Genomic DNA, 72089 nt, shown 5'->3' on the forward strand with positions numbered 1-72089 from the left:
TTACTTTGTTGGAATCTCCAACACGTAACAAACAAAAATGAACATAGGATCTTATAGCCGATACATTTGTCCGAAACTGGAATAAAAATACGTCGTTTCATACGATAAATCGCAATGAATGATCTCATACTAAGCGATTTTTTTTATATATAGCGTTTTCATAGGATTTAGACGCGATCGATAACTTTTGCTGTTATACCCAGTACGTCGTTAAAAGCGCTGTCTCTATAAACGGTATCTAATGTACACTACTGGCCATTAAAGTTGCTGCACCACTAAGATGACGTGCTACAGACGCGAAATTTAACCGGCAGGAAGAAGATGCTGTGATATGTAAATGATTAGCTTTTCAGAGCATTCACACAAGGTTGGCTCCGGTGGCGACACCTACAATGTGCTGACATGAGGAAAGTTTCCAACCGATTCCTCATACAAAAACAGCAGTTGACCGGCGATGCCTGGTGAAACGTTGTTGTGATGCCTCGTGTAAGGAGGAGATATGCGTACCATCACGTTTCCGACTCTGATAAAGGTCGGATTGTAGCCTATCGCGATTGCGGTTTATCGTATCGCGACATTGCTGCTCGCGTTGGTCGAGATCCAATGACTGTTAGCAGAATCGGTGGGTTCAGGAGGGTAATACGGAACGCCGTGCTGGCTCCCAACGGCCTCGTATCACTAACAGTCGAGATGACAGGCATCTTATCCGCAAGGCTGTAACGGATCGTGCAGCCACGTTTCCCTGAGTGAACAGATGGGGCCGTTTGCAAGACAACAACCATTTGCACGAACAGTTCGACGACGTTTGCAGCAGAATGGACTATCAGCACGGAGACCATGGCTGCGGTTACCCTTGACGCTGCATGACAGACAGGAGCGCCTGCGATGGTGTACTCAACGACGAACCTGGGTGCACGAATGGCGAAACGTCATTTTTTCGGATGAATCCAGGTTCTGTTTATAGCATCATGATGGTCACATCGCGGTGAATGCACATTGGAAGCGTGTATGCGTCATCATCATACTGGCGTATCACCCGGCGTGATGGTATGGGGTGCCGTTGGTTACACGTCTCGGTCACCTCTTGTTCACATTGAAGTCTCTTTGAACAGTGGACGTTACATTTCAGATGTGTTACGACCCGTGGCTCTACCCTTCATTCGATCCCTGCGAAACTCTCCATTTCAGCAGGATAATGCACGACCGCATGTTGCAGGTCCTGTATGGGCCTTTCTGGATATAGAAAAAGTTCGACTGCTGCCCTGGCCAGCACATTCTCCAGATCTCTCACGAATTGAAAACGTCTGGTGAATGGTGGCCGAGCAACTGGCTCGTCACAATACGCCAGTCATTACTCTTGATGAACTCTGGTATCGTGTTGAAGCTGCATGGGCAGCTCTGTTTGACTCAATGCCCAGGCTTATCAAGGCCGTTATTATGACCAGAGGTGGTTGTTCTGGGTACTGATTTCTCAGGATCTATGCATTCAAATTGAATGAAAATGTAATCACATGTCAGTTCTAGTATAATATCTTTGTCCAATGAATACCCGTTTATCATCTGCATTTCTTCTTGGTGTAGCAATTTTAATGGCCAGTAGTGTAGTTGGAAAGTCAAGGAGAGGTGCATCTTCAGCGGAACCTGCTGGAGTTGGACAAACCCTGAAGTAAAGGAACAAAATGTAAGAAATTGGTATGACTTCGTCGTAAAATATAAATAAGGCAGGGTACTAGCCTATAGAAGGACGAACTGAGACAGATTTTCGCACTAACCCACGCCCGTTATTAACGATCTCTAATCTGCTTGTGTCTCAGATGGTTTCCACGTTTACAGGAATGTTCGCAGGTTCTCCATACCCGTCTGAGAAATGCAACCCACGAACATTTAGTTACGTGAACACAAAGTACGTATATAGCAGTATTCTACACAGGGTGTACTTTTGGGTCAAACTGAAACAAGTGACAGTGAGTCCACAACCGATTATATTGAGACAGGGAACCAACGGTCGGAAACGTACATTTATTGTGTTACGAACATGCCTAGCGTATAAAATATAACGACGTATTTCATATTAAATGTTCAAGGTGTCGGCCGCCAGTCTCAATGCACGCATAGCAACGGCGCGTGAAGTTCCGCCGCATTCTTGACGATATATTCGTTTTGACAACTGACTTGAAACCAACAATCTGCAGAAAACAAAGAGTTTGAAAATAAACACTACATTGTTTGAATCCCCAAACACGTAACAAACGTTAACTAGTTGGAGTCACGAACGATAGCGGTCGAGTTTAGGCTTGTTCTGCGCACCTACGTCAGATATATTCCGACAGCCAATGAGTGTTCAGTAGTGTTCTGAGCGCTCTGATCTGAATGCCTTAGCCGAGTGGAGTGGCCGCGAGGTTCGAGGCGACATGTCACGGATTGCGCTGCCTCTCCCGCTGGAGGTTCGAGTCCTCCCTCGGGCAGGGGTGTGTGTGCGTGTTGTTCTTAGCTTTAGTTACATTAAGTTAGTTTAAGTAGTGTGTAAGTCTAGGGACCGATGACCTCAGCAGTTTGGTCTCTTAGGAATCCACACACATTTGAACATTTGAATGCCGTAGCTAATACGAGCTTAAACAAGATCGTAGCGAGTTGTTTAATGAATTTATATTTCATTTATTGCGAGTTGTCATTGCCGATGGTGGTGGTAAGTGATAAATTCTGCATAAGCAAGCGAGAGACATAATTTGCTGGTTATACGCTTCCTTCAAGCGAAAAGCACACGCATGCGCATACTGCAACTGTCGCCTGGAGTGTTCAACAACGCCATTCCCGTGCGTGCCTCGACATGCACGGACCACCGACCGTGGGTCGGACTATAGTGTCTGTTGTACCAAGAGACAGGCAGCTTGGACACTAGAAAGCAGGTCTTCATCCGTTTCTGTGCGGGCTTCATACACCAACGTCTTGACATAGCCCCAGAGGAAAAAGCCCAGAAGCGTGAGATCAGTGATCACACTGGCCATGAGACAGGAGCGCCCCTTCCAATCCAAGGACGAGGGTACGTGTTGTTCAGGTGCTCTCGGCCATTAGCAGCGAAATGAGTTGGTGCACTGTTGTTTCAAACCACATTCGCAGACAACACAGCATGCAGTCTCCAAGAACTACATGTGCAGTTGCAATACATGCACCGAGACTGGCTTTCGAACAACTACTATATTGTTGTTGTGCAGTGTATGCTGTGTATGTCCATAACACAATAAATATGCATTTCCGACCATTGGTTCCCTATCTCAGTGTAATCGGTTGTGGTCCCCCTGTCGCCTATGTCAATCAATCCAAAAGGTTTAAGACACACCGTATACGCCACACCAGTATAGAAGAGTTCCAGTCTGCTACATATCATCCCAAGGGGACATATCTAGCACCAGGCTGCAGGCTGCAGGCTGCTGTAGAACTCTCGATTCTTTTGAGCCATATTCCACAGAACTGGGAGCCATACAAAGGGTTTTCCAGTCGAGTATTTAGAAGTAGGTTACCATTCCACGACCAAAGACGTCCAGACAATTTTTTCTTTTATTTTGGCCGGGGGGTGGGGGGTTGGGGGATGGTTCAGTTCTGTTCAACTACAAGATATTGATTCAGATTATTATTGCAAAATATCAGCAGCTGAACTGTCATAAACTGCTTCAACGTTTAGAATTGTAACTCAGATTGCATCTACTAAAAATTTTCGTACTATGGTGGTACTTAGAAGTGGAATGTTGGGTTGAGAGGTGTGCAACAACATTCAGAAAGCATTTTTATTAATCACGTAAAATTTTTAACCTGCAGATCGAAGTAAAGAGACGCCTGTCCCCAAGTCTCTTCTCCCCCCTCCCCCCAGTTAATCATACAATACAATACACAGCTTGTATCACAATTAAAACGACCTAAAAATCTCAGAACTTTGGCACCATTTACATTTGCCTCTTTAAAACAATTAAATAACGTGCGTTATTATTTCAAATCCAATTAGATTAAAAAATCCGCCTCAGACAATAATCACTAGACGTTTTAAGAAACACAGTATGGCCAAAATACGGCCACACAAAATACTCGATACTAGTGTTGTGCTCTACCAAAATTACGGTTCGGTCGTTTTGGTACAGTACATACAAGACTTAGTAAATGGTAGGATTATCAGTAGTACTGGTAGCATTGGTAGGGACAGAAACGTAAGTGAATATATGAGAGAGAAACCGGGAGCCGAAGACTTCTCTTTGTTTTTTGATTGTTTGTTTGTTTGTGTGTTTTACACGTAACTAGACCATACATCATTCAATGTTAGTCCACTTTGCATTCTGTATCCTTACAAAATATAAATTGCATATTCCAAGTAATAAAAATTGGTTGATTGAGGAAATTCTGCGCTTTTGTGTAAGCAAAGCATGTACTTCTGATGCAAGAATAGTATACATGCACAAACATAAAAAATGTATATTATTATTTTCTGTACACCATAGAAAGTTCTTCAACATGATCAAAGGCAAGAGTTTCCTCTTACTGCTGATAAGTGCGAAAGTTTTTATGAATAACAGAAACGTGTTTTACATAACCTCGACGAAGAATTGAAGATATGTTTGATATGTTTTTGTTGTGCGTTTTTTATATTTTATCGTTTTTTAAAAGAAATTACGTTTTCTGGTGCGATATGATACGTCTGTATTGTTTTTTATTTGTATTACATCCGTCTGTTTCACGTTACAGATCAACAGTTTTCGAATAAACGTGAATTAAATATTGGCCACTTATGTTTTGCTATAAACACTGTTTATTTGTAAGTACAAGTCAGGTGGATAACTGTGTACAACAAAACTGTTCTATGGGTTAGGGGGCTCTTTATAGAAATCCTCTTTCAGTTTCTAGACAGTTCGCCACAAGCTCGGTTTCTAGAAGGATCCAGTAAGACACTGATAGCATAAGCAAAAAACGCGATCGAAAGTAGCTAACGTCCGATAGGTATGCAACACACATACCATACAGGAAAGGTGTTAACGATTTTAACTGACCAAAGGTATTATGGAAACTACCGTAGAGTACGCTTACTTGTGATAGTTTACGGTAGTCTATGGTAGTTTTACAACTCTATACAGTGCCCAAAACACTGGGAATAAAGATGGATACCAGTTAACACAGATGAGAGTAGAAAACAAACGCAACTACTGTCATTCAAACGGCAACCTAAGTCAGCATGGAACTGTCACCATGTCAGTAGTGAGTAGAAAACATTTGTACGAAAGAAGAACACAATCACCTTTAAAGCCGTCAATGGCGACGTTTATACGTCGTCCTGTAAACTAGTGACCCTAATACCCAATAAGTCTCTAGCGAGCCAAAAATACAATACACTTGAGGTCCATTTCATACGAGCCAAAGTGAGCTGATGTTGACGCAAAATACACGCCAGCGGCAAATCTCGATGGTAAGTTCATCTCGTCGCAAGGTAAGGCATGTGGCAGAGTCCACTCAAGGGCCGCCGCGCCTTTGCGATGACAGACGATGTTTTCTTGCTGATACACTGAAGCGCCAAAGAAACTGGTATAGGCATGTGTATTCAAATACAGAGATATGTAAACAGGCAAAATACGGCGCTGCGGTCGGCAACGCCTATATAAGACGTGTCTGGTGCAGTTGCTAGATCGTTTCTGCTGCTACTATGGTAGGTTATCAATATTTAAGTGAATTTGAACGTGGTGTTACAGTCGGCACACGAGCGATGGAACATAATATCTCCGAGGTAGCGATGAAGTGGGTATTTTCCCGTGCGACCATTTCACGAGTGTACCGTGAAAATCAGGAATCCGGTAAAACATCAAATCTCCGATATCGCTGGGGCCGGAAAAAGATCCTGAGAACGGGACCAACGACGACTGAAGAAAATAGTTCAACGTGAGAGAAGTACAACCCTTCAACAAATTGCTGCAGATTTCAATGCTGGGCCATCAACAAGCGTCAGCGTGCGAACCATTCAACGAAACGTCATCGATATGGGCTTTCGGAGCCGAAGGCCCACTCGTGTACCCTTGATGACTGCGATACAAAACTTTACGCCTGGCTTGGGCCTGTCAACACCAGCAATGTACTGTTGATGACTGGAAACATTTTGCCTGCTCGGACGATTCTCGTTTCAAATTTTATCGAGCGGATGGACGTGTACGGGTATGGAGACAACCTCATCAATCCATGGACCCTGCACGTCACCAGGGGACTGTTCAAGCTGGTGGAGGCTTTGTAATGGTGTGAGGCACGTGCAGTTAGGATAATATCGGACCCCTGATACATTTAGATATGACTCTGATAGGTGACACGTACGTGAGCATCCTGTCTGATCAACTGCATTCATTCATGTCCATTGTTCATTTCGACGGACTTAGGCAATTCCAGCAGGACAATGCGACACCCCACACGTCCAGAATTGCTACAGAGTAGTTCCAGGAGCACTCTGAGTTTAAACATTTCCGCTGGTCTCCAAACTCCCCAGCCATGAACATTATTGGGCATATCTGGGTGCCTTGAAACGTGCTGTTCAGAAGAGATCTCCACCCCCTCGTACTCTTACAGATTATGGACAGCCCTGCAGTATTCATGGTGTCAGTTCCCTCCAACACTACTTCAGACATTAGACGAGTCCATGCCACGTCGTGCGTGCTCGCGGGTGCTCTACACGATATTAGCCAGGTGTACCAGTTTCTTTGGCTCTTCAGTGTAGCTCGGAGGAGTCCACACTAGGATTGCCGCGCCACCGGAAAGGGCCTCCTCAGTAGTTGGCTGTACCTCGCGCCAGTAAAACGCCTGGCTGCGCCGAAAGGATGGCAGTTATTGCTGAAACAACCGGTTTTCGGTTACACCGTTGTTTTTCAAGCTAGTTGAACCCGACTATTCAAACCGCTCAAAGTAACTGGTTCCTGAAATAACCGATTTTCGGTTCTTTACTCCTGTTATTTCCTGTGAAATCGAAAAAAGTTTGAATAAATTAGACTCCCTCAGTTTCAAAATTCGTAGAGTCGAAATATTAAATTGAATACGCTAATAAAAGAAAAATTATCCCGTCCATCGTTCGCCGTTTTTCTCTAAAAGTGATAAGAGATTAACTACTACAAAAAAATCACCATGATTCTCCTACTGATTCTAATTTTTTGAAACAGTTGAATTATACCCGTATTTGGACAATACGATTAGCTGATGCTAAAGAGTGGAAACTGAGGTTAAAGTACTCTACTTAACATGTAAATTTGTCCGTTTTTTAGGGCTACAAGCAGATAAAGGCACGTTATATAGACGCAGGCAGCAGATCAGTTGCTTTCCGTTGTTATTGTGAACCATGGATGAACTGTTACGTTTTAAGTTTTCATCTTATATTATGTCACAGGTTTGTTGTGGCTCCTCCCGTTTTTAATCTTTTAAAGCAAATGGAGCATTGATCTTCATTGGTGCCGCACTTCGTAAGAACTTCCCGATTAGGGGTTCTGCCATTCCTTAATAAAACTGATGTCCAACAACGACAGTGAGAAACTACCATACACACCAGACGGCGCAAGTGTTGCACACTGAAATGTGCACTCGTACCATCTAGTGTCAGGTACATTATTGTCTCTTGGCATTGTTATGCTGATTGATTTTCATATTTTCTATAACAGCGCAGTACTTCAAAGCGATGGAAATTTGACGAATAAAAAAGTCCTCGTTCATTAGAAAAGGTTTATTTAAAAAGTAAAAATTTAAGCACTACTGCTATGACTAATTGATATTTCGGTTATTAGTAAAAAAAAACCAACTGTTACAACCGAGAACAAACAAATACTGAAAAATACCGATTATTGCGAACTAAAACACCGGTATCGGTTTTAACTGATCAGTTTTTATCAGCCCTATCGCGCCGACGTTTCGGAATTGACAACACGTAACCATACCCAGCCGGCTACAGAAAAACCTGACTGCCCGTGTTCTACCACTCTCAAAGTAGCTACTCATGTGTGCTACGCATGTCTACTCCCATTTCGCTTGCTTATCCTCATTTCGCTTGCTGGTTTTGTTACTGCTTGTTGTTTTATATTGTTGTTGTTGTGGTCTTCAGTCCTGAGACTGGTTTGATGCAGCTCTCCATGCTACTCTATCCTGTGCAAGATTTTTCATCTCCCAGTACCTACTGCAACCTACATCCTTCTGAATCTGCTTAGTGTATTCATCTCTTGGTCTCCCTCTACGATTTTTACCCTCCACACTGCCCTCCAATACTAAATTGGTGATCCCTTGATGCCTCAGAACATGTCCTACCAACCGATCCCTTCTTCTGGTCAAGTTGTGCCACAAACTTCTCTTCTCCCCAATCCTATTCAATACTTCCTCATTAGTTATGTGATCTACCCATCTAATCTTCAGCATTCTTCTGTAGCACCACATTTCGAAAGCTTCTATTCTCTTCTTGTCCAAACTATTTATCGTCCATGTTTCACTTCCATACATGGCTACACTCCATACGAATACTTTCAGAAATGACTTCCTGACACTTAAATCAATACTGGATGTTAACAAATTTCTCTTCTTCAGAAACGCTTTCCTTGCCATTGCCAGTCTACATTTTATATCCTCTCTACTTCGACCATCATCAGTTATTTTGCTCCCCAAATAGCAAAACTCCTTTACTACTTTAAGTGCCTCATTTCCTAATCTAATTCCCTCAGCATCACCCGACTTAATTTGACTACATTCCATTATCCTCGTTTTGCTTTTGTTGATGTTCATCTTATATCCTCCTTTCAAGACACTGTCCATTCCATTCAACTGCTCTTCCAAGTCCTTTGCTGTCTCTGACAGAATTACAATGTCATCGGCGAACCTGAAAGTTTTTATTTCTTCTCCCTGAATTTTAATACCTACTCCGAATTTTTCTTTTGTTTCCTTTACTGCTTGCTCAATATACAGATTGAACAACATCGGGGAGAGGCTACAACCCTGTCTTACTCCCTTCCCAACCACTGCTTCCCTTTCATGTCCCTCGACTCTTATAACTGCCATCTGGTTTCTGTACAAATTGTAAATAGCATTTCGCTCCCTGTATTTTACCCCTGCCACCTTTAGAATTTGAAAGAGAGTATTCCAGTCAACATTGTCAAAAGCTTTCTCTAAGTCTACAAATGCTAGAAACGTAGGTTTGCCTTTCCTTAATCTTTCTTCTAAGATAAGTCGTAAGGTCAGTATTGACTCACGTGTTCCAGTGTTTCTACGGAATCCAAACTGATCTTCCCCGAGGTTGGCTTCTACTAGTTTTTCCATTCGTCTGTAAAGAATTCGTGTTAGTATTTTGCAGCTGTGACTTATTAAGCTGATAGTTCGGTAATTTTCACATCTGTCAACACCTGCTTTCTTTGGGATTGGAATTATTATATTCTTCTTGAAGTCTGAGGGTATTTCGCCTGTCTCATACATCTTGCTCACCAGATGGTAGAGTTTTGTCAGGACTGGCTCTCCCACGGCCGTCGGTAGTTCCAATGGAATATTGTCTACTCCGGGGGCCTTGTTTCGACTCAGGTCTTTCAGTGCTCTGTCAAACTCTTCACGCAGTATCATATCTCCCATTTCATCTTCATCTACATCCTCTTCCATTTCCATAATATTGTCCTCAAGTACATCGCCCTTGTATAGACCCTCTATATACTCCTTCCACCTTTCTGCTTTCCCTTCTTTGCTTAGAACTGGGTTTCCATCTGAGCTCTTGATATTCATACAAGTCGTTCTCTTATCTCCAAAGGTCTCTTTAATTTGCCTGTAGGCGGTATCTATCTTACCCCTAGTGAGATAGGCCTCTACATCCTTACATTTGTCCTCTAGCCATCCCTGCTTAGCCATTTTGCACTTCCTGTCGATCTCATTTTTGAGACGTTTGTATTCCTTTTTGCCTGTTTCACTTACTGCATTTTTATATTTTCTCCTTTCATCAATTAAATTAAATATTTCTTCTGTTACCCAAGGATTTCTACTAGCCCTCGTCTTTTTACCTACTTGATCCTCTGCTGCCTTCACTACTTCATCCCTCAAAGCTACCCATTCTTCTTCTACTGTATTTCTTTCCCCCATTCCTGTCAATTGTTCCCTTATGCTCTCCCTGAATCTCTGTACAATCTCTGGTTCTTTCAGTTTATCCAGGTCCCATCTCCTTAAATTCCCACCTTTTTGCAGTTTCTTCAGTTTTAATCTACAGGTCATAACCAATAGATTGTGGTCAGAGTCCACATCTGCCCCTGGAAATGTCTTACAATTTAAAACCTGGTTCCTATATCTCTGTCTTACCATTATATAATCTATCTGATACCTTTTAGTATCTCCAGGGTTCTTCCATGTATACAACCTTCTTTCATGATTCTTAAACCAAGTGTTAGTTATGATTATGTTGTGCTCTGTGCAAAATTCCACCAGGCGGCTTCCTCTTTCATTTCTGTCTCCCAATCCATATTCACCTACTATGTTTCCTTCTCTCCCTTTTCCTACACTCGAATTCCAGTCACCCATGACTATTAAGTTTTCGTCTCCCTTCACAATCTGAATAATTTCTTTTATTTCATCATACATGTCTTCAATTTCTTCGTCATCTGCAGAGCTAGTTGGCATATAAACTTGTACTACTGTAGTAGGTGTGGGCTTCGTATCTATCTTGGCCACAATGATGCGTTCACTATGCTGTTTGTAGTAGCTTACCCGCATTCCTATTTTCCTATTCATTATTAAACCTACTCCCGCATTACCCCTATTTGATTTTGTGTTTATAACCCTGTAATCACCTGACCAGAAGTCTTGTTCCTCCTGCCACCGAACTTCACTAATTCCCACTATATCTAACTTCAACCTATCCATTTCCCTTTTTAAATTTTCTAATCTACCTGCCCGATTAAGGGATCTGACATTCCACGCTCCGATCCGTAGAATGCCAGTTTTCTTTCTCCTGATAACGACATCCTCTTGAGTAGTCCCCGCCCGGAGATCCGAATGGGGGACTATTTTACCTCCGGAATATTTTACCCAAGAGGACGCCATCATCATGTAATCATACAGTAAAGCTGCATGCCCTCGGGAAAAATTACGGCTGTAGTTTCCCCTTCCTTTCAGCCGTTCGCAGTACCAGCACAGCAAGGCCGTTTTGGTATTTGTTACAAGGCCAGATCAGTCAATCATCCAGACTGTTGACCTTGCAACTACTGAAAAGGCTGCTGCCCCTCTTCAGGAACCACACGTTTGTCTGGCCTCTCAACAGATACCCCTCCGTTGTGGTTGCACCTACGGTACGGCTATCTGTATCGCTGAGGCACGCAAGCCTCCCCACCAACGGCAAGGTCCATGGTTCATGGGGGGGTTTTATATTAGCTGCTGGAATTTATTTATTTTTTACATATTTTATGCTATTAAAGAGATGAATACAGCAATCGGTTAAAAATGATATAGGTTGCGATAGTTATTTGCAGGTGAAGAAGCTTGCACAGATTAGAATAGTTTGGAGAGCTGCATCAAGTAAGTCCTCAGAATGAAGACAACAACAACCACACTGCTGTTACGGTGATGACTGTCACTGTTTAAATAGTCTGCTATTTCTTGTGCATTACTTTGGTTTTAAGGAACGAGAGGCACCGTAATGTAAATACACAGTAAAGGTAGGATACTTAAACTCTAAACAGGGTTGACATCCTTTACGATTCTAATGGCCTTTTTTGTATTCTGAAAACTATTTTAGTTGCTGCCGAATTAATCCAGACTATGTATCCACATTTAAGCCGGGAAAGAAAGTACGCATAGTAGGTGTTCTTAATCGCTTCTCCACATAACATTCGCATTTCGAATAACACTGAAGCTGATACTACTTACATTTTCCATCACAAACTCAGTGACGGAATTCATAAGTATTCTCGATCAGAAGGCAAGTCCTACTGCTAGATCTCAAACTGAGGTGGTAGGCACACACTCAGCAGGTATATAGCACGATATTAAAAGTGGTTTCATCCTTCACAAATTATGAACCATTATAAGTGATAAATAGTTGCATGCTACACTCATGCTACTTTCTTCTGTAACAATTTTCTCTGCGGAAACTGCAATGTACAATAACAGCATTCGCCGACCGGTGTGCCCGTGCGGTTGTAGGCGCTTCAGTTTGGAACCGCGTGACCGCTACGGTCGCAGGTTCGAATCCTGCCTCTGGCATGGATGTGTTTGATGTCCTTAGGTTAGTTAGGTTTAAGTAGTTCTAAGTCTAGGGGACTGATGACCTGAGATGTTAAGTCCCATAGTGCTCAGAGCCATTTGAACCATTTGAACTAACAGTATTCCTGTGCAAAAGAAAACAACCAGAATCGTCAGAGGAATATTGAATTCGTCACAATCATGTAGGCCACCATTCTCAGTGATTTACAGCATTAATTGTATTACCACTGCAAGTAGGAATCAACATGGGTTTCGAAAAAGATGATCGTGTGAAACCCAGCTCGCGCTATTCGTCCACGAGACTCAGAGGGTCAGAGACACGGGTTCCCAGGTAGATGCCGTGTTTCTTGACTTCCGCAAGGCGTTCGATACGGTTCCCCACAGTCGTTTAATGAACAAAGTAAGAGCATATGGAATATCAGACAAATTGTGTGATTGGACAAGGAGAGTTCCTAGATAGCAGAAAGCAGCATGTCATTCACAATGTAGAGCAGTCTTCCGAAGTAAGAGTGATTTCAGGTGAACCGCAGGGGAGTGTCGTAGGACCGTTGCTATTCACAATATACATAAATCGGAAGTTCACTGAGGCTTTTTGCGGATGATGCTGTGGTATATCGAGAGGTTGTAACAATGGAAAAATGTACCGATATGCAGGAGGATCTGCAACGAATTGACACATGATGCAGGGAATGGCAATTGAATCTCAATGTAGACACGTGTAATGTACTGCGAGTACATAGAAAGAAAGATACTTTATCATTTAGCTACAGTATAGCAGGTCAGCAACTGGAAGCAGTTAATTCCATAAATTATCTGGGAGTACGCATTAGGAGTGATTTAAAATGGAATGATCATATAAAGTTGATCGTCGGTAAAGCAGATGCCATTCATTGGAAGAATCCTAAAGAAATGGAATCCGAAAACAAAGGAAGTAGGTTACAGTACACATGTTCGCCCACTGCTTGAATATTGTTCACCAGTGTGGGATCCGTACCAGATAGGGTTGATAGAAGAGATAGAGAAGATCCAACGGAGAGCAGCGCGCTTCGTTACAGGATCATTTAGTAATCGCGAAAGCGTTACGGAGATGACAGATAAACTCCAGTGGAAGACTCTGCAGGAGAGACGCTCAGTAGCTCGGTACGGGCGTTTGTTAATGTTTCGAGAACATACCTTCACCGAGGAGTCAAGCAGTATATTGCTCCCTCCTACGTATATCTCGCGAAGAGACCATGAGGATAAAATCAGAGAGATTAGAGTCCACACAGAGGCATACCGACAATCTTTCTTTCCACGAACAATACGAGACTGGAATAGAAGGGGGAACCGATAGAGGTATTCAAAGTACCCTCCGCCACACACTGTCAGGTGGCTTGCGGAGTATGGATGTAAATGTAGATGTAGAAGCTAAAAAATGCCTTATTCTAAACGCAAACAAAAGCTGGTTGCGTCATTATCACAAAGACGTGTTGTACACAGGCATGAACTGGCATGCGGTAGTAATCTAGACTTCGTTTTTCAAATGGCTCTGAGCACTATGGGACTTAACATCTAAGGTCAGCAGTCCCCTAGAACTTAGAACTACTTAAACCTAACTAACCTAAGGACAGCACACAACACCCAGTCATCACGAGGCAGAGCAAATCCCTGACCCCGCCGGGAATCGAACCCGGGAGCCCGGGCGTGGGGAGCGAGAACGCTACCGCACGACCACGAGCTGCGGACAGACTTCGTTTTTAGACTTAATAAATCTTAATAGTTTTAACTTCGCTGGGATGAATATTTCAACGAATTATCTGAACTAGTGATACAGATGCCTAGAAAAATATGTGAACTTTGTGTCATACACCAAGTGCTAATAGAAGCGTTTATCAAATTTGAAAGTTGTTTACTTGGTTCACAGAAACAATTATACAACAATAAAATAATTTATGGGAATATAGTAATAATTATATCTAAAATTAAACAATTACACAACATTAAAGTAATTTATGTGCATAGAGTAATAATTACGTTTAAAATATCAATAAAAGTATATTTAAAGTAATCCCCAACGTGCCAGCAGGGTATGGAAGTTTTTTGCAATAACTTTTCGACGAAAGCTTCGATACCGTAATATAACAGTTAACTTGACCACGTACGTTACAACAAACTTTAACTACTGCTTAATCTTGAGTAGGCTTGTAGAACAGGGTCACAAACATGTGTTGCGAAAATAGCAATCACACTCTTTCTGTCTGTCAGGCCAAAGTTCTTAACCACAACTGAAATGTAATTAGCACTATATTTTTCCATTAATAGCAGTCAGTCATTTTAGTACAATCGCTAATTTATCTTGTGCCTACACGAATTTTATAGCTGCGAATACACAATCTAGCACAAGTTCAATGTCATCTGTTCTTCTTTCGTTGCAGCCAGGTGTGTACAGTAGCTAGTGACGTGATACCGATATCCAGTCCAAAACGTGAATCCAGTCAGGCGTTTTACTGGGGCGAGACACTCCCCTCAGTAGCTGCGGCGAGCGGGTACACTTCTTTAGCGGTGCGCGCTGGACGGGCCAGCCCGTTCCACGAGTATTTAAAACAACTCGGTCACGTGACAGAATTGAGCGGAGATGAAAGCGCTGTAGCACAAAAATTCCGACGCTTAAGGATGTTGACATATATCATGAGTATTTAGCGTCTATAAAGTTATAAGACAGTCCTCTTCAAGTGCTTCCTTTCTCAGCATAATTGATATGGAAGGACAGAACTTTACAAAACCTGGCACGGATCTGAATAAAAGGGGCAAATCAGTAGTCAGTGTTTTAGGGCTAAATATAAGAAGCATTTTGCGAAGTATTGACGGCATGCATACCACTTATATAGTTCTACGGATGAACAAATAAATAAATTCTGGCTTAAAATAACCAGAAGTAAGACCACGGTACCAGATAATAATAAGAATCTTCCCTGTACTGACATACCCAGTTCCTTTTTTCTCTTGGCAAGGTTGTCTGTCACCTCCAGTGGTGTAACAGATACTGAACGCTGAATGGACAAGAGGGCTAATCCATTTAGTGTTCTCAGAAAGGATAACTCAACTAGTACAGCAGTATACATTATTTTTTGAACTTGTAAATATTAGAAAATAATAATCTAATAATTGTTGTATGAGAATGTAAGACAACATACTTCAAAACTTCCCTGTCCTGTTGAATTTATTAGGTATGTCTCGCTTCTCTTTAAATTGGAAATGACCTCTCTGCTGTGGTTGTCGACACAGGAAGTGTTGCCAGTACCTTCAGAAGGCTGTTGATATTTGGATACACGTCTTCGTTGCATAACTGCAGTGCTTCCATGACAGATGGAGGTTCGGAATCTTTTTTCACAGATCTCCTTCTCCAGAAATATATCTCAGCAAGAATGTCTTCCACTACACATTCTATATCTTCAATGCAGAGTTCAATTAAGGCCTTGAACTCTTCTCGTCACAGTTTAAGAGTTTTTCACTGGTTGAGATTGGAAACAGTGAAGAAAATCCAGACAGCGCTTTCTTATTTTCCGTAAACTTTAACTTTATATTATAAAACAATGTAAAAATGGAATAGAGACCGCCCCTCCGTAGTACTCTTCAGGTACATGCATCAAGCAGTCTGGTCCGTTTTTTTGGATCTTAAAGAAGACTGATATGTCCAGCTGTTGACAAATTGCAGTTGCTCTCTCAAAACCAGCCCGCAGAATTCTTTCCCCAACGGTTCTGTCTTCCGTAGCACTGCCCCTATTTTTAATGCATTTACAAAGTTGCGGCTGGTCCCGGCGGAGGTTCGAGTCCCCCCTCGGGCATGGTTGTGTGTGTTTATCCTTAGGATAATTTCACACACATTTGAACATTTTTTGACCATTTACAAAGTCACTAAAAACAAACTACTTGTGCAGTTTACTTGAGACATGAAATTTCGGAGGAGGCAGGCGACCATGATTATACTACAACGTAATATTGTATTGAAGCTGAATTAGTCACTTCAAACAAGTTATACACCCGGTGAAAAATGACTTCATTACCCAAATTGCTCAATTTACACGTTTCCATTTGTTTCCAACAACACATGAGAACAAATCTGTACTTACAATGTGCAAATATATAACAGGCGTTAACAAAGTACAAAATACAATACATGAAAACCATCCAAGTGCACAGAGGGCCACAGGGCTAGCTCTACAGTGTGTTTTACAATTCACGTTACACACATCTACCGTTTGTACAGGGGATTTAGTAAATCGAGTTTTACATAGGAACCCATGTCCGGAAACGTCGTTCAACGACGCTACGGAGCGTCACAGGCGCCGGTAAATGTATCCATATACAGGGCGAATCTGTGATGATGTTACAGTCGTTCTAGGATGATTGAGCCGGCCGGGGTGGCCGAGCGGTTCTAGGCGCTACAGTCTGGAGCCGCGCGACCGCTACGGTCACAGGTTCGAATCCTGCCTCGGGCATGGAAGTGTGTGATGTCCTTAGGTTAGTTAGGATTAAGTAGTATTAAGTTCTAGGCGACTGATGACCTCAGAAGTTAAGTCCCATAGTGCTCAGAGCCATTTGAACCTTTTTTTTTTTTTGATGATGGTAAAGGATAAATGTATCACTTGAGATAGGAGTCCCTGATTCGGAAGCTAACGAGTCGAAAATTATAAGCGCAAACCGTTCTCATACCTCTGAAAGTGAAATACTTAAACTGGTACTGTTGTTTCTAACATTGTAGTGTAGGCAACTTTTAGAGGTGGTAATATGGATCAAAACAAGAAACAGTGTCTAGTAAATACGGGCTCTAAAATGCACACCTTAAGAGCTGTGAGCACTTGTTCAATAGAGGAGATACGTTGCACGCTAGCTTCTCAGGTACGTATTTTAGAGTCTATGTTTACTGAAGATTTTTTCCTATTTTTGGCCCATAGTAGCACCTTCGAAAGTTGCCTACCCTACAGTCTTAGCAAAAACAGTACCAGTGCATGTATTCCACTGTCAGAGGTTCAGAATGGTTCAAATGGCTCTGAGCACTATGGGACTTAACTTCTGAGGTCATCAGTCCCCTGGAACTTAGAACTACTTAACCCTAACTAACCTAAGGACATCACACACATGCATGCCCGAGGCAGGATTCGAACCTGTGGCCGCAACGGTCGCGCGGTTCGAGACTGTAGCGCCTAGAACCTCTCGGCCACTCCGGTCAGCCCACTGTCAGAGGTATAAGAACGGTTTCCGCTTATAACTTTCGACTCGTTGGTTTCCGTTGTAGGGACCCTTACTTCAAATTGATACACTTATCCTTCTCCATCATCCTAGAAAGTTCGTAACATCATGACGGACTCACCCTGCACATACATACATTTATAAACGTCAGCACCTGTAGCGTTCGTAGTGTCGTTGGATGACGTTTCTCGACGTGGGTTCCTGTGTATAGCGTGATCTACGAAGTCCCTCTACAGTCACTAGAAGTGTGTAACACGAATTGTGAAACACCCTGCATATGCAACATAAGCGGACTACCAGCTATCGTAGAGGGCTGGAGGGGAAGAAAGAAAAGGTTAGCCACCGGAGGGCAGGAGCTACATGGTGGCGCCATGGGCGTAATATCTGAAGGGTGCTCCCATCTCATTCTCCCCAACTACCTATCCCCCACCCCTTCTCATTTGGAGCTGTCAGCAATGTTCTTAATAAGCTTCTTCCACGTTCTTTATACAAATATGTGTCATCATGTTCCTTCATGTCGTCGCTGACTAAATTTAATTATTTACTTTATATATTTTTGTGATCAGCGAGATATGCTTACTTTTTGCTCGTGGCTAGGTGGATCGTTAACTATCCAAACTATGTTAGCATCCGTGGTTTGTACTTTGTTAAATATCATCTTTTTCTACCCTATAGTCAACCTAATATATTGTTCATATAACAACAATGTACCGAGCATTGGCATTTTCCCGTCTCTTGATTAATCTCCTGCAGTTAAATACCGTTTTACAATCATTTACACCATCCTTATTTCCTACCTGTCCCGAGCCCCATCACAGTCCTACCGCCCGTCGACCCCCCCCCCCCCCCCACCTTCCCCACCCACACGACCTTTCTCTCTCCCCTATCCTCCCCCGCTCCCCTCGAGCTCTGTTTCCAGTACTTAAAATCGAAAATTGTTTCTAGATAGGTTACTATTTTATGTAATTAGTCTTAATGTTATGGTTCTGGTGTAATTCATTATCTGTACTGGACAGCCAACATAACCACTCTGCAATTAATTCTTTCACCTTATTCAAATATTTTATTCTCCTTGATGAAGCTCGATTTTATTCTGTTGTCCTGTTGCTGAATCTCCCTTTCTTCTAAGCCAAACTTGTTTTAAGATACGTCACTGCTTGGTGGGATTATTTTCAGTGTTTTCGTTGATGTTAATCTGTATCTGCATTGGACAAATAACATAGGCACTCTGTAATTAATTCTTTCACCTTACTCGAAGTTTTATTTTCTTTGGTGTAGTATATGTTATATTCTGTTGATTGTTCATCTGTTACTCCAGTTGCTTTTACTGATGTGTTCTGCATGCATGTAGTACAGCTTATTACCAGACACATCAAAAAAGTTTTGCATCACCACGGTTCCGAGAGTTCCGGAACCTGTACAGAAAATAGGAATACAGGTCAACATAAACATCATTTCCACCCGTTTCATTGCTCATGAATACCACACATTGCATGTTGTACCACCATACAGCGAGACCTTCAGAGGTGGTGGTGCAGATAGCTGTACACACCGGTACCTCTAATACCCAACAGCACGGCCCCTTGCGTTGATGCCTGCCTGTATTCGTCGTGGCATACTATGCACAAGTTCATCAAGGCACTGTTGGTCCAGATTGTCCCACTCGTCAAAGGCGATTCAACATAGATCCCTCAGAGTGGTTGGTGGATCACGTCGTCCATAAACAGCCCTTTTAAATCTATCTCTATCTATAGGGTTCATGTCTCGAGAACATCCTGGCCACTCTAGTCGAGCGATGTCGTTATCCGGAGGGAAGTCGTTCACAAAATGTGCACGATGGGGGCGCGAATTATCGTCCATGAAGACGAACACCTCGCCAATATGCTGCCGATATGGTTGCACTAAAGGTCGGAGGATGGCATTCACGTATCGTACAGCCATTACGGCGCCTTCCATGACCACCAGCGGCGTACGTTGGCTCCACATAATGCCACCCCAAAACAGCAGGGAACCTCCACCTTGCTGCTCTCGCTGGACGGTATGTGTAAGGCGTTCAGCCTGACCGGGTTGCCTCCAAACACGTCTCTGACGATTGTCTGGTTGAAGGCATATGCGACACTCATCGGTGAAGAGAACGTGATGCCAATCCTGAGCGGTCCATTCGGCATGTTGTTGGGCCCATCTGTACCGCGCTGCATGGTGTCGTGGTTGCAAAGATGGACCTCGCCAAGGACGTCGGGAGTGAAGTTGCGCATCATGCAGCCTATTGCACACAGTTTGAATCTTAACACAACGTCCTGTGGCTGCACGAAAAGCATTATCCAACATGGTGGCGTTGCTGGCAGGGTTCCTCGGAGCCATAGTCCGAGGGTAGCGGTAATCCACTGCATTAGTAGTCCTTGGGCGGCCCGAGCGAGGCATGTCATCGGCAGTATCTGTCTCTCTGTATGTCCTTGTCCGAACAACACCACTTTGGTTCACTCTAAGACGCCTGGACACTTGCCTTGTTGAGGGCCCTTCCTGGCACAAAGTAACAATGCGGATGTGATCGAACCGCAGTATTGACCGTCTAGGCATGGTTGAACTGCACACGACACTAGCCGTGTACCTCCTTCCTGATGGAATGACTGGGCTATCGGATCCGCTCCGTCTAATACGCGCTGCTCATGCATCGTTGTTTACATCTTTGGGCGGGTTAAGTGAAATCTCCGAACAGTGAAAGGGACTGTGTCTGTGATACAATACCCACAGTGAACGTCTATCTTCAGGAGTTTTGGGAACCGGGGTGATGGAAAACTTTTTTTGATGTGTGTATATACTACACTCTATACGCCATTCTGTCCTCTATATGCTTTTGCACTTCATCCTCTCCAATCTGTCTGCCTTGTCTACCGCCCTCCTCCTGCCACCCCTACCCTATTACCAACTGGTTCTTCCCCTCCACCCTCACCTCTCGTCAATTTGTACCAAGACCATTTTAGTTTATTGCAAAAAAATTTTTCTTGCTGGTTAAATAGAAGAACTGTTGCAATCATGTATGGCGTTTTGTACCAGTATACTTGCTTTACTAAAAACTTGTTTGTATAATCCTGTACCCTTTCCTGCTGGATATGTTTGACTCAGTTTAATTACTAGCTGCCTAGATAGCAATATTTTTATTTTGTCTGTGAACTGTTTGTGTACTTGGTTCATTATACAGGACATAGTAATACGTATTGTCATTGTACATTTTACTACTACTCTTTCTATTCTTCATACCATGTCTTTCTTTGGCACTCACTGAGCCCCGTTTTCCCTTTACCCTCCCCCTCTTCCTCTCCACCCCCCACCACACCAACCCCCCACCCCACCCCCTCAGTCTCTAACCTCCCTAGTTCTTACCTGAAACACCCTATTTTTACCTGGGTGCTATGATCCACTATTACTTTCACCTCCCGCAAGAAAATATTTAGTTAAACCTATCCTTTACAGTAGATTACACTTTGTGTTTGTTACTCTACACCAGACGTGTTGACCACAACCTTTGTAAAAATAGTTTGACATTTTTGTATACGAAGCGTCAGATATTAAACCCATGGTGCCAATATATAACCCCTGCCCTCCGGTAGACCTTATCTTCCTTTCCTCTCTGCCTCCCTACGAAAGCTATTAATCTGTCAGCTTATGTTATATACACATCTAGTAACGCGCGTATCCTGTGCCCTCTGTGCACTTGGATAGGTTTTCATGCGTTGAATTTTCTACTTCGTTAATGCCTGTTACATTTTTTAATATTCTATGTACAGATTTGTTGGCATCTTAGTTTTAAATATTTTCTGAGGGAAAGAAATCTAGAACTTGTCAGTGAGCAATTTGAGTAATAAAGTCATTTTTCACCCGTTGTATGACTCTTCTGAAGTGACCAAATCAGCTCCAATAGAATACTACATTATAAACTATTTATGGTTTATTTAAATGACAATCTCAGTCTTAATATTGAATGTATGATACAAAAATTGTATTTATTGGCATCTAAGGTCAGCATAATTAAATTAACACAATTATTTAATATCGCTTCATTCGTCCAAAATATAGGTGACAAATTTACCCTGAAATATCGCTTGGGGTAAATTGGACAAACAACACAATCTCAGTGACGCAGAGTACTGCAACTCTCTTCTTGCAATCAGTTGCCGTCCGGAGTGGCCGTGCGGTTCTGGGCGCTACAGTCTGGAGCCGAGCGACTGCTACGGTCGCAGGTTCGAATCCTGCCTCGGGCATGGATGTGTGTGATGTCCTTAGATTAGTTAGGTTTAATTAGTTCTAAGCTCTAGGCGACTGATGACCTCAGAAGTTAAGTCGCATAGTGCTCAGAGCCATTTGAACCATTTTTCTTGCTATCAGTATGACGAAATGTCGGTTAACCTCATGTAAACACACATACTCAGTATTGGTCAGTGATCCTTGGACACAGCCACTGGTGTTGTTATGCCATTGGAAATATGTCTAGCTTACACTGAGGAGACAAAGTTATGGGATACCTCTTAATATCGTGTCGGTCCACCTTTTGCCCACCGTAGTTCACAAACTCGATGTGTCATGGACTCAACAAGTCCTTGGAAGTCCCCTGCAGAAATATTGAGCCATGCTGTCACTATACCCGTCCATAATTGTTAGAGTGTTGCCGGTGCAGGATTTTGTGCAGGACCTGGCCTTTCGATTGTGTCCCACAAATGTTCGATTGGACTCATGTCTGAGATCTGTGTGGCCAAATCATTCCCACAAATCATCCAAATTGTTCTTCAAACAAATCGCGAACAACTCTGGCCCGATGACATAGCGCATCGTCATCCATAAAAATTCCATCGTTGTTTGGGAGCATGAACTCCATGAATGGCTGCAAATGGTCTCTAAGTAGCCGAACATAACCATTTCCAGTCAGTGATTGGTTCAGCTGGAGCAGAGGACCCAGTCGATTCCATGTAAGCACAGCCCACACCATTATGGAGCCATCACCAGCTTGCACAGTGTATTGTTGAAAACTTGGGTTCATGGCTTCGTGGGGTCTGGATCTCTAGCGTCGGCTCTTACCAACTGAAATCAGGACTCATCTGACAAGGCCACGGTTTTCCAGTCATGTAAGATCCAACGGGTATGGTCACGAGCCGAGGAGAGGCGCTGCAGGCGATGTCGTGGTGTTACCAAAGGCACTCGCTTCGGTCGTCTGTTGCCACAGACTATTAAACCCAAATTTCGCCGCACTGTACTAACGGATACGTTCGTCGTACGTCTCACATTGATTCCTGTGGTTATTTCTGGCAGTGTTCTTAACACTGATAACTCTACGCAAACGTCACTGCTCTCGGTCGTTAAGTGAAGGCCGTCGGCCACTGCGTTGGCTGTGGTGAGAGGTAAGGCATGTAATTTCGTGTTCTCGGCTCTCTCCTGAGACGGTGGTTCTCGAACTATTGAATTCCCTTATGATTACCGAAATGGAACATCCTATGCGTCTAGCTGCACCTGCCATTCCACGATCAAAGTCTGTTAATTTCCGTGGTGCGGCCATAGCCATATCAGAAACTTTTCACATGAATCACTTGAGTAGAAATGACATCTCTGCCAATGCAATATCATTTTATAACTTGTGTACGTGCTACTACGGCCATCTGTATGTGCACATATCGTCATCCCATGAGTTTTGTCAGCTCTATGTATAGACCTATTAGAGGTGCAACTGGGTTAAAGCGCGTTTGTTCCTTAGTCTTGTAGGTAGGTAGGTGGTTAGTGTTTAACGTCCCGTCGACAACGAGGTCATTAGAGACGGAGCCCAAGCTCGGGTTAGGGACGGAAATCGGCCATGTCCTTTCAAAGGAACCATCCCGGCATTTGCCTGAAACGATTTAGGGAAATCACGGAAAACCTAAATCAGGATGGTTGGAGACGGGATTGAACCGTCGTCCTCCCGAATGCGAGTCCAGTGTGCTAACCACTGCGCCACCTCGCTCGGTCCTTAGTCTTGTGTTACTTAGTCTTGTACCTTAGTTTTGTACCATATTTTGAGGGAACAGGACTATAAGTAAAATGTTATTCTTATAAGGTTGTCTTTATTAAAATTATAATTAAAATAGTACTCAATTTTTCGTTTTCTCTGTTTCCTTACGGACCTCTACACTTGACATATCTTTTGGTCTGCAGTCTCAAACCAAGTGATGGCATCTTTTCTTCATTCCCGTAGCTTATGACTCGACAATAATTACAAGAAACATTACACAGATAAGGACAGAAACCTGATGCATCTGTCAGCGTGATTAAGGACCCTTCGTTTCATTCTGCTAGACAAACTACAAAAAAAGAAGATAGTTACTGCTTTGATGGAGTCATTGATGTGATTACATGAAGGACAGATTTTCGTATGTATATAGGTGTGGCAGACCAGTTGCTAAATAATCGTTGAAATTCCTGATGAAAGCCTTCCGTTGTCTTTTATTTTACACAATGCTGCTAGTTTCGTATGTAAACCATTTTCAAGTATAGCCTAAACGAACAAATACAAAACGTTAGAGATTGTATAATTTGAAAAATTAGTACAAGATTAGATATCATACTTACAGGCATAAATGGCAGGAATGTTATACCATAATGTAAACGATTTCAGGTAGCTTTTTTAGGGCAACCATAGTCAATAAATTAGTCAGCAATATAAGAATTGAACAGAGCAGTTGCCCCTGAAGGCTTATTCATATCGAGAGTTGATAAAAAACTAACAGACGAAAATAGTTCGAGCAGTACGTGGAAAACAGACATAGATAATGCGATGTTAAAGATAAAGGAGTACACATACGGTAACAAGTGAGGCTTTAAGCTAAAAAACAGAGTGGTACAACTTAGTCTTTGGTTGAAAGTAAACAACTTACATCTGTGAAATGGATGGTAATATAAAGTGTACAATATAAATAGAAACAAAGGAAGTCAAGCTGATCAAAATATTTAGCAATAAATTTACTATGACTGTGAATTACATTCAACTGAATTGAATGTGGAAAAAAAATATTCTTATTTTAACCAGCATAACAAAAGAAGAGGTGAGGTGGTGGGGGGTGGAACCATTCCTTTAAAGTGAAATTTTAGTGATCCACTATAAGCACAGGCCAATGTAAAATAAAAAAAAAAAAAGATAAAGGGTAGAAGAATTTGGGGGAGGGGGGGGGGGGGGGGACGAGGAAGACAGTGGGAAACGAAAACCAGCAAAGCGAGATAAGTAAAATTAAAAGTGAAGCGTTACCTTACACATTAATTAAGTAGCCACCCGCACAAACAATGGTGGTGGGTGGTGGATGGGGACATAATGCATAAAAAAATTAATTAAGTAGATAAATATACCTGTATTACCTTTCAATGTGAGTAAGCCTTGTGGTGAAACTGCTCTGTACAATTTTTATATTACTAACTATTTTGTTAACTATGGTTGGCCTACAACAGCAACTTGTAATCGCTTACATCACTGTATAATATGTCTGCTATTTATGCCTGTAGGTACGATGTTTATAACCTTACACTAACTTCTCAAATTGTACAATCTCTAACGTTCCGTGTTTTATCGTTTAGGCTATGCTTGAAAATGGTCTGTGTCCGGAACTAGTAGCACTGTGTAAAATAAAAGACAGCTGAAGGTTCCCGCTGTGAATTTCAAGTGTTTCATCGAGGACAGATATTTTGAACCCCTACCGTAAAGAGACTGTACAGGTACTTGGAGGAAAGCTGCCAACAAGATTACGCACGGCAAGGAGAGAGGGAGAGAGAGAGAGAGAGAGAGAGAGAGAGAGAAAGAGAGAGAGAGGGAGGCAAAAGTAGCGAATGTGTGCTCTCCTAGATTCTTGCGAAACTGAGGGTCATATTGTTCAAAGCTCATAGCAATAACTAAGCGTTGATCGACACTTATATTCGGCACTGTCCCTTACACGCTGTCGCTTGGCAGCATTTATTCACAGCGGAACATGACCCGGCTAATTAAAACACTGGCCCTTTGAGTTGAAGTGCTTCAATTTTTTTGTTATAATAGACACAGCTATTTTTTGTCGTTTATACATCTACAACTGCATCTATATGATTAATCTGCAATTCACAATCAAATACATGGCAGAGGATTCATCGAACCACCTTGAAGCCATTTCTCTGCCGTTCTACTCTCGAACGGCGCGCGGGAGAAATGCGCATTTAAATCTCCCAGTGTGGGCTCAGATTTCTTTTATTTTATTATGATGATCGTGCCTCCCTATGTGAGTGGACACCAACAAAATATTTTCACACTCTGAGGAGAATGTTTGCGATTGAAATTTCATGAGAAGATCCTGCCGCAACGAAAAACGCCTTTGTTTTAATTATCGCCACCCCAACTCACGTATCATATGCGTGGCGCTCTCTCTACTGTTTTACGATAGTACAAAACGAGCCGCCTTTCTTTGATATTTATCGAAGTCCTCAATCGGTCCTATCTGATGCGGATCCCACGCCGCACAGTATTACTCCTGAAGCGGACGTACAAGCATAATGTAGGCAGTTTCTTTAGTAGAACTGTTGCAGTTTATCAGTGCTGTGTCAATAAATCGTAGTCTTTGGTTTGCCGTACCCACAACATTATGTATGTGATCGTTCCAACTTAAGTTGTTCGTAACTGTAATCCAAAAGTATTTAGTTGAATTTACAGCCTTTAGATTAGTGTCATTTATTGTGTAACTGAAAATTCGCTGACTGCTTTTGGTACACATGTGGATAACTTCACACTTTTCATTATTTAGAGTCAATTATCACTCTTCGCACCATACAGAAATCTTGTCTAGATTGTTTTGCAATTTATTTCGATTATGTACATGATCTCTCGTTTATATTCTGGCTCTTTTGAAAACCGAATTCCTCACTTAAATCAGATTTCTAATAGTTTATTTGTTAAACCCGAAATCTTGTTTTGTACCACAAAACATGTTAAGATTTCGCTGAGTTAGTATCTCCTTATGTGAATTTCGTATTGGTGGTACAAAAATTTCTGCGTAAAAGTAAATTTATAGATATTGTTAATGGAGTACTTATCTTGATTGCATCTATCACTCTTTACTCCTTTCTTCTGCCAATAAATCTGGTGATTTTAATACCGAGCACTCGAGCTTGTCCGTGAAAACATTTCCCTCTTTATGTTGGAAAAAATATTTCTATCTGACAAATGCGATAGGAAAATAATAAGGAACTACTGAGCACTCAAGATATCTGGCACAAATTCAGATGCATTGTACGTCACGCCTTAAAGACGTTGGTGCCATAAAGGGTAGTGACTCACCACAGTTTATAACTATAAAAATAAGTTACAACGAAACCGGAGAGGGATTTATAGTAGATGCAAACGAAATCCGTCGTTTATGTCACACAAAACATTGAAGGAAATCAAAACAAGCGTAAGAGTGTTATGCTAGACGCGTTCAGTGAATTGAAGAGCAAGATTGGATAATTAGAAAAAAGAAACAAACGTACGTAAAATCAATCGATGGAGCGAAATAGTTTGGCATGCCGCAGTGGCGGAGCCGTTCTAGGCGCTTCAGTCTGGAACCGCGCGACCGCTACGGTCGCAGGTTAGAATCCTGCCTCCGACATGGATGTATGTAATGTCCTTAGGTTAGTTAGGTTTAAGTAGTTCTCAGTTCTAGGGGACTGATGACCTCCAATGTTAAGTCCCATAGTGCTCAGACCCATTTGAACCATTTGAAATCGTCTGTCCAAATGCTAGTTAATTCGACGCTGAAACGGAAAATGATGAGATGAAGGCAAAAATATAAATTTTGTGTCTCATAATTACTTCACCGAAGATCACAAAGCAGTTGCTACGTTCGAGCGCCGTGAGGTTGCGAAAATATTAGATAGAGAAATAAGTGAATGCAGAAATGAAAAACAGTTCAAATCATTCGAATGAGGAAGGACCACAAGACCTGATGGGGTGCTCGTTAGATACAACACAGAATGTGTGCAGGAAACGGTCCTTCGTCTAGCATCAGTTTACCAGAAGTCACCCAAATAATGGAAAGTGCAATGTGGCTGGAAAAAGACGCAGGTTATTCCATTTCATAGGAAGTGTCGCGAAACCGATGCGCAGATCTGAGGTCAACGATCAAAATCGTGGAAATTCATGTCTGACAAAAAAAGTGAAGCACCCAGAAGAGAAGGAGGAAACGAAATGAAAGTTCACGGGTTGAGTGGGTAAGTGATGTTATTTCAGAAACTACAAATTCGAGTCAATTTTACGAGGAACTTAGCAGTGTGAGCCCACTTATCAGTATAACGTTGCACCCCTTGTGGCTTGGATGCATTCAATGGTTCGATTGGTAAGGGTGTTATAAAGCAGTTGTATCCCCATGAAGTAAGCTGTCCACAATTGTTGGAAATGGTCACTGATATTCTGGATACCGGTGCTAGGAACGAGTTGACGTCCCAGACAGTTCAGAGGGACACGTGCCATGTTTGGACGAGCGTTATCTTGTTGAAGAATGGCACTATGATACTATCACGTGACAGTTGACACATGAGGTCGCAGGATGTCCGTTATGCTGTTAGAGCTCCTTTAATCACTGCGATTCGTGACCTGAAGTCACACACTATGGCTCCCCACACTATGATACCATGGAGTCACAATGCCGTACCTTTACATAACCTTGGAAGAGTGGACCTCTCCGCAGGTTGCCGCCGCGCTAACCGACGGTGGTCATCCCAGGTAGCGCAGAACTGCGATTCACTGCCGAGCACAGTGCGACTTCGTCCATCAGCAGTCCGTGCTTCTAGGTCTTGGCAACACTCCAAACGCAGCTATTTGTGTTTTGGTGTTAACGGTAGCCTGCGCATGGGACAGTAATTCCATAGTTCGGGTGCTGCGTCTCCAGCCGATAATGCGGGATGACTCAGAATATTGTAGGAAATCCATTACTTGTTCCTGGATAGCAGGTGTGGAAGTGAAGGGTTTAGAATGTGCTTGGTACACAGTACGGCGACATTCCCTTGTGGTGGGTCAGACGTGGTCGACCTGAACACTGACGAGTATGCATGCGTGCCCTCACACTGGAGTACAGTCCGATATCGGGCCACTGTCACATGTGGACGCCCCACAAATCTGGATGTTGCACGATTTAACCAGCTGGCTTAAAGGCAATGAGACGCCTTTCAACCTCTGTCAGGTGCTGATAACGCTGTCTCACACGTATACGCGGGATCTTCGGGTCCTTGACAGTGATCATTCATCATATATAGATAATCACGCCCCTTATACACCCTATAACGCCTAGTAACAACACTAAGTACGGACAGCACTCTACACTCAGGTGGCCGTTCTACCTGTAACAGAGAACTGCAACTCTTCTCATTAAATACCTGCCTATGGTGTGTACATATACGAAGATACATCAGGCCATGTCTTCTCGGTGCTTCACCTCTCTCTCCCTCTCCGTCCGAAATAGGCCAAAGAGTCGAGAAATATTCTGGGAATTAGCAACTTCTTAATGAAACGCCTCTTTGCACTATAGCTTCAGTTACTTGGCGAGGAGCAGGTTAACTGAGCTTGGTGTATTGTTGTTAGTAGGAAACAAGTATAAACGGTTTTCTATTATTGTTTTTATGCACTGAATCGCCAAAGAAACTGGTATAGGCATGCATATTCAAATACAGAGATACGTACACAGGCAGAATACGGCGATGCAGTCGGCAACGCCTGTATAAGACAAGTGTCTGGTGCAGTTGCTAGATCGGTTCTGCTGCTACAATGGCAGGTTATCAAGATTTAAGTGGGTTTTAACATGGTGTTATAATCGGCGCACGAGCGATGGGACACAGCATCTCCGAGGTAGCGATGAAGTGGGTATTTTCCCGTACGACCAGTTCACGAGTGTGCTGTGAATATCAGGAATCCAATAAAACATCAAATCTCTAACATCGCTGCGACTGGAAAAAGATCATGTGAGAACGGGACCAATGGCGACTGAAGACAATCATTCAACGTGACAGAAATGCAACTTCCGAAAATTGCTGCAGATTTCAATGCTGGGCCATCAACAAGTGCCGGTGTGCGAAGCATTCAACGAAATATCATCGATATGGGATTTTGGAGCCGAAGGCCCACTCGTGTACACTTGATGACTGCACGACACAAAGTTTTACGCCTCGCCTGGGCCCGTCAACACTGACGTTGGACTGTTGATGACTGGAAACATGTTGCCTGGTCGGACGAGTCTCGTTTCAAATTTTATCGAGCGTGTGGACATGTACAGGTATGGAGACAACCTCATGAAACTATGGATCCTGCATGTCAGCAGCGGACTGTTCAAGCTGGTGAAGGCTCTGTAATAGCGTGGGGCGTGTGCAATTGGAGTGATATGGGACCCTGATATGTCTAGGTACGAGTCTGCCAGGTGACACGTACGTAAGCATCTTGTCTGATCACCTGCATCCATTCATTCCGATTATGCATTCCGACGGACTTGGGCAATAACGACACCCCACACCTCCGGAATTTCTACAGAGTGGCTCCAGAAACACTCTTTTGAGTTTAAACACTTCCACTGGTCACCAAATTCCCCAGACATGAACATTTTTGAGAACATATCGGATCCACCCGGCTAGCCGCGCGGTCTAACGCGCTGCTTCTCGAGCGGGAAAGCATGCCGGTCCCCGGCACGAATCCGCCCGGCGGATTAGTGTCGATGTCCGGTGTGCCGGCCAGCCTGTGGACCGCTTTTAACGCGGTTTTCCATCTGCCTCGGCGAATGCGGACTGGTTCCTTTTATTCCGCCTCAGTTACACTATGACGGCGATTGATGCGCAAATACTATCTCCACGTACGCGTACAACATAATTACTCTACCACACAATCATTTGGGGTTACACTCGTCTGGTATTAGACGTTCCTGGGGAGGTCCACCGGGAGCCGAACCGCACAATAACCCGGGGTTCGGTGTGGGGTGGCGGTGGGGCGGGTGGACTGCTGTGGCCTGTTGCGGGGTTGTGAACCACTGGGGGCTACGGCGTGACGAAGCCTCTCCGTCAGTTCTAGGTCGCCAGTTCAATAAACAATACAGACAATATCTGGGATGCCTTGCAACGTGCTGTTCAGAAGGACTCTCCACTTCCTCGTACTCTTACAGATTTATGGACGGCCCTGCAGAATCCATGGTGTCAATTCACTCCAGCACTACTTCAGACATTAGTCGACTCCAAGCCAGATCGTGTTGCGGCACTTCTGCGTGCCCGCGTGAGCCCTACATGGTATGAGACAGGTGTACCAGTTTCTTTGGCTCTTCAGTGTATTTGGAAAATTTGTACTTTTCTTACGTTACTTAATGAATTTTTTTCTTTTCGCTTGACGTAGAAGGCAATAAACCAGTCATGTAGTCGGCTAATTGTCTGAATTTTATTAGCAGCGAGCATTATTCTTATAACATCAGTTTCCAATCGGTTGTTTTTACGTGAGAACCTAACTGCACATTTTTATTTATTATCATTTCTTTACAAGAGATAACTCTTTTATTCATTCTTATTTGCTTGATAACGGACAGCGGTCTGCATTGCCTGCAGCATAAGCCATGTGTTGGTTCATTTTATACGTCACGTTCTCCACGGTCTCTCGTTGGTTTCGAATGAACAACACACGGAGAGCACGGTTGTGGTCCGCAGCATCTTAATTTTCTGGGATATATTGCCTGTGATACTAGTGTAATTTGCAGGCGTTTACAAGCCTTGAGGCAAAATAACGGCAAGATGTTTCCAGTAACGTACAGGAAAATTACATCAAAATGGTTCAAATGGCTCTGAACACTATGGGACTTAACATCTGAGGTCATCAGTCCTCTAGAACTTAGAACTACTTAAACCTAACTAACCTAAGGACATCACACACATCCATGCCCGAGGCAGGATTCGAACCTGCGACCGTAGCGGTCGCACGGCTCCAGACTGAAGCGCCTAGAACCGCTCGACTAAATTACATCAGAGAAGCTATTAACGAACGAATATTAATTCTATATTTAGCAATTTACCAACCAATAAGCGTCTTTTGGAGCTTTCGGATCAAATTTAAACCTAATTAATCTGTCCTCATTGTACGCCGTTCCATTATTACATATTTATTCAACACAGATGTAGTCCTTTATATTATACTTGATTATCAACAGCGATCATACTGTGAATGTGAGTGCGAAATTACAGTTTCATCCTTTCGCAGCAAAGACATGTTATTACTTGAAAAATAATTTGACCTCTCTTCTTCTTCCTTTCCTCTTCTTCCCGATATCTCACTTCCACGTCCTCCGGGTTGGACCTGGGCCAAAGCGGTCGTGGGCCCCATGTTGGACAGAATGACGTCGGAATACTGATGTAGCCAGGTCCTCTTTACCAGAAGGTGTCGTTCCCTGGTGGTGACTGCCGTAACTTCATCCAGAGGTCGGTTGCTGAGGCCTACTCTAAGCAAGTTCAGGCTGCGTGCTTTGGGCATTACAAATACTTCCTGTAAGGTTTTCTCAGCCGTAATACCATTTAATTAGAGGTTTTATTGAGTGACATCTGTGGGAGGGAGGAATTGGGAAGGGGCGCGGGTCATTTTGAAAGTCATTTTTTTAGAGGGAGACTACAGTATCACACTTTCTAAACTACACAGGTTACGTATTGCGTAATGACGCATTCCGGCTCTGTGAGTCTTGACCTTTGGTGTGATTTTTTGGTGTGTTCGATAACTCAATTAATACCTAAAGACCTTAGTATCACCACTTCCATTCGTACTACTATTCATTAAACACACTAGCCTTATTATATTCTGCTGAGTTGATGAGTTTAAGATCTCATCAACAGGCAACTCAATAGAAACAGTGCTCTAATTCATTTGTGTCAATGATGAGCTTGGAATTAACGGCGACGTCGCTCATATTTCAACTGAACTGATTTAGGTAAGTCAATAAGAAACATAATAAAAATTACAGTCTCGGAATTTGAACCTGGCTCCCACTAATACGAGATTACTATTTACACTACCGTAGTTCGAATGGTAGGAACGAAATTGAAGATAAGAATAATGGTACTTTGAGGACCACTCTCCCCAACTTTATTGAAATTTCTTGGAAAAGTGTTACACGTTTTTCGGTTCAAACGACAACGTTAGAGCCAAATTAGGAGTGGATGATAGACATTATTACATGTTTATAACGCAGCTACAGCAGGTCAATTATGTTTCATTGCAATTAACCATGAAATATACTGTTACCCATTAAAACTGAAACACCACAAAGGTAGAATATAATAAACGTCAAATTAGCATGAAGTGTAGCATATACTTTGATATGCAAATGATTAGCATTTCAGCACAAGCGCGCAAAGCAGGGAGGAATAATATTATTTACATTGTGTACCGCAAACATTCAGTAACTTATTGGTTACTTGATAGGGGTAAAAGACTGTAGCTACAAAAAGTTCTATGTAGTGCATGTTACTTCCAGTACTATCAGAAGAGTTACAATGCGTTTCAGATCAGCATCTACTGGACACGACAGAATCACAGTCCAAATGATGAATCTTATTATCGACCCACTAATGCCCACTATAATAGAGATCTTCAATTACTCCTTAACCACAAGAGTTTTCCCTGAGGCCTGGAAATGAGTTGTTAAACCAGTACCTAAAAAGGACGTTGCATGGCACCCTCTGTTTACCTCCACCCATTTGCATTATTCCTGCACTGTCTACGGCCTTAGAATATACAGACATCGCATCAGAACATATGCCTCAATGGTGGTAACAGATGACCAGAAACTTGCCATGAATGTACAAGAGACAACTATCATGTGCTTCTTAGTCTCCAGCAAAGTCTTTGACACTGTCGCCTTCGACATTTACTTGCCAAACTTAGCAACCTAAATTTCTCGCTAGATGCAATGCAATAGTTTCCGCTCATACCTGACATCTTACCAGAAGAGCGTCATGTCCGGAACCATAAAACCACTATGGAGGCAGGCAGTATCACGCTTCCCCCAGCGTTGCGTGTTAGGCCTTACACTCTTTTCATTTTATGCCAATGATGTAGTATTAGTTTTGCCCTGCTGCAAATACGACGTGTACACTGATGACCTCCAGTTGCATCTAAGTGCAAAACCAATAAATCTGAAGACAGATGTTGAGAATCTCAAAACCGAGCTGTGTGTGTTATCAAAATGGACACAGAATATAGGGTTAAAGGTCAACCCACCCAAAATCTAAGGAGTAATGGTGGGTCATTCTAGGCTCATTTGCCCAAAATATTGGGAATCCCTTCTATCTTAATCCTGTATGAAACAAATATCAACTTTTCACCCTCAGCAAAGAGTCTAGGAGAAATAAAAGACGAAAATCTAAACTGGATTGAGCATCTAACTGCAACGTGCAAGAAGAAATCAGCGTCTTTCTATACCCTACAGAAATATAAAAAGATCTTATATCTTGACGTGTAAAAGAAAGTTGTACAAACATTAATACTGGCTGTTATTGACTACAGCGATGTTATCCTGCAAGGTCTTTCTCAAGAAACTCACGGTGCTTGGAACTGGTTATGGATGTCTGTTATATCTGTGAATTTCGACTCTTTGATCATATTTCACCATCATATGTACAACTAACATGGCTGTGTGCAGACAAGGGCAGAGTTTTCAATACCCTCTGTCTACTCTACTGTCTTATTAACGTACACTGTCCCCCGTATCACTCTTCTACCCTAATACTCTCGTCTGGACAACACAGCAGAAACTCCGTCCCCATAAGAGCAAAGTCCTTTCTGTCTCACTCCATCGTTCAGCCACTTTCTCGGAATCCTTCTCAGTCGCAAGAAACCGACTCTGGAATAACCTTGCGCGTTATACAAGAGAACTAAGTGACGTCTCCAGCTTCAGAAGACAGTTAATGACATGTCTACTGAAGCAACAATAATTACTACCTGTCCCTGTACGCAGTCGTTACCTCTGTAGATCCTTCTCTGCAACCGAATCGTTCTCATTTCCCAGTGTGCTTACCTGGAGCAATCTCCCTAAATTTCCTTTCCCCAGAATTCGCTCTATCAGAAAACATGTATTTTGTAGAACAATAAACTCTTTTCATTTCTGCCACTATCATTATTGTTATTATTATTATTATTATTATTACTGCTATTAGTGGTAGCAACAGCAATAGTAGAAGTACTGCCAGTATTAAATTTATTATTTCATAGTCAGTATTATTTACTCACATTGCCTCTATAAATACTCAAAAATTAGTACACGCTTTTAGGGATTTCCAATTCACTCAAGATTTATTGTTGTAACGGTTTATATGGAGTATATGAAATGATTACGTCTACAGATCAATAGCACAAGCGGTTCTAAAGTTTCGATCCAGGTTTCGATGCATGCTGAAACACCCAATTAGTATGTGATGTAGCAGCCACGGCCGGCAAAGCAGGTGCTGCCCCTGGGATCCAGTCGGTCGTACAAATGGCGAATACTATCCTGAGATACATAATGCCACGTCTGCTCGACCTGTTCAAGTAGTTCCGTAAGATCTGATGGCTGACGAGTCGCACAAGTCACTTCTCGTCCCCTCATATCCCACACGCGCTCGATTGGAAACAAATCCAGAGATCGTGCTGGTTTGGGAAGTTGCCACACGCCTAACAGGTCACTATGAGTTTCACGGACAGTGCGTGGGCGAGCATTATCCTGTTGGAGCAACACGTCACCTTCCTGTTGCAAGAATGGCAAAGAACGGGTCTAACGACACTCTGCACATGCCGAGCGCTGGTTAGCGTCCCCTCCAGAAGCATCAAAGGCGAAAGAGAGTTGTAGTTTAGCGCACCCCCATACAATAAGGCCTGAGGTACGGGCAGTGTGTCTTCGATGAATGCGCTCTATTAGACTGCGCTCATCGGACCTATATCGTACGCGAAAACGACCGTCACTTGCGTGCAGGTAGAACCTTCGTTAATCACTAAAGACCACAGCGCGTCCTTCCAGCTTCCAAGCCATCCTCTGACGACACCTGTTGAACGGTGCGGGCCGATACTGTGACGTGAGTGGAAGATAGGCTAGAGGTGTGCGTTCCCGTAATCGCACTGCTAATAATCGGTTCGCAACAATTCGTGTTGACATGCCTCGGCTCTCAAGCCCTCATATCTGTGCTGTGGTTGGTGTACGATCTGTCACTAATGATACGTCGATCCTGGCGGGTGTTTGTGCTGCATAAACGTCGAGAATCTCGTCTACGGGTGTGAGAATGTTCACGTGACCACTAATACATCTACATCTACATCTACATCTACATCGATACTCCACAAGCCACCTGACGGTGTGTGGCGGAGGGTACCTTGAGTACCTATATCGGTTCTCCCTTCTATTCCAGACTCGTATTGTTCGTGGAAAGAAAGATTGTCGGTATGCCTCTGTGTGGGCTCTAATCTCTCTTATTTTATCCGCATGGTCTCTTCGCGAGATATACGTGGGAGGGAGCAATATACTGCTTGACTCCTCGGTGAAGGTATGTTCTAGGAACTTCAACAAACGCCCGTACCGAGCTACTGAGCGTCTCTCCTGCAGACTCTTCCACTGGAGTTTATCTGTCATCTCCGTAACGCTTTCACTATTACTAAATGGACCTGTAACGAAGCGCGCTGCTCTCCGTTGGATCTTCTCTATCTCTTCTATCAACCCTATCTGGTACGGATCCCACACTGCTGAGCAGTATTCAAACAGTGGGCGAACAAGCGTACTGTAACCTACTTCCTTTGTTTTCGGATTGCATTTCCTTAGGATTCTTCCAATGAATCTCAGTCTGGCATCTGCTTTACCGACGATTAACTTTATATGATCATTCCATTTTAGATCACTCCTAATGCGTACTCCCAGATAATTTATGGAATTAACTGCTTCCAGTTGCTGACCTGCTATATTGTAGCTAAATGATAAGGGATCTTTCTTTCTATGCATTCGCAGCACATTACACATGTCTACATAGAGATTCAGTTGCCATTCCCTGCACCATGCGTCAATTCGCTGCAGATCCTCCTGCATTTCAGTACAATTTTCCATTGTTACAACCTCTCGATATACCACAGCATCATCCGCAAAAGTCCTCAGTGAACTTCCGATGTCATCCACAAGGTCATTTATGTATATTGTGAATAACAACGGTCCTACGACACTCCCCTGTGGCACACCTGAAATCACTCTTACTTCGGAAGACTTCTCTCCATTGGGAATGACATGTTGCGTTCTGTTACCTAGGAACTCTTCAATCCAATCACACAATTGGTCTGATAGCCCATATGCTGTTACTTTGTTCATTAAACAACTGTGGGGAATTGCATCGAACGCCTTGCGGAAGTCAAGAAACACGGCATCTACCTGGGAACCGGTGACTATGGCCCTGTGAGTCTCGTGGACGAATAGCACGAGCAGGGTTTCACACGATCTTTTTTTTCGAAACCCATGCTGATTCCCACAGAGTTGATTTCTAGTCTCCAGAAAAGTCATTATACTCGAACATAATATGTGTTCCAAAATTCTACAACTGATCGACGTTAGAGATATAGGTCTATAGTTCTGCCCATCTGTTCGACGTCCCTTCTTGAAAACGGGGTTGACCTGTGCCCTTTTCCAATCCTTCGGAACGCTACGCTCTTCTAGAGACCTACGGTACACCGCTGCAAGAAGGGGGGGCAAGTTCCTTCGCGTACCAGCGTCGTTGCACAACTAACGCAGCACTTCCTACTTGTGTGACAATTCTCCGAAAGGACCATCCCGCCACTCGGAAGTCCACAATTTGACCCCTTTAAAACTTGCTCATTTGGCTATAGGAAGCACGAGTGCATCTTTGTGGTATGGTTGCTTGCTTGATTAACACGTTTGCACTACACTGATTTTCTGGCTGTTGAGCATTCCCCATTAAAGGGTATAGGCAGATGGCACCCTGGTAGCTATGCCACTTCACTGTCCGTTGGCAGACAATGTTGAAGCCATTATCAGTACATCCACTATCCACAAGGTGGGATATGCCGGTAAAAGAGGTGCAAGGCCCATTAAAAGGGACTGGGAGTGGCAGAGCCTTCCCTTTCACCACATAACGTGGATTTTGCTCACAACTGCCCTACCAGTGTGAGTGGGGTTGAATTTCATACAGATCACCATATACACAGGGTGTTACAAAAAGGTACGGCCAAACTTTCAGGAAACATTCCTCGCACACAAAGAAAGAAAATATGTTATGTGGACATGTGTCCGGAAACGCTTACTTTCCATGTTAGAGCTCATTTTATTACTTGTCTTTAAATCATATTAATCATGGAATGGAAACACACAGCAACAGAACGTACCAGCGTGACTTCAAACACTTTGTTACAGGAAATGTTCAAAATGTCCTCCGTTAGCAAGGATACATGCATCCACCCTCCATCGCATGGAATCCCTGATACGCTGATGCAGCCCTGGAGAATGGCGTATTGTATCACAGCCGTCCACAATACGAGCACGAAGAGTCTCTACATTTGGTAACGGGGTTGCGTAGACAAGAGCTTTCAAATGCCCCCATAAATGAAAGTCAAGAGGGTTGAGGTCAGGAGAGCGTGGAGGCCATGGAATTGGTCCGCCTCTACCAATCCATCGGTCACCGAATCTGTTGTTGAGAAGCGTACGAACACTTCGACTTAAATGTGCAGGAGCTCCATCGTGCATGAACCACATGTTGTGTCGTACTTGTAAAGGCACATGTTCTAGCAGCACAGGTAGAGTACCGCGTATGAAATCATGATAACGTGCTCCATTGAGCGTAGGTGGAAGAACATGGGGCCCAATCAAGACATCACCAACAATGCCTGCCCAAACGTTCACAGAAAATCTGTTTTGATGACGTGATTGCACAATTGCGTGCGGTTCTCGTCAGCCCACACATGTTGATTGTGAAAATTTACAATTTGATCACGTTGGAATGAAGCCTCATCCGTAAAGAGAACATTTGCACTGAAATGAGGATTGACACATTGTTGGATGAACCATTCGCAGAAGTGTACCCGTGGAGGCCAATCAGCTGCTGATAGTTCCTGCACACGCTGTACGTGGTACGGAAACAACTGGCTCTCCCGTAGCACTCTCCATACAGTGGCGTGGTCAACGTTGCCTTGTACAGCAGCAACTTCTCTGACGCTGACATTAGGGTTATCGTCAACTGCACGAAGAATTGCAGGTGTCCTCGTCGTTCTAGGTCTTCCCCAGTTGCGAGTCATAGGCTGGAATGTTCCGTACTTCCTAAGACCCGGATCAATTGCTTCGAACGTCTTCCTGTCGGGACACCTTCGTTCTGGAAGTCTCGATACAAACGTACCGCGCCACGGCTATTGCCCCGTGCTAATCCATACATCAAGTGGGCATCTGCCAACTCCGCATTTGTAAACATTGCACTGACTGCAAAGCCATGGTCGTGATGAACACTAACCTGTTGATGCTACGTACTGATGTGCTTGATGCTAGTGCTGTAGAGCAATGAGTCGCATGTCAACACAAGCACCGAAGTCAACATTACCTGCCTTCAATTGAGCCAACTGGCGGTAATCGAGGAAGTACAGTACATACTGACGAAACTAAAATGAGCTCTAACATGGAAATTAAGCGTTTCCGGACACATGTCCACATAACATGTTTTCTTTATTTGTGTGTGAGGAATGTTTCCTGAAAGTTTGGCCGTACCTTTTTGTAACACCCTGTATACAAGAGTCGTCGGCGCATCAGAAAGGATTAGGGCCTAGCGCAAGGATCGTCCATCTGACTGCATAAAAAATACCCACTATGATCAAACAAAAACTACTCATTGGATTTACAATCAATCATCTTAAGAGGAGCATTTTCAGTAGGGGGCCTTGCAATGCTAGCGTTTCCTTGATATCTCTATAAATGGGGGAAACACTTCTCATTGAAAGTCGGATTAAAAGCACCACAATTTATTATGAATCGAAATTAAACTTGTACAAACGAGGTATAATTATTGAATATACATGTCTTGTTACCAATGGACGTTAATACAAGACTGGAGGGCGTAGGGGGATATGGCCTAAATTCAGCAGTCACCCACAATACTAGCGTTCGAAATGGACAAGGAAAGGTGGGAGCTGACCATTCAGAAAAGAATTTACTCTAATAATTAGTGAAAGGTAAAACACGAGATCCAATAGCAAATACGTAAATATATTGAAAAGGCAAACTACGAACTACTTGTGGATGCACGTTATTAAAGCAGCCTCCAGTCTGTAAACTAATAAAATTCACAAAACTCATTCTGCAACACCTTGATTTGCGAATATGAATAACAAGAAACGCGGGCCATGCTACTTCTGGTTCAATTTAGATATCGTGTGGAGAACTACTCGCCACGTCTTCACACGTGGGCGACAAAGAAGGGAAAATCTAACACACGAAGGCCGTTATGAAATGGTCTCTAATATCACGGAGTAATGGAGAAGAATAGACATTCGCTGAAGGCGAAGTGGTTACGACGGTGGTTGAATTATATCGAACGAACCGACCAGGCTCTGACTCCAAGTCCAGATACAAAATAGCAAAATAAGGACGAAATAAAAGCAATGAGGCGCAAATCCTCCAAACATTAAAGATCGCCTAACACTTTAATATGTATTCGCGACTCAATCCACTTCTGAACCTAGCAAGAGCACGTATGCTTACCAACTTGCAACCGTCTTCTTGTGGATCTCGCCACCGACTCCTCGCGACTGCTAACCGCCTACCGGCCGTAGCTCCAGCGGAGCCGGGCCTTGTGGGGGTGGGAATTGGCGCATTTTTCGCCGGTCAGTCATGGGTACTGATCTTTCGCCGAACTAGCTGCCGCTCAAGCCGACATTCCTGACTTGGCGGAATGGTTGGATAGATTTTAGTCAGGGAGTCGTCAGGGAGGCCTCTTTACAGAGCCAAACGAGCAGGAGAAACTGAGTTTCAGGTTGGTACTACTACTTAGAAGAATAAGAAGAAGGAGTACTTTGGCTTCTCCAAGTCGTTCAAACGACCGGCCCATGCTTCCAAGCTAAAAGGTCAGCGCGGGAAAAGGAAAGCCAATACGGCTAGCTGATGAAGACTGCTGAATACGGAAATAAAATAAAAGTACCTTGCTCCAATCCTCTCTAGTTTCATTATGCTGTCACACTGAAAAAAATCAACAGAATAGCAGGCATGGCATTGCCGTATTAGTAATGATAATAATATGACCACAATATCGTAAATAAGTGAAAGAGGTGCAAGGTATATGCACTTATTTCACCGTCATCGGGCGAAAACCAAAGTCTCCTTTTCCCGGTTGTGCATATAATGAAAGATAACGCAGCAGGTTTCTCAGTGAAAAATCGTGCTGCAGTGTTGGTTATAGATGAGACCGTCGTGTTATGCTTCGTGGAAAAAGGCAGAAAAGGTCTAACACCATGTCCTAGAAATCGACAGAAGCAGGGTCGTGGCCTATCGAGACTGCGATTAACCTTTCAACGGCATCGCTGCTCTCTTTATTCGGAATTTCACGATTGACGTGCGGCCTGGAATCTCATTGAGTGGAGTATAATTCTCTTCTGTGATGAATCCCACATCGACTTCAACCCCAGTGACACCTACCTGACTGTCGCCTGCCATACGCCCCGACAACCAGGAGTGATAGTCTATGGTGCCATTTCTTTTCATAGAAGGACCCATTTGGTTGTCATCCGCGGTACTCTTACAGTACAGTGGTACGTCGATTATATTCTAAGCCCAGTTTTGTTGTCCTTCATGGCAAGTCATCCTGCACTTACTGTCAAGGATAGCTGTCGTTTGCCTCACTTTGTTTTGTGGCTCGCCGGCGTCACGGCCTATTGTATATGTGTAGCTATTGTTGACAATGATATCGTAGGCTGCCCAGCAACATGTTCTGCCAGGGATGCATTGGACTGAAGACTCTTCTCCCAGATATGGCGTGGGTATGTGGTTGGCTTACGCAGTGGCAGCTGCCTGTTACCCAAAGAGTGGACGTTTGAAAAAGCAATCTGGGGAGTTCTCCGGAATTTCATTGTCGTTCGAGTGGGGTCCAGTGTTTCTGAGAAATACGTTTAACAGATTGCAGGAAGCATCCATCTGTGACTGATTTCTGCAGATCGGAGACACTGCATCACTGCCATCAGATGGCTGACTTTGTGGCCCATCTGTGACAAGATAGGTCAGGCATGTATCACTAACTACAGTGAGAAGAAGGAGGGATGAGGGGTGGCAGGTGTGGTAAGACTGACTGTAAGTTCGTTAGTTCACGACCGCACATCGCTGAGGACACACATGCAGTTGCTGCTCTCTCTCCTGCTGCAATATTTTGGGACAATTATTTTTCCCAATCCCCAGGACATGCGTTGCATTAAGACCTGTTGTTTATGAGAGCTTTTTTTCACGACAATTTCTGTGTGTAATTAGAACAGTGAAGCAATTTCCACCTGTTGTGGTAGTATGTATTGATATTCCTGAATTTCCATCACCTGGGCCGCAGGTTTATTGCCGAGCACGGCAGCGGGAGGCGTCCGTAACGAACTCTGACGTCAAACAGAAGTAGACACAGTCCTCAGCTGTATGCTAACAGGTAAGACACTTATTAAACTCCTCCATGTCCAACACCAGCCTCTCATCAGTTAACACATACCTCGCCAAAAATGAAGATTTTACCTCCCTCTCCATCCTATGTAGAGTTTGAGTGCATCTGTGTCTAGGTTCGAGTGGTATTGTGAAATTTTTTCCAGCAGAATAACACATAAATAAAATACACTAAACCTAACCTTGCTCTCCTGCATCTGGACAGTATCCCTGTGTTGGGATGTGCGCTTGGGCTTTCTGTCCAGAAGGACTGGGGTTTGAGTCCCAGAAAGGGAACCACTATTTTGAATTTGCCTCCAGTTCCCTGGTGGGGGGGGGGGGGGGACGTCAGCAAAGCCTTGGGACACGGAAATTGCCGCCAATTTTAAAATTCCCACCATATTTTAATTTCTGCCAAAATTTGGAATTCCCTCCAAAATTCGAAATTCCTGCCAAAATTCGCAATTCCTGCCAATAGGGTACGTGGAGGAGGGAGTGTGGGGAAGGGGGCACGGCGCGGGGAACCACGTGTCAGCTGGGAAAAACACATGACATCATGCAGGGGAGGGGGTGGAGAGGAGTGGGGATAATTAATTGATCAATTTAATTGATTTGTATATCATTTTGATATCAAAAGTGTCCTCAGAGTTCCATCATCCCACCACTGAAATGCATTTTAGGCTCTGTCTACAAAACACCGCTGTTCGTAAAGGTCTTAGGCCTACTGCACTTGACTAAGCTGTGTTTGACAGGTGGGGATCTGATGCAAACTGTTATCTATCTGTGCATAGTTTTAATTATTTAAAGTAGAGAGTGATAACACAAACTCGACTAAAATGAAGTATTCTGAGACGTTTACTACAAAGGACGCATTTAAGCCCAAAGTCTAGATTCTTCGTATTATTTTGTCAAAATCGTGAAGTCGCTCACAGCATTGCGATATGCCAGCACACACACAGGCCAGCGACGTCTAACACGTGGGCAATGTCAAATGGGGTCTGGCATTGTCATTGCAGCAAGGAAACACCAGACGTCACATGGCCCATCACTTATACACTATTGCACGTCGAGGCTAGGGTCAGGGTAGCACAGTAATCGACTGCTATTATTAGTGTCCCTTGATGCATAAACTCGGGTAATAAGACTCCGTGCATATCCCAAAACACTGCTGCCATACTCTTGCGTGCTGAGATTGTCTGCTTGGCCTTAAATTCAGCTGGTGATGTCGTGTGACGGCATTCCATTGACTGACTGTTAGGCTCTAGGGTAGTGTGAGAAACTCACATCTCGTCCCCAGTGGCGATGTGTTCTAAAAATTGATCACCTTACTTATGATATGAGTCCAAAGAATCAAGAGCTTAAGTCATTCTTTCCATTTGTTTTTCTCATTTAACAGAGAAACTTTTTTGCAAAGTTGCTCCAGCCACTTTCGGAAATTTCAGTGCTTAAGTTGAAATCTTGAATCGCCGGCCTTCACTACTTTTTTCTTATATGCCTTTGACCAAAAGTTCTGAGATCACAAATGCTGCTACTACAGACAGCACACTGCGACAGTACCAATACAAATGGCTTCGTCTGACGAGCAAGGCATGCCGGGAGTCGGTGCATATGCGTGTTTCCATGTTCGCGTGACACTCGATTAGCTACAGAGATTTGAACTTTACTTTCGGAATAACCCTCGTATACTGGTATGTGTATTCTGGACCTTTCCATACTCTGTATATATGAAGATGGTATCTGATCTCTCGGACATGTCCGAGAGAACAGATACCATCGGTGACCGTGCAGCTCGTTAGAATGAAATTACAATTAAATCAATACAAATCAATACAATGAAATGAATACCCTTAGCTGCATACAGGCGGTGATATACGTCAACGGGGACAGTTGAAAATGGGTGCCCTACCAGGCCTGCTTATATGGCAGACGCTCTGTCCATCTGAGCCACCAAGCAAGTCTTACGGGACTAGGTAAGATTGTTTGCCGCGAGTAATGAGTGTAATGGGCAGGGGCACTACGAATGTTAGTGTGTGGACATTAAGGTGGGAATGGGGATCTCACGGGGAGCGTGGAAGAGATAAAAGCCTGCAGTCGCACTATCCTCTGTGTCCTCGGTGGCTCAGCGTCTCCCATGTAAGCAGGAGATCCTGGGTTCAAGTCCCGGTCGGGGCACACATTTTCAACTGTCCCCGTTGACGTATATCAACGCCTGTATGCAGCTAAGGGCATTCATTTCATTGTACTTATTTAAGTGTAATTTCTTTCCATACTCCACACGTACTGCTTTCACTTTGAGTTCAGGAAGGCAAACTTCGCATGAAGTAATTAGGCACAGTTCCAAAACGTTCGACATGTCTGGATATGCAGTCGATAATGCTTACAGGATAACACCTCCAAACCAGAAGTTATCGACCTGATAAAAGACGAGGCAAACTGATTACAGATCAAAGATATACACATACTTAGTAGACGAAAGCGCCACCCGGAGGCAGCCTCAAAAACTATCACGATAGGGTATTACAAGAGGTGCTTGCTCCAGTACTATAGTAGTGTTCCGTATATGGTGTGCCAAGTAGTCTTCCTGCCATGAGGCACATACTGCACTGCAGCTGAAAGTCCAGCTGTCGCATCATGCTGACGAATCACTTATCTGTGGGGACAGGATCATGACCCTTCTGTACTCACACTAATCATTAAGTGATTGGGTGTGTGGTCGTTTAATTCATTGGTATATAGTGAATATATGTGTAGAATAGATGGATGAACTGTTTGCCATAGTTGTGTGTGTCAATATTGTGTAAAGAGGTGCGTGCGTGCGCGTGTGTGTGTGTGTGTGTGTGTGTGTGTGTGTGTGTGTGTGTGTGTGTGTACTTTTTCTTTACCCTGCTGCTGCGAGTCGATCTATTTGCACACATGCTCTCTACACAAAAATGATTAAAATATAAAATTGTTTAAAAGAAAGCGTGACGAGTGAATACAGAGACTGAAAAGAAACTTTACAAAATAGATATACAAAAATTCAGCAAAATATGCTGTTGGAAACAAATTAGTACATGGAAAGACGATGTGGATTTTGATCCGAAGACATCATATGCCACACGGAAGATAGTAGACGTACTCATAATGGCTTCAACGTCGTCCGCCAGCAGTAAGCGTAGTGGAGTAACTACCAGTGCACAATCTGTGTCTACCCTTCAATAGGGAATGCTCACAGCGTGCAGGCTCAGTGAGAGGCGAACGTGTGAAACAATGCAACCGTGCCATGGAGACACACTCGTGCTTCCTACAGCCAACTGAGCGAGTTTGAAAGAGGTCAAACCGTGGCCTTCTGAGTGGTGGGGTGGTCCACACAAGTTGAACATGCTGCGTCAGTTCGACAACGATGCCAGTATCAGTGGTCACGTGAACATTCTCACACCCGTACACGAGGTTCTGGACGTCCACACAGCACAGACGCCCGCTAGGATCGTCGTTCTGTAAGGGTAGCAGTGGCACATGGTACAGCTACTATAGCGCAGATAATAAGGCTTGTGAGCCCAGACGTGTCGACACGAAGTGTTGGCAACCGGTTATTAGGAGTGGGAGTATGGGCACACAGACCTCTGGCCCTTCAGCTCACGCCACAGCATCGACGTGTACGTCTCGACTGGTGCCGTCAGAGGATCACTTGGACGATGGAACGGTGCGCCGTGGTCGTCAACGGTGAAAGCAGATTCTGCCTACACGCAAGTGAAGGTCGTTTGCGCCTACGACACAGACCTGGTGAGTGCTGTCTCACTGAGTGTAGTCTTGCAAGACATAATGCCCCCACAGCAGGCCTTATTGTATGGGCCGCGATAAGCTACAATTTTCGTTTACCTTTAGTGTTTCTGGAAGGGACGCTAGCCAGCGCTCGGTACGTGCTGAACGTTGTCAGATCTGTTCTTGCAGCAGGAAGATGATGTGCTGTTCCAACAGGACAATTCTCGCCCCCTTTTAAACGTCTAAAATACCGTCTAATTATTTTCCAACATTGTATATTGTAAAATAATTACAGTAAAAATTTGTATTGCAAAAAATGTTAATTAACCATAAGTAAACTTACACTACTGGGCATTAAAATTGCTGCACCAAGAAGAAATGCAGATGATAAACGGATATTGATTGAAAAAATATATTATACTAGAACTGACATGTGATTACATTTTCACGCAATTTGGGTGCATAGATCCTGAGATATCAGTACCCAGAACAACCACCTCTGGCCGCAATAACGGCCTTGATACGCCTGGGCATTGAGTCAAACAGAGCTTGAATGGCGTGTACAGGTACAGCTGCCCATGCAGCTTCAACACGATACCACAGTTCATCAAGAGTAGTGACTGGCGTATTGTGACGAGCCAGTTGCTTGGCCACCATTCACCAGACGCTTTCAATTGGTGAGAGATCTGGAGAATGTGCTGGCCAGGGCAGCAGTCGAACATTTTATGAATCCAGAAAGGCCGGTACAGGGCCTGCAACACTCGGTCGTGCATTATCCTGCTGAAATGTAGGGTTTCGCAGGGATCGAATGAAGGCTAGAGCCACGGGTCGTATCACACATCTGAAATGTAACGTCCACTGTTCATAGTGCCGTCAATGCGAACAAGAGGTGACCGAGACGTGTAACGAATGGCACCCCATACCATCTCGCCGGGCGATGCGCCAGTATGGCGATGACGAATACACGTTTCCAATGTGCGTTCACCGCGATGTCGCCAAACACGGATGCGACCATCATGATGCTGTAAACAGAACCTGGATTCATCCGAAAAAATGATGTTTTGCCATTCGTGAACCCAGTTTCGTCGTTGAGTACACCATCGCAGGCGCTCCTGTCTGTGAAGCAGCGTCAAGGGTAACCGCAGCCGTGGTCTCCGAGCTGACAGTCCATGCTGCTGCAAACGTCGTCGAACTGTTCGTGCAGATGGTTGTTGTCTTGCAAACGTCCCCATCTGCTGACTCTGGGATCGAGACGTGGCTGCACGATCCGTTACAGCCATGCGGTTAAGATGCCTTTCATGTCGACTGCTAGTGATACGAGGCCGTTGGGATCCAGCACGGCGTTCCGTATTACCCTCCTGAATCCACCTATTCCATGTTCTGCTAACAGTCACTGGATCCCGACCAACGCGAGCAGCAATGTCGCGATACGATAAACCGCAATCGCGATGGGCTACAATCCGACCTTTATCAAAGTCGGAAACGTGATGGCACGCATTTCTCCTCCTTACACGAGGCACCACAACAACATTTCACCAGGCAACGCCCGTCAACTGCTGTTTGTGTATGAGAAATCGGTTGGAAACTTTCCTCATGTCAGCACGTTGTAGATGTGGCAACCGCTGTGTGAATGCTGTGAAAAGGTAATCATTTGCATATCACAGCATCTTCTTCCTGTCGGTTAAATTTCGCGTCTGTAGCACGTCATCTTCGTGGTGTAAAAATTTTAATGGCCAGTACTGTATTATATCATTAATATTATTTCTTAGTCTTCTCTCTACAGAGATAAAATTATTATTTAGAACAAACCTGATGGTCCTCAACCTATGGTGCCCTGTGCAAGAATGAAACCAACCACTAAAGTGCTCTGATTATAAAAGCAGGAGGGGAGAGCGGAGTTTCATTTTCCCACCCAGAGACCACGGGATCATTGCTCCTGGAAGTCCTTATCAGTGGGTTGAACAGCTTCAAACCAGTACATCAGGTAAGTTGGGGTGACCTGGAATGTACCACATACTCTTGTGTGGGCAGAGTTACCTGTAAGCCCTTATCAGTGTAACCTGATACCCCCCACACCCCTCAATATCATGTCTAACCTAACGCCACAAGTTCTCACGTGCATAGCCATGCCTGAAGGATGGAGGAAAAGAGGAGAGGTGCGTGGGCAGAATATGTAGCGTGACACTGAAAATTCTTACCAGGTGTGTGCACAGGCTTGGGTGCAAGAGAAATGACCTCGAATATACATCGCCCATTTGTCTAAGCTGCAACATGATCCTGGAAGTCCTTATCATCGCATTAAAGCGGATATAATCGGTTCTGCGCTCGTAATAGCAGTACCCCAAGTGTGAGGGCAGGCCAGTGGGGAGGGAGGGAGGGAGCTGACCTTGAATATACCCCACATAAGTGCATGGATGTGACAGGGATTCCCTGGCTACCCTTGAATATAACTCGGCCAACTGCTTTACCTGACACCCGAAGTGACGTCATGAAACAAGTTATAACTGGCTGTTGGCTCCTACCCGTCCTGAATCACTACTATTTTGTCACTGAATGTGTGTTCGTTTGAATCACACCCCTTTAAATCGCATCTCTTCAAATTTACGAGTGTGAGTCAAATGAAAACCTTAAATATTTTTTTAAATATTATTTATTGTGCAGAAGTGGTAAAAAGCTGTATCACTTTTCAACACGCTCAATGCAAGTCCTCCAGCGCTTACAAAGTGCATAAATTCCATTAGAAAAAAAATCTGGTAGTCCTCGCAACCACTCATGCATCGCGTGGCGTACCTCTTCATCACGACGAAACTTCTTTCCTCCCATTGCGTCTCTGAGTGGTCCAAACATATGGAAATCACTTGGGGGCAAGGTCTGGTGTGTATGGTGGATGAGGGAGACACTCAAAATGCAGGTCTGTGATTGTTACAACTGTTGTACGGTCAGTGTGGGGCCTTGCATTGTCATGTTGCAAAAGGAAACCTGTTGACAGCAATCCACGTCGCTTTGATTTGATTGCAGGCGACAGATGATTTTTTAGGAGATCTGTGTATGATGCACTGGTGACAGTGGTCCCTCTAGGCATGTAATGCTCCAAAATGACGCCTTTTTCGTCCCAAAAGAGACTCAGCATAACGTTTCCTGCTGATGGTTCTGTTCGAAACTTCTTTGGTTTTGGTGATGAGGAATGGCGCCATTCCTTGCTCGCTCTCTTCGTTTCCGGTTGGTGGAAGTGAACCCAGGTTTCGTCCCCAGTAACGATTCTTGCACGGAAGCCATGACCTTCTCGTTCAAAGCGTTGAAGTTCTTCACAAGCATCAACACGTCGTTCTCTCATTTCAGGAGTCAGCTGCCGTGGCACCCATCTTGCAGACACTTTGTGAAACTGGAGCACATCATGCACAATGTGGTGTGCTGACCCATGACTAGTCTGTAAACATGCTGCAATGTCATTCAGTGTCACTCGGTGGTTTTTCTTCACTATGGCTTCAACTGCTGCACTGTTCTATGGAGTCACAACTCGTTGTGCCTGACCTGGACAAGGAGCATCTTCCATTGGAGTCACACCATTTGCGAACTTCCTACTCCATTCGTAGACTTGCTGCTGTGACAAACATGCATCACCGTACTGAACCTTCATTCGTCGATGAATTTCAATAGGTTTGACACCTCCACTACGCAAAAACCGAATAACAGAACGCTGTTCTTCCCTGAGGCAAGTCGCAAGTGAGGCGGCCATCTTTATACTGATACTGCGACGGTATGTGTGCATCTGCACTATGCTGCCACCTACAGGCCATTCTGCGCGCTGTTTGTAGCACGCTTACCAACTTACAGGATAACGGCGCGAAATTTAGATTTGTTATTACAAATTAAAGGTTTTCATTTGACTCACCCTCGTAGATCTGTCACTGCCATACTCCATACTCCTGACGTCTCCAAACTCTTTGAGAGCTTGTGGCAGGACGACTGCCTTACAAGCTGCTTGTCTGGGGGATACCCGTGTCGCACGTCCACTTTCTCCAGTCATATCTGAGCGGGCGCACATTCCACATGCATGCAGACGGCGGCGGTTCAACAGTTCGTCTCATCAGAGTGGGACAATCACAGGGGTTCACACTCGGTTCCCTTCTGGATTCCCTCTTTACTACAGACGACCCGAAGACGTCGAGGGTCCATGTGGTGCTCTTTGTGATTGACACTGCGCTGTTCGTACAGAGCATGAAGGCGCAACTGCAGCGTCAGCAGCTGCAGCAGGCCTGCGATGAGCTGGGAGCCTGGGCCATCAAATGGCGGTTCAGGTTCAATGCAGGGAATAGCCAGGCGGTGGTCTTCATTCACAAGAAGCTGCCCGCATATCTCCAGCCAGTGCATATTACGGGTGGCTCATTCCTTGATCTCACACGGCAATGAATCTTCGCGTCACTTTGGACTGGCTCCTAATTTGGTAGGCGCACATTCTGGAGATGAGGGGTAAGGCATATGCGCTTGCTGTACTCAATAGTGAACCCCAGGACAACGCTGCCCTCACACTGCGGCATCACACGATACTTGTCTCTCATGAGGTAGGTGCTCGAGTACACTGCCGTGGTGTGGCGAAATGCTGCCAACACGTCGCTTAAGAAGCTGCAGACGGTCCAGAGAAAGGCTGTCTGAATGGCGCTGCATGTGGCCCGTGATATCCCCAACAGAGAGCTTCACCGAACTGCCGGAATTTCGATGCTAAAAGATCGACTGAGGCAGTCAGCGACAAGACGATACGCGGTGGCGCGAGAGCTGGAAACCCAATTTTTCAGTGGCTTGGGCAAGCAAGTGCACGGGCGACCAATCACCGGGTGGCCGATCTGCTCTAGGATTAGCCGCACCACTTACCACCCTGAGATATCAAGGAGAAAGGAACACACCGAGAGGCAACACCATTCAACCAGTCGAGGAAGTAGGAACAGCAGGTATCTGCTTAACTTGCAACACACCTCTTCGTGTCTTACCTTATCAGTTCACTTCATTTTCACCAGTCTTCTGTAGTAACACATCCAAAAAGCCTTCATTCTCTCATTTTCCGCTTTTCCCATTGACCGTGATTTACTTCCATACAATACACTATTCCCCAGTCGTATATTTTCAAGAATTTCTTTCTCAAATTAATGCCTACGTTTTATGCTAATAGACATCTTTTGGCAAAAATATTTTCTTTGCCTACGCTAGTCGGCTTCCTGTGTACTCATCCATCAAGTAATATTTTGTTTTCGAGGTAGAAGAATTCCATCATTTCGTCTACTAGATGATCCCCACCTTCGTCTGCTGCTATTCCCTTCTCTCCTGCTCCGTAACGCACTCTAAGACGAAAAAAGCGAAGCACCACGAAGGAATTATCCAAATGGGACGGAAATCGGTAGATGTGATATACACATATGAACAAACCGATGACTGCAAATTCAGAAAGATTGGCAGAGTCAGAGAAAGAGCTTCACAAGTTAAGCAAGTCAATAAAGCGTTGGTCCACCTCTGACCCTTATGCAGGCAGTTATTCGGCTTGGCATTGATTAATAGAGATGTCGGATGTCCTTCTGAGGGTATTGTACTAAATTCTGTCCAACTGGTGCGTTAGATCGTCAAAATCACGATCTGGTTGGAGGGCCCTGCCCATAATGCTCCAAACGTTCTGAATCGGGGGAGATCCGGGGAACTTGCTAGCCAAGGGTGGGTTTGTTAAGCACAAAGACAAGCAGTAGAAACTCTGGCCGGGGGTGGGCAGGCAGTATCTAGATGAAATTTCAGTGTAGGATATTTTGACATTAAGGGCAACAAAACTGGACCTAGAATATCGTCGACGTACCGCTGTGAGGTAAGGGTACCGTGGATGACAACCAAAGGGATCCTGCTGTGAAATGAAAAATCCATACTTAAAGGCTAGAAAATTGCTCAAGTCATACGAATACCCAAAAAGGGAAGTACGAGTAATCTGCTAAATTACAGGCCCATATCACTAGGGTCGATTTGCTGTAGGGTTTTGGAACATATACTGTGTTCGAAAATCATTAAGTACCACGAAGAAAGCGATTTGTTGACACAGTCAGCGCGGATTCAGAAAATATCGTTCCTGTGAAAAACAACTAGCTCTTTACACTCATGAAGTAATGAGTGCTGTCGATAGGAGATGTCAAATTATTTCCATATTTTTAGATATCCAGAAGGCTTTTGACACCATTCCTCAAAAGCGTCTTCTAATTAAACTGCGTGCCTATGGATTATCGCCTCAGTTGTGCGACTGGATTCGTGATTTAGTGTCAGAAAGGTCAAGGTTCGTAGTAATAGACGGAAAGTCATCGAGTAAAATAAAAATAATATCTGGCGCTCCCCAAGGAAGTGTTATAGGCCCTCTATTGTTCTTGATCTATATTAACGACAGAGGAGACAATCTGAGTAGTCATCAGATGACCAAACCAATTGCAAAATGATTTAGATAAGATATAAGTATGGTACGAAAAGTGGCAATTGACGCTGAATAAAGAAAAGTGTGAAGTTATTCACATGAGTATTAAAAGAAATCCGCTAAATTTTGATTACGCGATAAGTCACACAAATCTGAAGGCTGTAAATTCAACTAAATACTTAGCGATTACAATTACAAATAACCTAAATTGGAATGATCACATAGCTAATGTTGTGGGTAGAGCAAACCAAAGACTGCGATTCATTGGCAGAACACTTAGAAGGTGAAACAGGTCTACTAAAGAGACTGCTTACATCACGTTTGTCCGCCCTATTGTAGAGTACTGCTGTGTGGTGTGAGATCCGCGTCAGGTGGGACTGACGGATGACATCGAAAAAGTTCAAAGAAGGGCAACTCGTTTTGTATTATAGCGAAATAGTGGAGATAGTGTCACAGACAAGATACGTGAATTGGAGTGGCAGTCATTAACACAAAGGCGTTTTTCGTTGCCGGATCTTCTCACGAAATTTAAATCACCAGTTTTCTCCTCTGATTGCATAGACATTCTGTTGGCACCCATCTACAAAGGGAGAAATGATCATCACAATAAAATAAGAGAAATCAGGGCTCGCACAGAAAAATTTAAGTGCTCGTTTTTCCCACTTGCCGTTCCAGAGCGGAACGGTAGAAAGACAGCTTGGTTAAAATGGCTCTGAGCACTATGGGACTTAACAGCTGTGGTCATCAATCACCTAGAACTTAGAACTACTTAAACCTAACTAACCTAAGGACATCACACACATCCATGCCCGAGGCAGGATTCGAACCTGCGACCGTATTGGTCGCTCAGTTCCAGACTGTAGCGCCTAGAACCGCACGGCCACTCCGGCCGACTCATCACTGAAGAAAATTCTTCTCTAGTCAATGAGATTCCATGGCGAAGAAATGGCTGGAGACGCCCCCACACCTGATTGTCCCCCGCCATAAGCCCCAACAACCGGGTGTGATGATCTGGAGTGTCATTTCAGTTCATAGCAGAACGCCTTAGGTTGTCATCCGTGGTACCCTTACAGCACAGCGAAACTTCGACGATATTCTGCGTCCTGTCTTGTTGCCCTACGTGGCAAGCTATCTTATGCTTTATATTTCAGCAATATAATGTCCGTCCGTACATGGCGGACATTCCTGCTTGCCAAACCTTAACCCTGGTCAGCAAACTCTCCGGATCTTTCGCCAACTGAGAACGTCTGGAGCATTATGGACAGGGCCCTCCAATCAGCTCCCGATTTGGCGACCTAACACTCCACTTCGACAGAATTTGGCATGATATCCCTCAGGAGGACATCCAACAATTCTGCCAATTAATGTCAAGTCGAATAATTTCTTACATAAGGGCCAGAGTTGGACTAACGCGTTATGTACTTGTTTGCCCTTGAATAAATCATCCAATTTTTTTGAAACTGTAATCATTTATTTGTCTGTGCAAGTGTATCGCATCTATCGATTTCCACCCAAGTCGGATAATTCCTTTGTTGTGGTTGCGTTTCACCCAAGTCGGATAATTCCTTTGTTGTGGTTGCGTTTAGTCCTAGATAACACTTTAGTCTTTCTTCTTTTTAGTCAATCCATATTTTGGGCTCACTAGTTTGTTAATCCCACTCTACAAGTCTTGAAATTGCTCCTCACTGGAGAAGGTAGCGATGTAATTAGCTAATCTTATTTTTGATATACTTTCAGCTTGGATTTCAAAGCCACTTCTGAACCCATCTTTTATTTTCTTAACTGCTTCTTCCATGTACAGGCTGAACAGTAGGGCATAAAGACAACATCCCTGTCCTTGCGCCCTTCTTAACACGAGCTGTTCCCACTTGGTCTTCCGTTCTTGTTGTTCCTCCCTGGTTCTTGTACATAATGTATATTACTCGTCTTTTCCCTCAGCATATTCTGAGGATTTCAAGCATGTTAGACCACTTTACATTGTCGAATGTCTTTTTTTTTCTAGGTCGACAAAACACATGAAAGTGTCTTGATTTTTCTCAGGTGTTGACTTCATTATGAGAGGGAACGGAATGAACAAGACCAAAGTCCTTGGATATTCAAATGGGGAGAGTAAAAAGCAATTCAGGAGATCAGGGAAAATAAAGCACTGGTCTGAGATAGAATATCATTTGAGGCACTGAAGGTCTTAGATCCAAATTCAATAACCAGAATGACTGAGGGCGTAAACACAATTTATAACACAGGAATTTGGTCACGATACTTAATTACGATAATTCTAGTACCTTTACCTAAAGGTGCTACGCAAAAGAATGCAAAGACTACAGAATGATTACACTACTGGCCATTAAAATTGCTACACCACGAAGATGACGTGCTACAGACGCGAAATTTAACCGACAGGAAGAAGATGCTGTGATATGCAAATGATTACCTTTTCAGAGCATTTACACAAGGTTGGCGACTGTCGTGACACCTACAACGTGCTGACATGAGGAAAGTTTCCAACCGATTTCTAATACACAAACAGCAGTTGACCGCCGTTGCCTGCTGAAACGTTGTTGTGATGTCTCGTGTAAGGAGGAGAATTGCGTACCATCAGGTTTCCGACTTTGATAAAGGTCGGATTGTAGCCTATCGCGATTGCGGTTTATCGTATCGCGACATTGCTGCTCGCGTTGGTAGAGATCCAATGACTGTTAGCAGAATATGGAATCGATCGGTTCAGGAGGGTAATACGGAACGCCATGCTGGATCCCAACGACCTCGTATCACTAGCAGTCAAGATGACAGGCATCTTATCCGCGTGGCTGTAACAGGTCTTGTAGCCACTTCTCGAACCCCGAGTCAAGAGATGGGGACGTTTGCAAGACAACAACCATCTGCACGAACAATTCGACGACGTTTGCAGCAGCATGGACTATCAGCTCGGAGACCATGGCTGCGGTTATCCTTGACGCTGCATCGCAAACAGGAGCGCCTGCGATGGTGTACTCAACGACGAACCTGGGTGCACGAAAGGTAAAACATCATTTTTTCGGATGAATCCAGGTTCTGTTTACAGCATCATGATGGGCGCATCCGTGTTTGGCGACATCGCGGTGAACGCACATTGGAAGCGTGTATTTCTCATCGCCATACTGGCGTATCACCCGGCGTGATGGTATGGGATGCCATTGGTTACACGTCTCGGTCACCTCTTGTTCGCATTGACGGCACTATGAACAGTGGACGTTACATTTCAGATGTGTTACGACCCGTGGCTCCACCCTTCATTCGATCCCTGCGAAACCCTACATTTCAGCAGGATAATGCACGACCGAGTGTTGCAGGCCCTGTACCGGCCTTTCTGGATTCAGAAAATGTTCGTCCGTTGCCCTGGCTAGCACATTCTCCAGATCTCTCATCAATTTAAAACGGCAGGTCAATGGTGGCCGAGCAACTGGCTCGTCATAATACGCCAGTCACTACTCCTGATGAACTGTGGTATCGTGTTGAAGCTGCATGGGCAGCTGTACCTGTACACGCCATCCAAGCTCTGTTTGACTCATTGCCCAGGCTTATCAAGGCCGTTATTACGGCCAGAGGTGGTTGTTCTGGGTACTGATTTCTCAGGATGTATGCACCCAAATTGCGTGAAAATGTAATCACATGTCAGTTCTAGTATAATATATTTGTCCAATGAATAACCGTCTATCATCTGCATTTATTCTTGGTGTAGCAATTTTAATGTCCAGTAGTGTTGTTTTATCTATCACGTAACGTAGGTTCTAATGAGAGTCACACTAAGGAGAACTGAAAAGAAAATCGAGAGAAATACTGGGAAAGAACAGTTCAAGTTCATAAAAAGGATGAAGGAGCAAGAGATGATATAGGTTATCTGAGGATGCTTTGGGAAAGAATGATAGAAATTAACAAGGAGGTGTATATTTGTTTTATCGACTAGGAGAATACTTTCTATTGAGGCAACTGGAGCACATTACTGAGGATTTTAAAAGATTTCTTCCCAGAATGGAAAAATAGTAGGTTAATAAAGGAGGTGTACCCAAAGGAAATGTGACAGAGTGGGGAACGTGGAGACGGAAGAGATGAGCATTGGAAAGGATGTGAGGCAAGGATGGTCACGGTCACAATAGCTGTTCGACGTATTTGGAGACGGACTGGTAGGTAAGGCCACGGAGGGCGCAAGAGGCATTGTAACAGGAGGAGAAAAGATGAAATCTACAAAAAACGTCGTTGATGAACCAGTGCTAGCGCAATCGGAAGAGCAGCCACAGCATATGTTGAAAAGTATTGCAAGAGGGGACGAGAACTGCGGAATGAAGATAAATATAGGCAAGACAAACGTTATGAGGATAAGCAAAAGGAAGCTTCAGTTAACAGATGTATAGACGTAAAAGAAGGAATAAGTAACATCCTTTCCGTACCTGGGAAGCTTAATGACATGGAACGGAAGCTGTACAGAAAAAATAAGGATGAGGATATCTGTGAGAAAAAGAGCACTTGAAAAAGTAAAGCTGTTACTGACATCAAGTAGGATTCCAGTGAAGCTGAGGTTAAGTTCTGCTAAACGTTATGTCTGGAGTGTGTTGTTATACAGCAGTGAATCATGAACAATTAATAAGAAAGGCGAAAGATATTTAGAAACTTTTGAAATGTGGCTATGGAAACGAATGGTTAAGGTGAAGACGACTGACAGAATAAAGAATGAAGAAGTATTGAAGAAAATAGAGGAAGAAAGAAATTTATTGAAAGTGGTCGGAAAGAGAAAAAATTATGGCGTAGGAATTGCCTGCAACAAAGATTTTTGGAGGAAAAAGTAGACGGAATGAGAAGTAGGAAAAGATTTGGAATGGTAGACAACATTAAAAGAATGAAATTACAGTGAAATCCAGACCATTACCTGCTTACAGGAGTTGATAAATATCAACTGGAACAGTTGGAAATTTGTGCCCCGACCAGGACTCGAACCTGGGATCTCCTGCTTAGATGACAGATGTCTCTATCTGACTGACCGAGGGCACAGAGGATAGTGCAGCTGCAGGGATTTATCTCTGGCATGCTCCCTGTGAGACCCACATTTCCAACTTTCTGTCCACACACTACATTTTAAGTGCCCCTGCCCGCTATACTCATTAGTCACGGCGGTCAATCTACCGATCCCCGTAAGAGCTTGAGCAATGTGAGTGCATCCACACTGAAGAAGATCATTGGCCGGTAAGCTTTATCTATATGAAGATGGCATCTGTTCTTTCGGACATGTCCAAAAGAACAGATACCATCTTCATATATAACATTAGAAGAGGACAAACTTACAAAAAGATGAAGGAAGATGCTTAGAACAGAACACGCCTCTAGTTGAAACCTGCTATAACACAAATACATTAAGGAAGGTAGCAAGGATGAAGAAGAAGAAGAAGAAGAAGACATCGTCAGAGCTGCCTCTTCTGCTTCTATCTTTCAGAAAGCGAAGCTGATATTAAACTGACACATCTTGTTTCCTTTTTCATTCTTGTATAATTCTGGTCATCAGCTTTGATGTGCTGTCCGTCAAGCTGATTGTACTATAGTTCTAATATTTATCTGCCTTTTCTATCTTCCGGATCAAGTAGATGATTTTCTTCCGAAAGTCATTTGCCTTCTCTTCATCATTATTAAACTGTGACTTGAGACTATATTTGCTCCAGGGTACCCCTTACAATCCAATGTCTGATTCTGAAGTATCTTTTTTTCAGCATTAGTTAATCTGGATGGTATCTTCCTGTTTCCACAGCCTTTTCCAGGTATAATTAGTGCTCTTCTGATTTTCAACAATGTATTTGTTTGAGGAGAAAACTGAATATCTGGCCGTGAGTAAGGCATCCAATGATGATACCCCACTGACAGATGATAAAAGTCACTTTTAAAAGCGTAGACATATTTAAATGTTTGGAAAGAATTTTTGTAGAACAAAACGAGAACGTGAGATAAAGGCAAGGACTACGGCGGCAAATAGAGCATATTTTGGCTTAAGGATGTGCTGTGTACCAGAGCACTGTCGAGAAGTTTTAAAATCAGACTATATTAGACTGTAGTTCTCCGGGTAGCTCTATATGGATCTGAAACATTACGTTAAGGAAAACAGAAGAACAGAATTCGCTAGTCTTCGAGAGAAAGCCATTAAGGAATATAATTGGCCCCGGGAGGTACATCCAGTCACATGAACATCTACCACATGAATGGCGGATATTAAAAAACCAGGGGTATTAAAAAACCTCGGAACTGGCAGACCTATATTCACGAACTGATATTGGCCGAAGCATGAAGAAAAGAGGATTGGAGTGGAGAGGACATCTAATAAGAATGAAAGAGGAAGCACTGCTACGAATAGGATTCTCAGGATCCGTGGAAGGGGCCGAAGAAGGCCACGGACAAGATGGAAGGATGATGTCAACAGGGATACGGAGCCGATGGGCCTAAAAAAAGGAGAATGGACCACGAAAGCCAGGAACAGAAATGATTGTTGGAGGAATGTGGAAAACACATATGGTCTCCCAGGCCAAAGCAACAATTAAGAAGAAAAAGAAGCAAAAGTGTTTGTTATTACTAGCTCAAATTTATAACTGAACTCAAGACTACTTTCTTCTAACTCATTTCTATTGTCGAACCCATATTATTACGTAACTCTATCTTCCAGTCCTTCTCCTACTGTATAGTTCCAACACCAATGATTATTAGCTTTCAACAAACTAAATTACCAGTTAAATTCCCCAGTACACTCTATCTAGCTCTGTTTGTGACGTTTGCATGTACACTTGAACTATAGTTGCTGGCGCTATCTTGGTTTTTATTCTGGAGATAACAATCGTATCATGGAACATTTTAAAGTAAACTATATTCGTCTGACCAAAAATCTGTATTTTCTTTCCATTTCACTTCACTGTCGCTTAGTATATCTAGATTCAGATTTCGCATTTCCCTTTTCTGATTTTCTTGCTTCTCTACCCCATTTAGATTACTGAGAATACACACTTAGATTCGTAGTATAACACTCTTCTGTCGGTTTTTCAGTCTGTTACTCACTATCACCTGTCCCTTAGCAGTCCTCTGAGGAGATCCGAATAGCAAATTAATCAAGAAGCTTTTGCCAGTGTATGGATCATTGTGACAGTTTTTCAGTGAGAGACCACATTTCCAGTGCTTACATATTATTTATCGTTAATGCTGTGGTTTATATTTCATTCTGCTCCTAAGATACTGGACAGGTATTGGTGGCGTTTCAGATCCCTTTACTGTTACCCACATTAATTTCTGCGTAGTTTCCCTACAGCACTACAACAGAAAGTTGGGATCAACATTAGAAAAAGGTCGCAGCCGACATCACTCCTCCATCCTTATTAGTCATAACTAATAATCCATCTCTAATGAGCTCATCATCAAAATTTCGATACACTCTAATCCACTTTCCCTCGTGTGTTCCTTTCTCTAGATAAAGCTCTAAGAATTAGCTGAGCTGAACCTGTAACAGTTTAAAACAACACTTTGTATGGGGATTAAACCTGGCAACACTGTTATACAGCGTCAGTATTTACTCAAGAAAATCATGGCATCATGTTAAAACGTCGGAGATATAGATCGTGCACAGGACCCTAACATGGTGATGGTATCAACGATGAAAACTAGGGCATGGCCATGGCAGTCTATCAGCGGCACAAGATAGAGACCGAAGATGAACTTGACGCATAAAACACAACGTTATCAGTGACTTCATTTACAGACAAAAACCTTTCAGACTTCGTTAGGTCCCACTGCTGTTATGTGAGTCATTTTTTGTTGACGACTCTGCTACCAATTAGGACTTGCGATTCGGACTGCTACACGCGAACATTAGGCTTGACTTATCATCTACGCAGCTGTTAAAAGCTAAACGACGCGGAAGCTTTCATGGGCATTCCTCCAGTCAGACGGAAGGTGCTATCATAGAGGCAACATCCATAACGCTGCCTAGATAGAGCCCGAAAAATTGGTGTTTGATAATTCGCAGGAATGCAGCTAAGACTCTGATAATGGTATCACGGTTATTGTAAAAACAAGACATATTTCTACGGTAACTGCAGTACCGGGACAATGGTGACTTAACTATGACCCTCCGAAAGGACTAACGTGAAAAATACACTACTGGCCATAAATTTGCTACACCACGAAGATGACGTGCTACAGACGCGAAATTTAACCAGCAGGAAGAAGATGCTGTGATATGCAAATGATTAGCTTTTCAGTACATGCACACAAGGTTGGCGCCGGTGGCGACACCTACAACGTGCTGACATGAGGAAAGTTTCCAACCGATTTCTCATACACAAACAGCAGATGACCGGCGATGCCTGGTGAAACGTTGTTGTGATGCCTCGTGTAAGGAGGAGAAATGCGTACCATCACGTTTCCGACTTTGATAAAGGTCGGATTGTAGCCTATCGCGATTGCGGTTTATCGTATCGCGACATTGCTGCTCGCGTTTTTCGAGATCTAATGACTGTTAGCAGAATATGGAATCGGTGGGTTCAGGAGGGTAATACGGAACGCCGTGCTGGATCCCAACGGCCTCGTATCACTAGCAGTCGAGAAGATAGGCATCTTATCCGTATGGCTGTAACGGATCGTGCAGCCACGTCTCGATCCCTGAGTCGACAGATGGGGACGTTTGCAAGACAACAACCATCTGCACGAACAATTCGACGACGTTTGCAGCAGCATGGACTATCAGTTCGAAGACCATGGCTGCGGTTACCCTTGACGCTGCATCACAGACAGGAGCGCCTGCGATGGTGTACTCAACGACGAACCTGGGTGCACGAATGGCAAAACGTCATTTTTTCGGATGAATCCAGGTTCTGTTTACAGCATTGTGATGATCGCATCCGTGTTTGGCAACATCGTGGTGAACGCACGTTGGAAGCGTGTATTCGTCATCGCCATACTGGCGTATCACCTGGCGTGATGGTATGGGGTGCCATTGGTTACACGTCTCGGTTTCCTCTTGTACGCGTTGACGGCACTTTGAACAGTGGACGTTACATTTCAGATGTGTTTCGACCTGTGGCTCTACTCTTCATTCGATCCCTATGAAACCCAACATTTCAGCAGGATAATGCACGACCGTATGTCGCAGGTCCTGTACGGGCCTTTCTGGATACAGAAAATGTTAGACTGCTGGCCTGGCCAGCACATTCTCCAGATCTCTCACCAACCGAAAACGTCTGGTCAATGGGGCCGAGCAACTGGATCGTTACCAAACCCTAGTCAGTACTCTTGATGAACTGTGGTATCGTGTTGAAGCTGCACGGGTAGCTGTACCTGTACGCGCCATCCAAGCTCTGTTTGATTCAATGCCCAGGCGTTATTACGGCCAGAGGTGGTTGTTCTAGGTACTGGTTTCTCAGGATGTATGCACCCAAATTGCGTGAAAATGTAATCACATGTCAGTTCTAGTATAATATATTTGTCCAGTGAATACCCGTTTATCATCTGCATTTCTTCTTGGTGCAGCAATTTTAATGGCCAGTAGTGAATATTGGAGAAATTACACCAGTACGCCATCAGAGTGTTAATTCTCGAAATTGTTATACATCTTAAGTATTTCTGTTCATGCCACTGGGAGATAAATTACGCGTTAACAAAATTTTCGCTAAGTTGTACACGGACCAGACACATGAATGTGACCACTGTCTACGTTCGACGTGAACGTGCGTTCACCATCATCACACCGGAGCTGAGAGCACTGGCAGTGGATGGTATATAAAGCTATCGGGGGACGCGAGAAACTCTACAAGCGTTGTCGAAACGCGGAAACGGATCGATTTATCTAACGTCCTAAAGGGCACGGTCACTGGCTTTGGGGCCAAGGGTGGAAACATTTCCGAGACGGCTATGTTTGTAAACTGTTCTCGGGCCGCTGTGGTTAAAGTATACCGTGCATGGCCTAATATTGCTATCCAAAACCGGTGCCGAGGCTAATGCGGTGCATGAGGGGCTGCAAACGATAGGAGACGGCTGCGGAGATGAGTGCGGTGGAATAGACGTGCAACTGTTGAGCAGCTGACAGCCAAGATGAGCCAAGGGTCTACCAATGGTGTCTCGCCAACCACCTTTCAGTGAATGTTGCTGTGTATGGGCCTTCGCAGCAGGCACCTTGTTCCTCCACCCAAGCTGATTGCTGCTCATCACGACGAAGGCTGGAATTTGCACGCGAATACCGTAGCTGGATGTCCACTAATTGGCGACCGTTGGACTTTTCAGACTAATCGCGTTGTATGCTCCATCGGGCGAATGGCTTTTGGAGTGTACGGCGTGAAACGTCCGAAAGCAAACATCCCGAAACAATCGTCGGGAGGGTTCAGGCCGGAGGAGGGAACGTTACGGCCTGGGAAATGTTTTCGTGGCGTCCCCTGGGTGATCTCGTCATTCTGGAAGACACAATGGATCAACACAAGTATGCATCTAAGCTTGCAGTTTGTTTTCCCTCGGCACTGTGGCATCAACAATGCAACGAGTCACACAGCTCGGAGTGTACATACGTGGTTCGGAGAGCACCAGGCTGAGTTTATCGTAATCCCATGGCCCACAGACTGCCCAGCCTTATACCCAATCCACTACTTGTGGGATCACCTCAATCGGGCTGTTCGCCTCATACATCTTCAGCGGACAAAATCAGCGCAGCTGGTCACGGTACTAAACATGCACGTCCCTCTGTGGTCCACGCTTCAAAAGGTGGTTATTCAGGCTTTTGACAGGCGGTCTCATTAATGTAACTGGACAGTGTATAGGTCACGCAAGCAACATGGACTGTTTCAAATGCTAGACACAGAAATTATATTTCGTTACTCCAAAAATGAAACAGTACTGCACTTCAAATAACTTACGGGTTTGCTGCCGGGTGACGTCGTCGACCACCGCCGATATTTCGACAGGAGCACACCCTGTCATTCTCAAGGCACAAATGCAAGGAGGAAGCAATGTGCAAGGGAATTTAATACCTCGGTTCACAGAGGAGAAACAAGGAAGATACCACACACAGAACAACTGTCAACACAAACAAAGATAACCAACATCAGAAATATCGAAGTGACTATTAATCAACAGGTGAGGTAGCACTAATTCTGTCCCTCTGTTTTTTGATGAGAGACAGAGCCGGATTCCAAGCAGCATTTAAAAATAGTCCACCATCTAATATTAAGGAAACTGTTGAAATCAAACTATCAAGCAACCTTTGTTTGTGTTGAAACTTGTTCTGTGTGTAGTATCTTCCTTGTTTCTCCTCTGTGAACCGAGGTATTAAATTCACTTGCACATTGCTTCCTCCTTGCATTTTTGCCTTGAGAATGACAGGGTGTGCTCCTGTCAAAATATCGGCGCTGGTCGACGACTTCACCCGGCAGCAAACCCGTACGATATATGAACATTCAATTCGCCGCGAAAAGTTAAGGTCTCACAGTACTGCACTTGATTGATTGCGACGGGGGACATGCTGGACGAAGATAATTATTTCCTTCTTATCTTCATAAATATCTCTCTCTCTCGCTCACTTTAGAACTTATTGAATTTAAATTTCACGATCGAATAATGTCTTAATAGTCAGCTGTACTTGAAATTTTTGACAGTTTATTTACCAGTTTGGAAGTCCATTTAATGTAGTGTTCAATTGATTATAAGGTGATCTGCAAGATTAGTAATGTAAGACAATGGATGCAACCAATGTTCTTAGTAATGTTCAACCCGAAGGGCCCAAAAACTTTTGTATTTGTTGTTATCAGTCTTATCTACCTTCGTGATAAAACGGAATGTTCGACAAAATATTGCATTTGTTTCCACTGTCTTGTACACTCGTGTGGCTTTGATCATTGCTGTTCGTCTTCCAATATACAGGGTGTTTCAAAAATGACCGGTATATTTGAAACGGCAATAAAAACTAAACGAGCAGCGATAGAAATATACCGTTTGTTGCAACATGCTTGGGACAACAGTACATTTTCAGGCAGACAAGCTTTCGAAATTACAGTAGTTACAATTTTCAACAACAGATAGCGCTGCAAGTGATCTGAAAGATATAGAAGACAACGCAGTCTGTGGGTGCGCCATTCTGTACGTCGTCTTTCTGCTGTAAGCGTGTGCTGTTCACAACGTGCAAGTGTGCTGTAGACAACATGGTTTATTCCTTAGAACAGAGGATTTTTCCGGTGTTGGAATTCCACCGCCTAGAACACAGTGTTGTTGTAACAAGACGAAGTTTTCAACGGAGGTTTAATGTAACCAAAGGACCGAAAAGCGATACAATAAAGGATGTGTTTGAAAAATTTCAACGGACTGGGAACGTGACGGATGAACGTGCTGGAAAGGTAGGGCGACCGCGTACGGCAACCACAGAGGGCAACGCGCAGCTAGTGCAACAGGTGATCCAACAGCGGCCTCGGGTTTCCGTTCGCCGTGTTGCAGCTGCGGTCCAAATGACGCCAACGTCCACGTATCGTCTCATGCGCCAGAGTTTACACCTCTATCCATACAAAATTCAAACGCGGCAACCCCTCAGCGCCGTTACCATTGCTGCACGAGAGACATTCGCTAACGATATAGTGCACAGGATTGATGACGGCGATATGCATGTGGGCAGCATTTGGTTTACTGACGAAGCTTATTTTTACCTGGACGGCTTCGTCAATAAACAGAACTGGCGCATATGGGGAACCGAAAAGCCCCATGTTGCAGTCCCATCGTCCCTGCATCCTCAAAAAGTACTGGTCTGGGCCGCCATTTCTTCCAAAGGAATCATTGGCGCATTTTTCAGATCCGAAACGATTACTGCATCACGCTATCTGGACATTCTTCGTGAATTTGTGGCGGTACAAACTGCCTTAGACGACACTGCGAACACCTCGTGGTTTATGTGCCCGGCCACATCGCACGGCCGACGTCTTTAATTTCCTGAATGAATATTTCGATGATCGTGTGATTGCTTTGGGCTATCCGAAACATACAGGAGGCGGCGTGGATTGGCCTCCCTATTCGCCAGACATGAACCCCTGTGACTTCTTTCTGTGGGGACACTTGAAAGACCAGGTGTACCGCCAGAATCCAGAAACAATTGAACAGCTGAAGCAGTACATCTCATCTGCAAGTGAAGCCATTCCGCCAGACACGTTGTCAAAGGTTTCGGGTAATTTCATTCAAAGACTACGCCATATTATTGTTACGCATGGTGGATATGTGGAAAATATCGTACTATAGAGTTTCCCAGACCGCAGCGCCATCTGTTGTTGAAAATTGTAACTACTGTAATTTCGAAAGTTTGTCTGCCTGAAAATGTACTGTTGTCCCAAGCATATTGCAACAAACGGTGTATTTCTATCGCTGCTCGTTTAGTTTTTATTGCCGTTTCAAATATACCGGTCATTTCTGAAACACCCTGTATATACCACAATACAGTTCTTCTGCAGTATTAAAGTACACTTAAAATCAGTATCTCTTGTCTGAACTCGGAAATAGATTCGAATTAACATGGCGAAAAGCATTTAGATTTTTCGATCCTCTGTAAAGGAAGAAAATTTTGAGCTATGAGTCCGAATTTTCCATGTATGTATGTTTGTTGTCCTGTAATTCCTATGTAATACCGGATGCTACAATGGTGCAAAATCATTACCCTTCATAAGTAAAAATATGTTTACACATTTCATTGGTTGTTCTCATCTAACAACAATGCGGTCCTTTTACTGTGAGTAGGGAAGATCATAGGTATGTAGGGTGTCGTCTTGATAGACTGATGTATACAATGCTTCCACATATTGTCACTGCGAAATAATGTTACTGGTAAACGTAGACCGGATGAGACGTCGTCTCATCATGTCACAAACACCCTCAACCAGGGACAGGTCTGGTGATAATGCAGGCCATAGTAGCTGACGACCATTTTGAAGAGCCACTGTGTAACGCGAGAGGCATAGGATGGTTGTACTTAAAATACGTCTACTCCCAGAGGTCCATTATGGGCCGTAATTGTTATATGGCAGCGCAACTTGGTAGATATCCTAATGCGTTAAAATGGAACAGATTTACGCTGGACAAAAATTAGATCCAATCTGGCGCCATGAATGCAAGAAATAAGTATACAAATGTTTCCATCTGTAATGGATTAGTAACGGGACGTGGGTAGAAAAGGTCAAACAAGTAAGAAAGGCATAACGCTGATTTTATTTTTAACCGCCATTTGCACAGTTTGGTCAATGTGAGCACCGAAGACGTCGACGAGATGCTGTACAGCGGCAGATTTGCACCTGGTGGCCAAAATTGGAACCAATTTTTTTTTCTGGCGTAAGTCGGTTCGACATTAATGCATTAGCGTGTCTACGATGCGATAGTTGCTGCTCCGTGAGTTGCTGTACTTAAGTTGCAACCACCTGGTATATTTAAGGGTATTGTCCTGCCGGTTTATCCACTACGCCTTGCAGACAGTGGCCCAAGGGCCTTGCTTCTCCTTGGACCCCTATGTACTGGCACAAACATTTTGCCTCAATGCAAACAAATTAGCATTTACAATAAGAATTTCATGGGCAACGACTATTCCTCCGCACTTGATGGTTTTCGCTGACGTACTTCTACGCGGCGATTAAAATTTACTCCGTTTCTTTTTGTTGAAGAATAGTACCGTATATTTACGATTTGACATCTTTAACTTCATCAGCTTGATTTGTGGACCACGTTTCTCTCAGTATTATAAAATATCTAGAAGTAGATTAGATTATAGCATAATAATATTTACATATGAAGAAAGAGTGTGATGTGTGCGTGTGTGCGCGTGTGTTCAAAATAAAAAATAAGCGAATATCGCACTCGATTAGGTAGAAATATGTGCTACAGAATAATGCACTGGGGCACTCTCTTTCTTCTCGCTAATGCAATCAATGAACAATTTTTGCTGAGTGTCGTCCAATGAATGGAGAAATACAGTTGAAGATCTTAAAGAGAAAAATCATGATTGTCAGCAAGGAGCTGCATTCGTTTTAAAACCACTTAATAAGACAACACAGTGTTGAATAGCTAATGCGGAAAATGTGCTATACCGAAACTTTATCCACTTTCGGAAGCCTTTACAGGAGGTTGCTGAATCCTGAAACGGTTGACGAGGCCAATTATTTATTAAATGAAAAAAGGATAGGCTTCTTGGTTGCAACCCTAGACCAGATGAACGGCGTCAACAGAGCCATACAAAATGTAGCAGAAGAGTTATAAATAGCTGCGAAATTTCTCAAATCGTTACGCAACTTTGTAATAACACAAAGAGATACTCTATCACTACGAGAAAATGATAAGTGAAAAAATTGTTGCGGAATACACGATGGTGGTAACACGGAAAAAAACTATGCTTCGTGGAAGGGAAAAGTTCGTGATTGATACTTACTTACTAATAGTCAGGCTATGTGGAGGATTTCCTTATGGTATAAACGGTTACGAGAAAGCTCTTTCTCGCATGGCTTCCACGTTGAGTTTCGAGTGAAATCTGGTGTCGAAGTTAGGGAAGCTACCAATCGACTCACCGAGAACAATTGTATAAACGCTGAAGTGAAATTTGCAGATGAAGAGGTTCATTTGAAACGTTTCGTTCCGCAAGGTCATGAAAGTACAGACAAAATCCCAATATCGTGGTCATATAAACTAATTTCTTAAAATACAGCACAATCAAATTTACAAAATGTTGTGAAAGCGTAAACATTCATAGATGCCGCATAGTTACGAAAGCTACAGGGGAGTGAATTTATTCAGAACCAAATCTTCTGAAAATTAGTTATCGATCTCCGGTGATGCAAGGACGAGTGACATAATGACCACGCAGATCGATGACTTATGGAAAATAGACTTCAGAGGAGTACTGAAAAAAAAGAGGAAAGTAAGCGTTAAACACAGTGGATAAATAAAATTCATTTCTGTCTTAAGATTTTAACATCGTAATGTAACATTGTTTAATGGTACTTTTTATTTTCTGTAGTGTACTGTTAATTATTGTTGTTTGTTTCGTCCAATAAAGTGCATTTCCTAAATTTATCAGTTGGCAAAATTAAGAGCGTGTTAAGAGGCACATGTTTTACTCCATCTCAGTGTAAGGACCCTTTCCTTGCCTCTGTATAAACGGCAACAGAGTGGGATAGATGACGCTCTTTGTTTATTCTGCGCTGTTGAACATTCGCTCAACAAGCACCAGAGGACTAGGGTGTTTCTAGCCCTCATACCAGCTGATCTGGTATTAGCCTGTACCAACTTCCTGACACGTTTCTGCAGCTGTCGTTCACCTAACCGGCGCCACAACCGTAACCATTGGCGAAGCCCACGTAAAATCTGTCCGCGCCACTAAATACTACCTTACGCCAGACGTTCCTGTAGTTGCGTCTTGCACTACACTACGGATGCACGCTACATTATAATGAAGTGGCAGAGGAAGCCTAGCGTGCAGTACCATTGAGATGAATTCAGCTTTTAGTAAACAGTTCCGGACGACCGTAACTGACACTGGGTGCGTCACTGATTCGCACAGATGCTGCGGCCGTGCTGCTATAAGCAGTGGCTACCCGTATGAAACGGCAGCCCATTAGTGAATTTGTATGCCACTGCCTGCCCTCGAAACCAAAACGACGAATAGATGTGCTTCTTCCCTGTATCTCCAGCAGCAACAGAAACATACAGGTAGCAACCCAGTTCCAGTCTGTTCACCAGTTCTATGAATGAACCACCCAGGGTCCTGCAGGTAAACAACACGATCTCTCTGACATTCAGTTAATTTCACGAATTGTGTTTATCTAGAGCGTAGTGACTTGTCAGCTGTGTTTACTAACCCAGTTCTGCACTCCAAATGACAGACTGCTCTCTCTACAAGTCAAACACAGTTCTGTTCATGTTCGGTTGAAAGTTTTCCGTCCGGTAATGTATCGTTACCTTTGTATCTCTCTTCCTCTCTTTCCTTCTATCTATGCTAGAGTGTGCCGGACGTGTGTGTGGCCAAGGCGTGTAAATGACACGTGCTTACCCGCTTGGTTCATTGCTCGGAAGGATTGAATTTAAGGGGGCCGGCCCGACGTCTAGTTATTATGTTAAAAGTGCGCACGGGTAACGCGGGGGAGGGCTCAAGCAACCAAGTGGGCAAGTAAGTAAATGCCAAGCTCCAACGTAGCCTATAAGGACTCTCTACACAGGACTGGTGTTTGTAATGACTACTAAATCCATGACATCGAGTTTATAAGACATTTATTATCTATATTCCTAGAAACTTTACAAACTTAATAATTGCCGCAAACAAAGCCAAGTCATATAACTTCTCGTTTTGTCTCACACTGAAGGTGCTTAAACTAACAGGGATCTCGTTGCTACTCAAGCACTGGGAAAGAAGATGGAACTACATTGCTGCCCTTGTGGTCCGTCTGCTGGGACAGTAATCGAAATTCGCATCCAGGATTACTACTTGGACCGAATTACAAAAATTCTTTTGGCGGGAAAAGGGGGACAAAGCAGACACAAACGTCTTCCATATACATAAAAGAAAGCAAATTCTTAAAAAATAAAACATCCTGTGAAATATGGCACACGCAAATACAGAATTAACAGCACACGCAAACATCCTCACCTTAACTAATTTCCAAGAACGAACTGGTAGCTCGCTGGCACTGCAATTTGACACCAAGTGGGTGACCGATACCAACAGCTAATTTCTTTGTACTTACCCATCTGTTCGTTCTGGCTTTCCATTCTATACAGTTAGTCACACGCTCAATCCATTCTTTATCAAAGTAGTTAGGACATGCTGCTTGCAAATGGGTGTTAAAAGGATCCGTGAACAAAATTTATGAGATGGCCTAAAAAGTCGCGTCACACGCTTAGAACCTTAAGCATCTCCCAGCAGGATTCACACTGAACCGTCATCTAAATTATTCATAAGCCGTTACGACCACGTTCAAATGGCTCTGAGCACTATGGGACTTAACATCTGAGGTCATCAGCCCCCAGAACTTAGAACTACTTAAACGTAACTAACCTAAGGACATCACACACATCCATGCCCAAGTCAGGATTCGAATCTGCGACCGTAGCGGTCGCGCGGTTCCAGACTCAAGCGCCTAGAACCGCTCGGCCACACCGGCCGGCGAAAACTGTTTAATTCACCTTAAGATAATCAACCAACGCACATGACCCACACCCTGGAATGCAGATGATGTAAAGTGAGTTGTCTGTCTTACGACATATGAAATATTTTCCTAGTTAGTTTTACACTGTCCAGTCAAATTAATGTGACCACAAATCAAAACCCCGAATAACCATCGTCTGCAGCGCAGACTGCCAGGTGAAGTGCGGGAAGAGAGTCAGTGAGGTCCTGGAAGATGTGGAGCCATGGCGGCTCCAGTTCCGTGTCCGCAGCTCGTGGTCTCGCGGTAGCGTTCTCGCTTCCCGAACACGGGGTCCCGGATTCGATTCCCGGCGGGGTCAGGGATTTTCACCTGCCTCGAGAGGACTGGCTGTTTGTGTTGTCCTCATCATTTCATCATCATTCATAAAAGTGTCGAGATTGGACCGAGCGAAGCTTGGGAATTTGAACGGGCGCAGTTAAGTGCCCCACAAACCAAACATCATCATCAACATCCAGTGCCGTGGCCATCAGCGCTAGGTTTCTCGATTGAGGAGCCATGGAATGTACAGCGGAAAGAGACAGACCCACAGACTCTCGATTGGGTTTAAATCTGAGAATTTTCGTGGCCAGGGGAGTACGTTAAACTTATTCTAGTGCTCTTCGAATCGTACGTCCAATGCGAGCTGTATGAGACTTGTATTGCCCTGCTGGTAGATGCCATCGTGAGGAGGAGAAACAAATTGCATGTAGGGATGCACATGATCCACAAGGTTAGACGCATACTGGTGTTGACCCATTGCGCCTTCCAGAATGACCTAGGGAATGTCACGAAATCCTTCCCCTTAGCACCCCCTCCTCCGGCCTGAACACTTCCGACGATTGTTGCAGGGTGTTGCTTTCGGACGTTTCACGTCGTTGACGCCAACGCCCATCTGTCTGACGGAGCACAAAACGTGATTCATCTGAAGAAGCCAACTGTCATCAGTCAGTGGACGTCCAGCTGCGGTACTGGCTTGCAAATTTCACTTTCGTAGCCGGTGAACATCAATCTCCACGGGTGCATGAACCAGGCACCTGCAGTGGTGGCCCACACGCAGCACGTTCACTGAACGGTCGCTGAGGAGATACTGGTTCAACAGCTGCAGGTCAATTCGCCCGTACAAATCTCGACAGCCGTCGTTCACTACTGTCATCTATGGTTCGTAGTGCACCGCTGTTGCCTCGACACCGACTTTAGACATGCACGGTGTACTTTAATCACGGCGACAAGTGAACAGTTTCGGAAAACCCTCAACCCCTGGCCCTAAAGCCAATGGTCACGCCCTTCTAGAGATCACATAAATCGCGACGTTTCCGCGTGACAGCAACGACTGCATTGTTGTTGTGTACATAGTTCCGCGTAGTCAGCGCGTACACAACTTTCCCACTAGAGCGCGCCCCGCTAAGCACAACAGCGCAGGCGCTGCGCTCGTCCGTCTATGCACTACGGAATGGCGCTGTCTTACAGACGGACCAAATTCTGCTTCCACCGATCCGCGTATTAACATGTAACGCAGCCAATGAGATTGCTGCTAACATGGAACCTTTTCCCCTCGCGGATCACACTCGCGCAGTGATACCTGAATGCTCGAGGTACTATAACGAGTGTACAGACCTCTGATTAGCCAGTCTGCATTACTCTGCATCAGTCTGCAGTCTGCGCCTAATGAGATTATCATATTCCTGTACATAGCCA

The sequence above is a fragment of the Schistocerca piceifrons genome, chromosome X (genome assembly GCF_021461385.2).
Source record: "Schistocerca piceifrons isolate TAMUIC-IGC-003096 chromosome X, iqSchPice1.1, whole genome shotgun sequence".
NCBI lineage: Eukaryota > Metazoa > Arthropoda > Insecta > Orthoptera > Acrididae > Schistocerca > Schistocerca piceifrons.